We start from the raw sequence: 69428 nt of genomic DNA on the forward strand, positions 1-69428 counted from the left end.
GTCTCTGAGGGAGTTTTTAGTTACAAGATTCTCTTACTTTTTTACATATTATTCTTTGGATATTATGTATACTAATGTGTTTTTTTTACATATACCTAATTTTACCTAATTATTTCTATATGTATGAATTAAGATATTTTATTTTGTAATGTACATATATATGAATAAATAAATGATAAATGATAAATGATAAATAAATGATAAATGATAAATGATAAATAAAGCTTTTACATAAAGTTGTTTTATAGATTTTACATTAAGATTTTTAAATATACCGAGGGAGCTAGTTCTGATTGGGACTCTTAAGATAATTTTTATTAAAGCTTTATGTGCCATTATTATTTGCTTGATCAGTGCGTCATTTGCACATCCCCATCCAAATATCCCATATTCCAAAACTGATTGAGTTATTGCTTTCGGCAAACTTAAATATATTTTTGAAAATAAACAAGTCCCTATTTGCTTGAAAAGACAAGTATATGAATCGTGCATATTGGCGGTGACAACATACGGACTAGAAACCATGTCTGTAACACAAAAAAGTAGCTAGAAATTTAAATGCACGCAACGATCCATGGAAAGACAGATGCTCGGTGTATGTCTAAGATACAAAATAAGAAATGAAGAAATAAGGCGCCAAACCGAAGTCGTGGATATCATGGATCGTGCAGCGAAATTGAAATGGCAGTGGGCAGGACACTTGGCGAGACAAAATGATGGCAGGTGGACACCCAGAATAATAAAGTGGAGACCGTGGGCAAACAAAAGAAGTGTTGGAAGGCCACAGAAAAGATGGGTCGACGACATTGCCCCTATTGCCGGTAAAACGTGGATGATGAAAGCGGGTGATAGAAAGGAATGGAGACGTTTGGAAGAGGCCGCCATCCAGCAGTGGAGAGAATAAGGCTACAGAAGAAGAAGAAGAACTTTTTTGTGCATCTGGTATTTTTTAGTAGATCGATTTCTTACCTTGTCATTAATACATTTTGTGTTTTTATAAAATAATTAAATAAATGAACTTTCACGCAGAAATTCGGATTTATTACAATACTGAAACTAAATAAAAGGTAAAGTGTCGTGGCGTTCTATCCTCTCTACCAATCTTTACAGAAAAACAGCGCGGTGGTTTGTTTCTTAGTTTGTAAATACTAAAAAAGCCAATAAAATTACAACAGCGATGGAGAACATTTTAGAGAAGGGAAAATGGTAGTCCTGGCATTCACCGGGATAATGACGGCTTATCCTTAATGTATCAAAAACAGAAAACCTTTGGGTAGCCACACCAAGAAGGCAATATATGTTAAAAGATCCCTCCTTAGACGCTGGACCTGATATTATACCCGCTGTTAAGCTTTAGGCGTTCACATTGACTCAGAACTTTCGCTTGAAAAGCAAATCAGCAAGACAGTCAGTGCTTGTTTCTACCAGCAAAGGCAAATTAAGTGCATCCGAAAACATTTACCCAATGAGGCGGCCCGTCTTTTAGTGAACGCATTTGTGATATCAAGAGTTGATTATTATGCTGGCTTACCTAAATATAAAATGGAGTCCATTCTGAATGCAGCTGCCAGGTTAATATTTGATGTATCAAAGTACGACTACATTACACTGTTGCTTCAAAGCCTTCACTGGCCACGTTTTCCAGAGAGGGTCGAGTACAAGCTGTGTTGGTTAATGTACAAGGCGATGCCTAACACGGCTCCTCAATACCTTAAGGAACTCTGCGTTCCGGACGAGCTGGCAGATAGGCGCCTCGCTCTCAGCTCAGCCTCCTGTTCTGCTGTAGGGAAGGTGATACAACCTCATTCACGCAGCCAAAGTTCTAAATTTGGCGATAGTGCTTTTGCAATAGCCGGACCTTTGGCGTGGAAGGCTCTGCCTTCAGAATTTCGAAATTGTGCAACTGAATCCCTTTTCAGAAAAAAAGTTTAAACTTGTTTATTTGTGAAATCGTTTTCTGACACTAAAAGTGCTACTTTTTAGATGTAATAGTTAGAAGTACCAAATTATGTGTATTACATGATTTGTAAAATTAGTCAGTTAGTAAATAGTAATTAAAAGTTTGCCTGTAGATAGACCTTATTTTTTTTTATTTAAGTATAATGTACAGCGCCCTTGAAAGGATTACTCACGAAAACGGCGCTATAAAAATTGTCGAAATTTATTATTATTATTATTATGACCTGTCAGTGGCTGGTTTAAGTAGCCACACTGTGTAACATTCACCATTCTGCCTATATCTGAACAGCTACATTTATTAGATTCTTTCATCTGTTGATTTTAGTGAATTTAGAGCTAAACCTTTATTGTTATGAAGAGATTCATTAGATTGAATTATTTCACATACGCTGAGAAAAAAAATTCCAGTTTTTAAACTTCTTCTTGGACCACTCGTTTGGCTACAAACATTTGGAATTAAACCAACTGCCTGGACCATCATATTCCCTTCTCTTAAATGTTCTCCATCTCTGTTGTAATTTGTTAATCTTATTGACTCCCTAGGGGGTGAAATCCAGTCTTTTTTCTACAAACATTTGGACGAACTCAAAATATTGTACTAAAAAAGACATTAGAATTATTGAAATACTAGAATTCATTTGAGTCTGATATTTTTTGATTTTGAAGCAATTTGGCACTAGAATGATATGTCAATCGGCAATAACATAACTCGCCAGTGACATGGTATTATAGTTAATCCACATGCTACAGAAGTTATTGATATTGACAGGATTATTTTGCGATACTCGTCACGGGAATCAACCGAGAACTATTTGATTATTCGGCCTTTGAAATAATCCACTATCGAAGAGAGAAGGTTAAAGTCGTTTGAAGATACATTGCTACAGTAAAATATCAAACAAAGCTGTGAAAATTTTTGGCTTAACAATTCTGTATTATATTATATATTAATTTATTTAAATTCTATACATACAGTTTACATACATATGCATAAGGGCGGGTTTATTACTTTAAGACAATTTCTTCCTAGATACCCAAACCGCTCAATTTGAGGAAATCGGTGGTATATTAACATACTGTAGGTATATTGTAGTATCTTTATGTATAAAATTCTTCCATACGTGTGATGTCACTGAACTTCCTCTAAACGGCTTAACTGATTTACGTGCGGTTTTCAGCGAAATGTAGATCTTTGCACTGTGCGTGTTGTAGAAATGAAAATTTTCAATCAAATCTGTGAAAAAACAGTTAGAAGCACGAATCTTTTTTTTATCGACCTACTAGCGATGCATTCGACGAGAATACACGTACAAAAAAATGAAAGGATGTTGTTTTTTTGTGTTTAGAAAAAGTTTGTTTTTGAATGTTTACAAACAATATTCGCATTTTATGGATCCCAATCAGATTATTTTCTTACATTCCTTATAAGTTCTTCCCATTTATTTCTTTTTACTGGATTATTGGTAATGCTAAAATAATATCAACTGACATTAAATAAATTTTTGTAATTTAAGCAAAACAATTTACTTTGTTATCACATTACGGATTTATTCATATGATTTAGAGAATATGTGATTTTTAAGTTTTTTCCGAAACATAACTACACTCTGCTGGGAGAGCATTCCGTGCCGTAGGGTCTGCACCGCAAATGCGCGCTCGCTGAATTTAATCCGCTGTTTGCGTAGAGGTATAATAACTTTTCCTCTCGACGTAGATGTAGCTGATCTAAGCGTAAGACGTCTGTCAGCTAGTTCATCTGGAATGCAAAGTACCCTGAGATATTCCGGAGCAGAGTTGTGCAGTGACGTATACATAAGCCAACAGAGTTTATATTCCACCCTCTGTGGAAAACGTAGCCAGTGTAATTTCCAAAGTAATGGAGTGATTTGACTGAACTTAGATAAGAAAAAAGTCTCGCTGCGGCATTCAATACAGACTGTTGGCGAGTCATTTTATTCATTGGTAGACCTGCGTAGATACCATTACAATAATCGACTCTAGATACAATTTTTTGCGTATGCATTTAATTTGTCTCAGCTGGTAAAAGCATGAACTTACCGTTCTACTAATTTGAAGGTCAAGAAAAAGATCAGGATTAAGGAAGACTCCCAGTAGTTTAACGATGGGTAAAGCGGTACTCCTTACATCGGGTAGTGCCGTTTACTGAATCAAATTCTGTCGTCTGGCTTAAGCTATCCATAGTTGTTCTGTTTCAGATGGGTTTAATGTTAGTCTTCAGCCATCCAGTTTCCTATTTTCTCAATGCATCCATCAATTAAATTAACAAGCACATTTCTCTCGCCCAGTTTACCGTAAAAATATATTTTTTATCATCCGCATAGCAGTGATATCACAATCCACATTATTTGATTATATTCTCTATATCTTTAGTGTACAGGAGATAGAGGAGTGGTCCGAGTACTGACCCTTGAGGTACTCCAGTAGATACCTGAAAGTTGGATGAGCTATTACCCTTGGTTTATATGAACCAGTGACGTCGTTCCAAGTAGTGCGTTTTTATAAAAATATTTTGTATTATTTTTTTCGTACATTAAAAAAAAACTTTTCCTTACAATTTAATGCTCTAATTTTTACCGCGCGCAAAAAAACATTTTTGTGTCAAATTTCCTGTTGGAGTGATGTTCCTCATTGTGAAATATCAACTTGTATAATACTGAAACTCTTTTATAAAAAATATTTATAAAACATGAATAACCACAGAGCGGTGCTTGTAATTTTTCTAAATTCTAAATGTTTTGTGGCGTAATATTTACCACTGTAGTTAGGCCTCCCGGCCTGTTGAGGTGCAAAAAAACATAACACAAAAAATAATAAAATCACAGACAAAACAAAGTTTAAATAGGGTCAAAGCACCAATGAATGACCGTTTAAAGTTCAGCTTGTAGTGAAATCCACATTAAAGGTATAAATTTCATTATTTAAGTGTACAAAATAAAAGAAAACAATAAAAAACTCATTAATTTTTCTAAGCACTTTTACTTTTTTATTTAAATACGAGTATTACAATTATAATTCATATTACTCTAAAAAAATAGCAGAATCACCAGTGAATGACCACTACTACCCCAGTAAAAATAATACTCAAATATAGTTACATCATAACATTACAAAACACCCTAACACATTAGAATATGGATATATTCAAAGAATTGCATAAGAAATAGCGTCAAATAAAACACTTACCACACCTTTCCTTATAAAAACACTATCAATCTCAGAACAATAACGGGAAGACGCACTATTACCCATTGACAACTCACAGTTCAGAACTGATAGATTTGTTTCTTACCAAAAGATGTGTCCGCCTACTGCTTTTGTCATAGTTTCTAGTGTTAAAAGTTTTTTGGCTGGACACATGTAGCAATTCTTATTGTTTTTTATTTATTTTTATTTATATCCCTACAGAGATGAGGTAGATTTTTTTTTCCAAATTCAGGATTATGGATATTCGAGCGTTTACAGGGCTTATGACCTGTCATTGGCTGGGTTAAGTGGCCACTTTAAGTAGGTACTACAACTTAACTTAATTTAACTCGGAAGAGTCTTAACTACATAAAATAAAGTAATCTGCTAATTAAAATACTTCAATATCTAACTGAACTTCAATAATACATAGATGGCGCTCCAACTCGCTTGTGGATGGTTTCTCGATTCGTAACATAAATACAAAAATCAAAAATGTTACCTGGTGTGGATATTCGCTAATAAGCGGAATGGGGAATGTTGTAGTACCTACTTAAAGTGGCCACTTAACCCAGCCAATGACAGGTCATAAGCCCTGTAAACGCTCGAATATCCATAATCCTGAATTTGGAAAAAAATTCTACCTCATCTCTGTAGGGATATAAATAAAAATATATACCTACTCCCCCCTTGGGAGAAAATCCAGATTTGTGCGTGTACAAGTACACGTACCAAAAAATAATGTTGAATTCTTATTGTATTGGGTTTTATTAACCAATGGTCATTTACTGGGGGGTGGTCATTTACTGGTGCTTTGACCCTATCTGTCATCGGGAATTTCGTCAAAATGGCGTCAGGATAATTCTGATTCCCGCCACAATTAAGCGGCTAATTTGAAACTGTTTGACGTTCTTGACGGCTTTGTTTCTGAGACAAATTAAATGTGGAACACAAAATTGGCATGATCAATAAAAGCTCTGATTAATTGGCGAGCGCGTGTTAAGTTAAAAGTATTGTTTTGGTAGAACGCCCACACCAGAAATGCAACATTAGCGTCACGCTTAGCTGTGGCGAAATAAAAAATACACTACAAAGAAACCGATTTAAAGTTAAGATATATTTAGTTTGCATAATAGATGTCCGTTCAAGGGAAACTGCTTTACAATCGAAGGGTACACAGCTAAAAAGGGTTCATAGCTAAAAAGGGCTCATAGCTAAAAAGGGCTCATTCCTTTTTCGAAATTTCTAGATACTCGTAGAGGCAAAATTATCAGTTCACAAGGGAGTCCTGGTCCCAACCCTGATGTATGGGAGTGAAGTATGAACTTGGAAAAATGAACAGGAATGAATGTGGGCCGAATGCTGTTGAAATGCGATCTCTCGGGCGAATGTGTGGAAGGCGGGAGAAGGGAATATGGTATAAATATAAGTCATTTACAGACCTTATGACCTGTCATTGGCTGGTTTAAGTGGCCACTTTACATACTGTGTAACATTCACTATTCTGCCCATATTTTAACATCTATATTCCTTAAATTCTTCCATCTGTTGATGTTTTTGAAGTTAAAGAGCTGAAACCTTTATTTATGCGGGTAAGATTCATCTGATTGAATTATATCACAGATGGAAAAATTGATGAAATTTAGATGTTCAAATATGGGCAGAATGGTGAATGTTACACAGCGTGTAAAGTGGCCACTTAAACCAGCCAATACCAATACTTCTATATTACCTTGTCTAAAATGTTTTTATCTCTGTCGTAATATGTTAATATTAACGGCTCCCTGGAAGTTGAATCCAGTCCTTGTCTACAAAAAATTGGACAAACTCAAAATATTGTTTATTATTAGCAGCATATTTTTTTTTTTTAAATTCGTAACTTTGAATTCTCGCAAAAACGGTGATTTTATTGGCCACGCCCCTATTACGTCACGATTCATGTTCATTTGTTCCTAAATACGGATTTGTCAGTATTGCCACTTTCTCATTCGTTTTTATAATTGAATTGTCGTAGGGTTTTCAAGAATAGCATTATCACAACCTGTATTCCTGGACAACAACAGTTTATTGGTAACTGCAAAAGTCAAGTATCTAGGGCACATACTGACTGATGATTGTAAAGATGATCAGGACATAGAGAGACAGAGAAGAGCCATCAATGTCAGGGCCTCTATGCTAGCGAGACGCTTCTTTCAGTGCAGTAACAAAGTGAAGAAAATTATCATTACTTCGTATTTGACGTCCATGTATACAGCGAAACTATAGAACCATTAAACGCAAGCAGCATGGAATAAATTAAGGGTCACGTACAGGTAATTATTCGGACTGCCTAGGTATTGCAGTGCCTCCGAAATGTTTACAGCTGGACGGGTAAAAACCTTCGCTGCCCTACTTCGCCAAAGAGCCTGGAGTCTATGGGAACGCCTGAAAAGGTCTAATAACGCACTTCTCTAAACCACTGCAGGGTGGATCCATTCACAGTTGTTCGAGCGATGGCGCGATATGCTAAAACCACTATAAGTGCTGCAAATATAAAATTTTGTTTTGTGTTTTTTATTTATGTTTATGTTTATATGGTAGAATTGGTTCTGCACTATGTAGCCATTTTACTGAAATAAAAAAAAATACGACAAAGCAATCGAGATGCCCAATCGACTATTGTCGAGTAGGTGACAAAATGTCTCATCTTTCCAGCATAAGGCTCCTGATTAGAATCTTTCACCCTAACGATTATTTTCGGTAAGGGGTAGATCATTTAACCAGTCCATGATGAGGCAATTATTTGGTACGGGGCTAAAGTAAATATTAATCATCTTTTTAATGCCAAACACACTTCTCCTCAGTAAGGGACTTAATACAGTTCGTCTAAGTTACTACAAAATACCGAATCTACTATATTTTATTCTAATACAGAAAAAATATATATTAAAAAAAAAAAACATACATTTACTTTAGATAACACCCTAGAATAGAGATGGAGAAACATTTTAAAAGGGAATACGGAAGTCTAGGCATTTACAGGGCTTATAAGATAAGTTAGAATTTAATGGACATATTTCATAGGCCCGAAATTTTTTAACTCTTTCTCACTGATAATATTTCATCGATTCCAAACTTTCAAAATTTTCCTTCTTTTAAAAAACATGCACTATCCTGGATTCAAACTAAAGATATGATCTCTCTCAGCAGAGGTCCGAAACTGTGAGAGTGAAGTGATGTTTCGGAAGAAACTTATAACCCACTTGTTCTCTAAATCATTTGAATAAATTCTTAGCATGTGGTAACAAAGTACAATATTTTTCTTAAATTACAAATTTAAAAGCTTCAATTAAATTTATTCAACAATAGAATCACTATGTAAAGCGCCCTTGAGGTATTATATTACGAAAATGGCGCTATATACGTTAACCATAATAATAATAATTATAACAATAAAAAAGGAATCAATTCATTAGTTACGTAAACCTTGACGAAGAAGCTTGTTTGCTTTGAAACCGGTCAGTGGAAAAAAAACAGTAATAAAAAATTAGTGGTTAAAAACAAAGTTGTTTTATTTATTTTATTATAATGAATTACCATAAAGTTAGTGCTTCAAATATAAACTTAATATTTTTTTCATTTAATTTTTTTTGAATTCGGGATGCAGAAAAAATATTCTATACCTCTCCGGCTATCCCCCTGCAAAAAATGTCAATCGGTCAATTCGTTCAAAATACAAACATACCACATTTATAATACGACGGTTGATTTTTATATTTATTATTATTTTATTTTTATATAATATATACAGGGTGTCTTTAAACTCTGTCACATCCGAAACCACGATGATCAGTATCAGCAAGAAGACATATTGGCACATTAAAATAAATTTTTAGAACTACTGAAATCTTAAAAAATATAATACAGAAAAAATCTAATAGTTGCTTACTTCTGCAGGGGAGAAACGAGGAGTGGGAGTCTGATACACCTTCAACCGCACGTTCGCGCCCACTCGCTTCTCAACTGCAGAAATAAGCAACCATTTGTTTTTTTTCAATATTTTTTTTTTTTTAAATTTTCGTTCTAAATATTTTCTTAATATGCTAATATGTCTTCTTGCCCATACTGATCATTGTGGTTTTGGATGTGACAGGGTTTAAAGAACACCCTGTATATATATATCCCCTCATACCAGTACTTTTGTGGACCTTCGCGTAATATATGGAGGACGTCCTGAGAGATGAGTCCATTGCAAGGGCAGCAAGTATTATCTCTTTTTTTTAATCTGGCGAGTAGTTGTTTAAAAAAAAGTGTTCCCGGACGTTAGTTTATTTGAAAAAAATATGACGGAAAACGCACGAGTCTTTGGCGAAGCGACGCCGACGCCGACGTCCGAATCTGTCAAAATATTTGACATAAATCATTTGTTAACAAACTTGTTATTTTAGTGGCAGAACGATATTTTAAATATGGCCAGTTGACAGCTTAGAAAAATATGTCATGTCACAGAAACAATAAATATTTAGTAAAATAGCAGGTTGAAAGACGTGAAATATCAAAATTCATAGATTTTCACAGCCATTCAGATGCACAATAATAATAAATAAGAAAATATTTAAATTTGTTGCAACAGGGAGGGAAAACACCTTTGAAAAGGGAATATGGAAGTCTAGGCATTTACAGGACTTATGACATGTCATTAGCTGGTTTAAGTGGCCACTTCACACACTGTGTAACATTCACCATTAGTGACATTCACATTTTTAAACATAGGCAGAATGGTGAATGTAACACAGTGTGTGAAGTGGCCACTTAAACCAGCTAATGACATGTCATAAGTCCTGTAAATGCCTAGACTTCTATATTCCCTTCTCAAAGGTGTTTTTCCTCTCCGTTGCAACAAATTTAAATATGAATAACTCCCGAAGGAGGAAATCCAGCCAGTCTGCAAGCATTTGGACATACTCAAAACATTATTAAATAAGAAAGTACAGTGGTACGGAAAATTGGATAAAAAAATGTTTTCTTACACATCGTAAAAATTCATCATTATCGATGGCCATCTCCGAACTCATTTTATATTTGACGTTTGCTCAAAAATGCTAGTGAATTATAATAAATCTTAATCAATACGGGTCTATAATCAATTCATATAAAAATAATCGTTTCTAATTGTCGAATCCCGTAAAAAAAAGCATAATAAACAATCGTAAAATACATTCGATACAAAACACGAGAGGCGCTCTCTGTCAACTTTACCCTAGAGAAGCTAGCTTCAGATTCCCATATAAAACTCAACATATACAGACAAACATTTTGTGAGTTTATTTTTTGCAATCATATGCAAATTGCGACGTGAAAAAAGCCCCATAAGAACCCAACATGAGTGAGCGAGATAAGAAGACATAGATTGTGTCGTTCGCGCACATGGATTTTATACGGTTTGGATCTCGGGGTGCTAACACTACGAACGTCGAACAGACTTCTAATTCTAATGCGGCGTGAAATTTGAACAACGAAATGAATTATATTTAAGCATTTGGTCCAGATTTGGTCATTTTGAAAAAAAATCAATACTGAAATACCGCCTCTGAATGTACGCTATGGGAACTTTAACTTATTGAATAAAGCAATTACAAAAATATAATAATAATTTTAATTCCAGTAAAATGGCTGAAGCTACTGATCATCTTACCTTCACGTTATTTAAATTTCGGTAGGTAGGTAAGTACAGGGATTATTTAGATAAAATATAAAAAATATAAGTAAACAATATTACTCTAAATTTGTTGCAACAGAGAGAGAAAACATTTTTTAGAAAGGAATATGGAAGTTTAGGTATTTACAGGGCTAATGACCGGTCATTAGCTGGTTTAAGTGATCACTTTACACTGTGTAATATTCACATTACACATCCACATTTCCTCAAATCTTCCATCTGTTGACTTTTGTGAAGTAAAAAAGCTGAAACCTTTATCATGTGGATGAGATTCATCCGGCTGAACCAATTCACCTACTAGGCAACGCCTGAAAACAATTTTCAATGTGTAACTGTATTGTTCACGCCAGTTCTTCCTAAGACACCTGTTCATGATATTTAATTTACCAACTATTTGCACATTCTCTCAAAGACGAAAATTTAACAAATATCGGTCACTATATTGCTCTGCGCATCTATCGAAGATAGTTTTACCAATCATTTAAATTTTTTAAGATAATGTTCAAAGTGAAGGGCAAACATTAAGCGACGTGAGCTATCAGCCATCAGCCATCCATGGGATGAGATAGAGTGAAGGAAAAAGTGATGGTGTGTAAGTGGTGGGAAGTGTTGTGGTGAAGGGGAAATTATGAAGTGACGTGAACATCCATGGGAAGGCCCAACGCAGGTGGAAGGGATCAGGCCATAGAGCGTATCAACAAAGCATTTGTCAATCGGTAAGTGAGAAAAATTTTTTTTCAATAATATTTTGTCTAATTTATTTGATTTTTTAGTGTCTTTCAACCTTTTTGAACAGGGAAATGTCACATACTACGAATACCAATAAAAATATATGAAATGGATTAAGAATAATTAGTTGTATTTTCAAAATCAATATGGATATTGTGGAGAAATTTTTCGTTGTATAATACTAACTTCACTTTGTACGAAATATGCTGACGCAGTATATAATAAAAATTTATCAGAGAGACAACTTTTCACATGTGACTTGCTCACAGGACGGTAGAAGAACAAGAATTTGAAATAGGAAGGATTTGGGTAGGAACGGGATATGTACAGTCTTATATGAGTTGCCAGTTTAGAAAATGTAAATTCAGTACTTAACAGACGTAGCAATCTTTGGTGATAACTGTTATCAAGCGGAGTCAATAAGGTTGGCTGGGCCATGTACTGCGGATGCCTCCTGACAGTCTTAACCACGCTTGCCTACTTTACGAGGCATTATTACTAGGCAGACACGAGACAGAACTACGGGACGCGAACCTGACTTGGGAGGACGCACAGGAGTTTGAAGCCAATGGCGATGCATGAACACCATAATATGGTTTATGCATTAACCTAGAAATGACAGTGGACAAATAACGGGGCAATGAGGAATTCCACTTTTCTAATTATTTTTTTCTATTAGCGTACTATTTAACTAAGATAAAATATTTTTTATTTTTTTTGTGCGTTATTTACAAAGATATGATTTTTTAAAGTTAAGCGCCAAATGACTGTAATCAGTGTGTCACTTTTTAGTAGTGACGTCATGAAACGGTTGGCGTTCTTGCTTTCACTAACCGCGGTAAGTTGTATTTCTCCAGCCAATAACAAAACAGACAAGAATCTATGGAGTATTGCTTTGATTACTTCATTTAATTGAACGTAATTTGCTCATTTCTATGTTATGGTTGTTTTTACGAACGTTTCGATTTAGAAAAACCTAGAAAGTTGACATAATCTCTGGTTAAAATGTCAAATTATTCAAATTATACTCTTTTTGTTCTATAGTCAAAACGTTCCTTACAAGGCGTGGGGGCTTTAAAGCGGAAACCGGAAATACTACTCGTAGATATAAGGAGTGACGTCATTATTTACGATTTTAAAATAAATACTATTTTTAACATTTTTTATTTATTTTTGCGTGCGTTTTTGAGATATTTCATCCTACTCCAAAATTTTTAAATATTCACGTGTACACGAAAACATTTTTGAAATTTAATTCCGGGTTAAGCTGGAATTCCTCATTAAAATACACACACACCCAAATAACATGAACACAGACTACAGGTTGAAATTAAATTCAACATAATTTCCGGCACTACACACTACAAAAATGACGCGGAACGTGCCTGCTGCCGACTGCGACACGGTACAAATTACTAGTACATTGAGATAATGTTAATAACTTTTAAACATTTCCAAACGTCAAAAACTTTCTTCTCTAAAAAAACGTGTTTTTATTTTATTTTTTTATTTTTTTTTATTTATTTATTGGGAAGTTAAACAAGAACCCATAAAATACATACATTTTTAAAGTAAGCATTACTAACGTTCTTTATATATGTTCTCAATTATAGAACTCCACTATCTTTCATAAATTATATAAAATAAGCGTGTAAAATCAATTAAAGTAATAATAAAGATTAAGTTTAGTGAAAGATAAGAATAAAGATCGAGTTAAATAAATAAAATTGAGTAAAACACACGAAACTATATATTTATTTTTTTGTGTTGTAATATTACTTCTTATTTAGAAAATTTGAAGTCAATTTAAAAAATGTGTAAAGGGTGACTAGATTTCGTACCGTCCATGCGCTTTGTAGCTGCAAGACGTGCTGTAATCAAGCTCCTATCTGTTATAATTGAAATAAATCTCAATTGGAAACGAGGAATTAGAATCTCAACCGTCCATGCGCTCAGTAGCTGCAAGACGTGCTGGGATATTTATTTATTTATTTCATTTTATTTGATATTTTTACAGCTATTACATAAAAAATAAATAGAAACATAAAATCTACTGTAAATTTGATAATACATAATATACAAGAGAAGAGTTAACGTAATTATTATTATTATTTTATTTATTTTTTATTTATTTCGGCCTCGTGGTGTAATGGTCAGCGCGTTAGCCTGCCATGCAAAAGGTCTCGGGTTCGATTCCCGACATGGTTGATGTGAAATATTGATTTAAATGGGTGTTTTCACACTGGAGTATTTCATAGTCCCTGGACTGGTACCTGAAGCGTAAGACTGATCATCTTACCTTCATGCGACAAAAATGATCAAGATACGCTGCGATTGGAGTACCGATGCAGTGCCCTGTGCACCATTAGTGCAAAAAGGGAGCGATGATGATGATGATTTTTTTCTTTTTTTATAAGTTTTATTCATTTTAACAAATAAGTAACATACATAATTGTATTTTTGTTCCTGGAAAGCCGAAGCTTGTCTGCGGGTTACATTACATTTAAAAAAAATAAATTATAAGTAAGTACATAGTTTAATAATAATTAAAGAATAAAATATATTTATACACTTAAGTTTCACTTGCTGTTTAATAATTTTTTGATTATTTTTTAAAATGAAATTAGGTTTTTTTCTTCACGATTTTCAGCTGGTATTAAATTGTACAGTTTTTTTTTTCATCCAATATATAGTACAAATACATATTTTTCAAAAGAAAATGTTTATACAATAGGTACATTAAATATAATTTCCTTTTTATTTATGGATGTAGTCGCTCCACTGGACCGCAATTGTATGTGTGTGACGTTTGTATTGATGTGTGTGTATGTGAATGTGTGTATGTGAGAATGAATGAGAGAAAAGGGCGTGTGTGTGGGTGCGCAAGTATAAAAAATAATCATTCAAATCTTGTATTTATATTGTATATTTATTTATTTTTTCGACGCTTGACACTTGTGCAATATTTACACACATGTCCACCCTCACTCCAATATAACACCCATTCACCCACCCTCACTTACACTCACACAAACACACTAGTATGTATTGTACGTGTGTTTAATGTATTTCTGTGGATATCTGTCATTGGTTTTATTCTCTGTATATTTTATTTGTAATATTTTGTTACATGTATTACTGTTGATATTCCCAATAAATAAAAAATAATAAAAAAAGGAAAGAGCTTGGTAAGAAGTTTGATTATTTAAAAAAATCAAAATAGTTTATGCCAACTTTCGAAACCTTTTTGAAAATATTTTAGTAAAGTCATGTAAAGCGCCCTTGAGGTGATTTAAACAAAAATGGCGCTACATAGATTATTCAACTATAATAATAATAATAGTAATAACGAAAAAAATACTTACATAGAACGCTCGAGGAAAACTCCATCACAGAATTCTCCAAGTTCCATTGTTTTAACTATGCGTACCAAAGCAAGTAAAGACTCTTTCCTGGAATAAACCAAAATGTATAAAAAGTAAAAAACAGTGCATGAACACAACTCTCGCCGGCTTAAAGGACACAAAACTCAATTTCTGGCTGCGATGCGCTCCCACTTGCTATTTAATGATGCTCACGCTTACACACACCTGAACACCCTCACAACTCCACACTTACTCTCATACAAATATACACAAACACACCCTTTTGTTATACCACAATTTTATATGCATGATTTTTATTTAGAATCTTCGCTGGTCTTTAAACCTTCTCCTTTTTGTTAACTGTTTGTTTCTGTAAAATAAACAAATTAATAAATACAAAATGCGAACATTTTTATTTCGGAACAATTGACAAAAAGGTGTAAGTTTCCGCTGGCGAAAACCAAATAGTTGGAAAAAACCTGAGGATTTAAGTATGTATGGAACAAAAATTGAAACATTTTTACATGTAAGTCCGAAGGCTAAAGATTTTTTCGCCCTTGAGGTGATTTTCACAAAAATGGCGCTTTATAAATTATCCAACTATATATAATGCCCATTTTTTTCTAATTCTAAATAAAAAATATTTGTATGTATGTTTTTTTATGCAAATACTAGGAAAAATAATGAAAAGAAAATTTTTTTTTTAGTTTTTATTTCATATTTTAGTTTATGTGGACAATATGCTACGTAGGGCATCAAAAGTTTAAAAATTTAATAATGTAAGGAAAACAAAAAATAAAGATTCTTATGAACATCTGTTTATTTAATTTTTTACGAAAGCTGCGGAAACAATTGTACGTAGTTATGCAGGAAGCAGCCGACAACTTTGAAAAAATGTGATATTGGTTCAACAATGTTTTGAGTATGTCCAAATGCTTGCAGACTGGCTGGATTTTCTCCGTAAGGAGTAATACTCAAAACATTGTTGAATTAACTACCTGGTAAAAGAAGTATAAAAAATTGGAAAATTGTTTTCTGGCGTTGCCTAGTAGGTGCATTGGTTCAGACGGATGAATCTCACCCACGTGATAAAGGTTTCAGCTCTTTTACTTCACAAAAGTCAACAGATGGAAGAATTGAGGAAATGTGGATGTTCAAACATAGGCAGAATGGTGAATGTTACACTCTCTGATATATTGGTGTTATCGGGTGCAGTAAGGTCAATTCTATGTAATAATGTCTATAAAAACAGCCAGACCACTTTCATACAAAAAACTGTAATAATCGCCTTCTGAAAATATTGTCGATCACAAAAACGGCATTTCTCAATTTGCAGAAAACACCGACACCACTAAAAAAATCTTACGGTACATCAAAATTCATTCAAACTCGTCAAATACAGATTTAGGTTCTTGTTTGCAGTATAGAAAAAACTAATGTATTAATTGTTTATCATTTGCCAAAGTCAAAAACATTCCAACTGTTGTGTAGACTTGATTATTCACTCTTATCACAAAGGTGCTATTATCTTAGTTGCACTTTTCTATGGCTGGATGTATAAGAATGTCTTTCTTGCTTACCGTAACACTTTATGAAATTTTGTTTGAAATTGAGAATTTATTTCATAAGCTTATATCTTTGCATTTTTAATTTATATGCTTACTGTTTTTTCTTGCATACCTTTGTTATGATTGTTTTTTTTTTTTACTTTGTAAAACTCTTTATCATATCCTTTTTAACAAATTTCTCAATTTTTTTCTGTATATTCTGTTTATTATTTAGTATGTTAGCATGTATTTCATTTTTATTTTTTGTAAATGCCTTTTAGGCGTTAATGAACAAAATAAATAAAATAAATAAATAAGAAATTGTATTTACCATCGTTTGAATAAACTGCATGAGTCCGACAAATAAATTAATTAATAATAGTAAATTATTCTCCTACTTATAAACCACTGCACATAATCAAAACCATTCGTCTGCCATATTGTTAGGAATGTCTTAATATCTTACCTTTAATCCTGAGTATTTAAATTTGTTAATCATTGAGTTTGAGATGAATTTCATTATATGTCGTAGAACTTTTGTTATAATGAAGCAATTCACTAGTCCTTTCTAATATTTAAACTATTTTCAATGCTATATATTTACGCGACACAATTCTGAAGATGCATGGATTGTTTTTGTTCGATAATAACATGACATTATTACATCACTTGAAATTAAACCTTAGCAATATACACAGAAATAGTATTGTTGTCAAATACGTCCATGAAACGGTCAGCTGTCGTACTAAACCCATAGATATACACAAACACATTATTATTTCGAAGCATAGATTAATTGTATTCATTATTCACATAATATTTTTTTTGCATATTTTATTATTATTTTACGGTATTGAACTCTGCTAGAGAATCTAAATCAAAATACTATTATTTTTTTAAATCAAATATGTCATTATGTAATTTTATCCTTTGTTTTCACAAAAACACATATTTTTTCCGCATTATTTTATAATGTTTTTATTTAACTTTTTGTACATAATGTTATTTGTTCATTGGCGGGCTTATTGCTAAATGGCAATTTCTTCCAACCAATCAATAAAACAAACGTTTTACAATAAAATAAATAACCACAAAGTTAGTGCTTCAAATATAAACTTTATAAAAGTTTTATTTTTATAATTCAAGTTACAGAACAAATTCAATAGAAAATAAAGATTTAAAAAAAATGAATAATTTAAAAAAAATATATTTATAGATGACAACCATGAAGTTTCGCATAAATAAATTGTCTATGTTTTTATGAATGTATGTATGTGTATGCGCATGAGTGTATGTATGTACGTGTGTGTGTATGTACATGTGTATATATGTGTATATATATATATATATATGTGTGTGTATATATGTGTATGTCTGTATGTATATAAATCAAAATGTGTATCCGAATTAGTTTATATTTTGTTTGTCTGTGCTCTATATAAATTTGTTAACAATTATAATATATTAAAATATAATTGCCTAGCGTGGAAAGGGGTATGTTCCCTTGTTAGCTGGGCAAAGAGAACATGGAATTGTATTTTGATAAAGAGTGTGAATAAATAAATAAATAAATAAAGGCTAAAGATTTATAAAAATAGAAATAAACGTATTTGTTTGTAAATTACCTTAAATAAAAACTATTACTCATTGGGAAAAAGGAAAAAAGAGGAAAGAGGAAAGAGGAAAAAGGAAAGGAGGAACGATTTAGGAAGAGAAAGGAGATGTTTCTTCAGACGTGATTTAAACAGAGATAATGTAGTAACATCTTTGATGGTGGATGGGAGATGATTCCACAGTCGAGCCGCATGGACACCATATGAGTTAGAGAAGAAAGAGGAATTGTGGATGGGTATTAAGAGAGTGCCTTACACACCGTTTATCTTATAAATGGCTCCTGCAATGGTTGCCGAAACATCAGAACGAATTCAACTTACACAGGATCACCCAAAAAAGGTAGATATTTTTAAATAAGCAAATATTATAAAAAAATTAAGCGTTAATGTCAATATACATTATTTATGAGGAATAAGTTTTTTTTAAGGGTTACTTTTTGATTTCCTGCAAAATGGCCAATTTAGATAAACCACAGTGTCCTTCTGTGCTGGTATTCCAAACGCTTTTGCGGCATATTTTCCCTTGGATTAACATACAAAATACACGAGAAAAACTGTTTTCTCGTGCCGCGAGAGCGGTTCAGAATAGCACCCCTGGGCTGGTATTCCAAACGTATTTAGTACGTAAAAACGTGCTGTATCGCGCTATAATTGCGTTTGGAATAACAGCCTTGGAAGTGAGATATATATCGAGGGTATATTGATACAATGCATTAAGTCAACAGTCTATATATTTCAAATATTTTTTAATAAGTATTTATTTATACTTTTACATTGTTTTGTATTCTTTTTTTATGCAGAATAATGTTCCCTCACGGGGATGTCCCGTGTCGAGAGAAACATTTTTCAAAATGTGAAACATGCCTAAGATTAGCTATTTAACAAAGTTAACATAATAATAACAATAAAAAAACGTAATTAATCCAATTGACCTAACTATAATTAACATAATAAACAAGAAAAAACTAAAATAATCATAAAAAAAAACATAACCAATTTATATATACCAATGGAACAAATTTTATAAACATTACACACATTGTACCTATTTGGCTTGATCCACTCGATATATATGTTTGTGAAGTTAACTGATACAATGCATTAAGTCAACAGTCTATATATTTCAAATATTTTTTAATATAGGTGAAAGATGTAGAATTTAAATTTTATGCTATACCTAAAATAAAGATTACTCTTTCAAAGCTTTTAAAACAATCAAAAGAAATAATGTGTTGAAATAATAAAAAAGCTTTGAATGCGATTATCTCGGAGCTTGTTTTAATGACTTAATGCATTCTGTCAGTAAAGCCTCCATTTTGTAGGGTAGGGCGGGGCTAGTTGAGCAAAGAACCAAGTTGAACTATCTAAAAAAAAACTACGCATCTCACGACAGCAATTCGTAGTATGAAAAGAGGAGGACATCGCGCGTCCGTTAGTTTCCGCACAGTTAACAACTGATGTGCGCGCACTTTGTTTGTTTTGAGACTAAAACGTAAAAAAATACGTTGGTCGTTGTTTTTCTCTTGGGCTCTTACGAAAACAGTCACGAGTCTTAAAATTTGACTTATTTATAGTAATTTTAATGACAGATAGCCGTTTAATCAAAAGGCCTCCCTTTTTTTCATAACTTAACTTTCGTTTCCATAAGTCAAGTCGAGCTTGTTGGGCGGGCTTGCTCAGCTTAATAATATCCATATTTTTTAGAAATCGAGTTGATAGTCTAATTAACTGCGCCACGGCGCCTGTCTGTCATATCTTTTCTCAACTTACCCCACCCATGGGGCAGGTTGAGCGACACGGAAGCCTCTCACATTCATGAAAATATTTATGCACTTATTTACGGACTAATTCAGTCCATTTAACAAGGATAAATACATTCACTTATAACATATACAAGTGCAATTGAAATAAAATACATTTTAAGAACAACTTCAAGACAAGATCTGGTCTGTCTTAATGTTTGTTTGAATCAAGAAAAGCTTATACCAAAAAAGTCCAGATCCTTGTCTCGAGTTGACAATATGACACAATCGGGACATTGGTGCATGCAAGCCATAGTTTTTGTGCTGTGCTAATCAAGGAACAGCACATTTTTATTTCGCAACCGACGGGTTGGAACATTGAATGCCATCTGCACCAGTAATTATGCTGCATCATTTAAGCCATTTAGTAAATCAAACATGAACATGGAGGCAATCTCATTTGTACGTTTTTGTAGACTTGTGATTTTTAACATCGACTCCATTTCTTCGCAAAATGTCCTGACGAAGAGACGGGTACGTTTCGAAACCGGTAGAGTAAAGTAGGTAAGTGGTTTTAAGCAAATTTTTACTAACATTAGTAGAAATGTTTGACAGCAAAGTTAATGTTGACAAATTACAACAGGGATGGAGAATACCTTAGAAAAGGTAATATGGAAATCTGGGCATATACAGGGCTTATGACCTGTCATTGGCTGGTTTAAGTGGCCGCTTTACACGCTGTGTAACATTCACCATTTTGCCTATGTTTGAACATCCATTTTTTCTTAATTTCTTCCATTTTTTTATTTTAGTGAAGTTGAAGAGTGGAGAGGCAACAAATGGAAGAAATGAAGAGATATGGATGTTCAAACATAGGCAAAATGGTGAATGTTACACAGTGTGTAAAGTGGCCACTTAAACCAGCCAATGCCAGGTCATAAGCCCTGTAGATGCCTAGACTTCCATATTACCTTTAAGTAAGGTATTCTCCATCCCTGTTGTAATTTGTTAATCTTAATGACTCCCGAGGGGGTGAAATCCAGTCTTTTGTCTACGAACATTTGGACAAACTCAAATATTATAACAAAGTTAATGCTTCAAACATAAATAATGATTCATATTCCTTGTTAGTTTATGGTTTATTATATTTACGAATTTTTTTAAATGTAACTCTATGATTATTTAGTTTTGGGTCTATGGTAAATTATCAACCAATAGTTGTTCGATTTTAGCTGTCAAAATAAAGACAGCAGGTTCATTCTTCTGTGTGACAATAATATTTTAGTTGGTGATACCAGAAATGTAAATTGTTTACTCACTATGAGTCGCCTTCTTGGATTTATTTATTAATTTTTTTACAAATATGGCAACTGAAGTTCACTATGGAGGTATTGATTATTTTGTTTTTTGTTTATTTCAATTTATTTTCAACTTTGTGCACGAACAGATTAGAAACCCCAGGACACCCAAAAGGTAAGTTGAAGTATTGAGAATATGTTCTAAACCAGAACTGAAATCGTTTTATGTTTTAAAGATCTTTAAAGAAAAGTAAATGATTTTTTTTTAAATTATATTTCATAACTATGCAACAAGAGGATCTAAAAATATAAGACTGGAAAAGAAATCAAAAGCAATGTCCCAGAACTGCCTTATGTACAAGGGAATACAACTATTTGAGGAAATGCCAGAAAGCATAAAAAATGAAATTAATATAAATATATTTAAAATTAAATGTAAAAAGTATATGTGTGAAAAATATTAGGTAGTATATAGTGTAAATAGTAAATATAATTAATGAAAATGTACATATGAAACAGTTAATATTATAAATTAGGATATTAAGTGTATAATAGTGATAAATAATGTTAGAATAAGTATAGATGTAAATATTGTGTTGTAAATATATATTAGACTATGTTACATAGAACTAAATAAATAAATAAAAAAAATATAAAAAAATTAATTAATATGTTTCACAAATAGTACATGTTTTTTAAAATTCAATACGAATTTACTTTTACACATCTAGTAAATGTTACGGCTGTAACTCTCCAATAAAATAAAAATCAATATAAAGCCTTGTTACATATTACCCATTTTTTTTTTCTTTTCTTTAAAAGTTTTGTCAACATTCTCTTTTAAGATCTGTTTAGCAATCTTATTGAAAACATTTAAGTTTGTAAGTGAAAATTCTTGATGGAAGTTCATTGTAATTTATTATATAAATAAAGGACGAGTGATACTTTAATCAAAAAATTTGGAATATCCAGTGACCGGTTTCATCGCTTTCGCGACATCTTCGAGACTGGTATCTTTATTAAGGAGTTGATTGTTGGAGTGTATTTATACAAAACAGAGGTAAGGATAGATAATACAAAATTATACGAAAGTAAATTAAATAAAGTTATTTTATTATAATGCTTAACCACAAAGTTAGTGCTTCAAATATAAACTGTAAAGTTATTTTTATCTTAAGGATCATTATCAATTTTTTTTCGGGTTAACTAATGAGTTGATATAATTCTATTTTAATGAATTTAGGTATTTCATTTTATTTTTAGTGTTTATAAAAATTTCATAACGATTCTTCATAATTGAATGCCTCGACACGGGTTATGCCCAGTGAGGTATTCATATTGAAAAGAAAAAACATAATGTTTTATGTGAAATAAATAAATAAATACTTCGATCATTGATATGTGATACTTTATGCTGATTCTCATTGCACCAATTTTCTTGTCTGCAGAGAGTGTACCCGAGCGTCCGGCGCCTGGGGGCGGCGCGCTCGCCGGGGGCGTCGCCCTCCGCCCCCTGCCGCGCCCCGCCGCCCGCCCGCCCGGGGCCCCCCAGCCATGGAACTCCTTACGGCAGTCTACACCCTGCTGTCTGGGACGGTAAGGACAACATCTATATTATTATTGATCTATTCAATGCAGACCTCAGGGCCATGAAAGCTCCTGACGTCACATCGACCTGTGATGAGTCCTCGTGAATTAGTTCTAGCCCGCCAAGCTCAGGTCTTTAAAGAGCCTGGCTACTGTGTAGAAGGCGAGAGTTCTCATTTTTATTTTAAATAGGCTCCTGTAATAAAAAGTGCTCACTTCAAAGCGATTATAATCTCCAATAAATCCCAATTCAAGCGAAAAATGCTAGCTTGGACATGTATTTTGTATGACTTTTGGAAATCACCTAGACGGTACGCTCGTCTGTATCTATCTACCGATCGACTACAAAACCGGCTCCTTTAACGTCTCGGTACATACACTCGGAAAGATAGTAAAACAGATGGAAAAAATATAAGTATCGTGGCAAGTGTCTCGGACTCACGGGCCAAAGGTTTTTTTTTTTTTATTTAATTTTTTTTGCACCACAACAGGCCAGGAGGCCCAATTACAGTGGTGAATTACATTACAGAACAACCAGGCTTGAGAAAAATCACATTTTTTAATTTTTTGTGTTCTCACCGGGAATCGAACCCGGAACCTTCCGTGCGTGAGTCAAGCGTCTTGACCACTACACCACGGAGGCCGCTGGTTCCTGGTTCGAATCCCACTGTACCCCAACTTGGTACCCATTTTCTAGTAGTGAGTTATTTAAAACTCGTTGAAAATGACCCTCAAAATGAAATATTTGGGTAAATTATGAGAACGCAAATATTTCTTTTATAATAAAAAAAATAAAAAAATAACTTAATTATTTTTTTGAGTAGTAACTTTCTAACGCCTAGATACTCTTATTTGTTAATAAGACAGGATCTAGCGACATTATTTTCACATCTAGGAGTTCGTTTTATTAAAGTGACAGTTATGTCGGAATTTAATTCGACTTCAAAATTTGCTTATTTCTCTCTCGTATTTTTAATAGGCTTTTAAGAAAAAAAGTATCAGCCTCAAAACGATTCAAAATTTTAATAAATCATAATTGAAGGAAAAATCGTTCGGCGGAACAAATTTTTTGTCACGTTTAATGCGTAGATAAACGTATCGAGGGGATCTAGACCCGTCGGTATAAACCGATGTACTTACATCAAAACTTGATCGGTATCGGTAGTGTATCTTTATAGTCGCTCGGGAGACTTTTATCTTCAACTATAACGTCATACTGAAGCTATGTCATTTTAGAGCGTAGATATGTGTACCGTGACGTACGCCCCTTGTTTAACATCGATGTACCTACCCAAAACTGGAAAGCGGGGGGTCGGCAGTATATCTTTATAATTGCTTGGGGAATTTATCTTCAACTATACCGTAAAGGTGAAGGTATGACGTCTTTATCTTCCCATCATAATCGAGGCCCAGGTCTTTAAAGAGCCTGGCTACTGTATGAAAGGCGAGAGTTCTTACTTTGATAAATCTCCCTTTCCAAGTCAAGATGGATAAAGTATTGGGCTATTAGGTAGGGGGCGAGCGCTCTAACATCCTCAGGTTTAACCAGTGGGTCTTCGAGGGTGCGGCTTCTTTTATGATTATATAAAGCATCACATTCACATTAAATGCGTATAGGTGTTTCCTCATCTGCACTGCAGAACCTACGTCTAAAAGTTTCGAAAGGGCTCGTTCTAGCAAGGTGTTTATTCAATCTGCAGTTCCCCGTATATGTAAGGGCTCTAATGATAACACTCACTTTATTTCGACTGAGATTTATTATAGGGAAATATCACATACTACGAATACCGATAAAAACATATGAACTGGATTTGAAATAATTAATTGTATTTTTAAAATCAATATGGATATTGTAGAAAGGTGTTTTCCACCTCCACCAAAACCTCCACAATACATCACATACAAATAATACAATCACTAGATCCTCAACACATAGACAACTCAAACAAATACAAACTAAAACCACTTTCGGACAAAGGGATTTTGAGTATTGTTCAATTAAAATCTATAACCTACTTCCACTATCGATTAAAACAATTAGTAACGAGAAAATGATTGAAAAGGCTATAAAAAAATGGATAGTGGAGCTAGGTAGAAGTAAAATGGATTGTCTCATTCGCCCATACCAATATTGAATCAACTGCTCCACAAGTGTACAGCTTATGTTAGGTTTGTGTTATTTTCATTGTGTGTTTTGTGATATAAGTTATATAGATGTACATAAATACCTTGTTTTTAAAACTGTCTAAATATTTGTTAATTATCTTCGTTTTTTAAAGTAAGTCTTCTTTGTTTATTCTCAAATGTAATTTGAAAAAAAGTATATTGTTAAGTGTCCTCGGCACGGGAAACCCTAGTGAGATCACATTATTTTTATTATTAAGTATAGTTTCTAATAAAAAAATATGAATAAATAAATAAATATAAAAAAAAGATATTCAATAAAAATTCGTTCGTAGAAAAACGCGGCGTGTTTGGGCTTGGTTGTTGTGACGTCAAGGTTCGTGATATTGTTCTGCACAATTTCAACGGCCAGGTACAAATAAACATGAATCGTGACGTATTAGGGGCGTGGCCAATAGAATCGCCGTTTCCGCGGGAATTCAAAATTACAAATTTAAAAAATCTTTATGCTATTAATAATTAGCAAATAACCTTTTTTACTGGATAGTATTTTATAAACCGTTATTACTTATAAAATGTAAAAATAGTTATATTTCCTTATTCTATATTCCAGCCCTTCTCAAAAAGGGTTTTCTTTTAGAAGTACTTAAATGCTATTCAAATATTAAAAAGGTTATCTTTATATTTTATTATACAAACAAAAGACGAGTTATAATTTCATCCACAAATTTGGAATGTTAAGTGACCGGTTTCATCGCTTTCGCGACATTTTTGAGACGAAACTTGAATGTTACCTATATATTTTAACCTAAAAACAAAATCCGATGTTTTTCGTCATTTTTTTAAAACTTTAGGCGCTTTTTGCTACGCTACAATATTTGTGCAATACCGGATTTTCAATTTTTATTTTATTTTGAAAAATACCGCTAAAAAGAATGCGAATTCGATAATCGAAAAATCGCTGTTTTCGACCCGCCCTAATCAGCACCCTAAACGAGCGCTTCCACTCGATGGCTAGGCTCAGGTCTAACTCCTGATAAAGGAAATCGAGTGGAGATACGTCTACGTCGTTGTGTAGTGGTTGGTGCATTTGCCTACCATTTTTAAAGGTTCTGGGTTCGATTCCTGGCAGGGTGGAAGCGAAAGGAAGGCGGCCTCCGTGGTGTAGTGGTCAAGATGCTTGACTCACGCACGGAAGGTTCCGGGTTCGATTCCCGGTGAGAACACAAAAATTAAAATGTGATTTTTCTCAAGCCTGGTTGTTCTGTAATGTAATTCACCACTGTAATGTAATTCACCACTGTAATTGGGCCTCCTGGCCTGTTAGGGTGCAAAAAAAAAATATTGATGTCAAAGATGGTTCTACACTATGACATTTCAATGTTTTAGATGCGCTGAAATTGGTGTGTCAATGAAGTGCCCTATGCCCCACTAAGTTTTAAGTAAAGGAAGATAGAGACGCTGTTTTGTAGCCGGTGTTTGTGTGAAAGAGACAACAGCATTCAGACACTAGATAATGTACGATGTATAAGTTTAGAAAAACATCGATCGTGTCTGTTTTTCTCATTCGTTCAAATCAGTTGGTTATTGGCAGTGCGCGAGAGCGCACACTGGTTAAATGACTGGTGTAATTATACTTTTTAATTTATTTTGCTATAACATGCCTACATTGAATTTTTATTTCAATAAGTTATGGAAAAATAATTATTTAACAATATGTCTCTGTGTTTTTTTTTCAAAAGTCTTCATTTCAGAATATTTCGTCTTTTGTTTAGTTACAGCACCGTTCCCAAAGATTTTTTTAAAACTATGTGCTATCGATTCGTAAATTCTTTTTATTTACAATAGAAAATGTTAGTCAATATATTCCACCCCCAGAGGTAAACCGTGGTATGTCTTGATCGAACATTTTTCAGGAGAGAAAAAACAAACTTAAAAAATATTAATGCTCGTCAGTAATTAATGTGAGTTTAAAAAAAACATATTTTATGAAAAAAACACCTTTGCTCCAAATTCTTGGGCTGGATTTGAACATCGTCGGTTGTGTTACAAAATATTTAAATATTAAAACAAATTGCTCACACTGAAGACAAGTTTTCAGTCATGGAATTTCAAAGTAAATTATGAATTTAAAAGTTCTCGAAGTGAATTTAGCACGAACAAACTTTGATAAGTTGAAGTTAACTTTTACAATAATATTAAGAAAAACGAGGACACGGAGTTATCTTCTCTCCTTATTACCTGCACTAAATGGTGCAGTGGGTACTGCGTACTGCATTACCATATAAATTAAAAAATAATAGAGATACTAAAAGAGAACATTGTTTGAACAGCTTTTATCATCTTTATCTTGGTGATGCAGTCCAATTTTTGTATCCTAGATTTACAAATCGCCCACAAATTTTCTATACTTCTATACTTACTTTCTATACTTAGGTATAAAAAACGATACCTGACAAGGAGCTGAGTCCTGTTGAAATACAGCCCCGCCATTAGGACAACATTTACTCAGTTCTGTACTCGAGTGCTGCTCCAATAGAGCTTTATACTTTAGGGTATTCATCATTCCCTGGTCCTATTGGTATCAAAGATCTGGGCCCCAAAACATCTTCTTCACATGATATTTCACCGTTTGGTCAATATGAACTAGTAAGTTTTTCATCCTCACCTTTCCTAACAAGTATTGTGCGATATCCCTGCACGAGAAAGTGGGTCTCATCTGAAAACAGCACCTTCCTCCAGTTTTCTACAGTCCATTTGGTATATTTTCTAGTCCAAATGAGCCTTTGCTTCATCATACGTGCCGTCAGGAGTTGTTCCTTCTGTGGTCGAATTGCTTTTCTTCCAATTTCAATTAATCTTCTTTGTACATTTGAATCATGTATCGTCACCCTAGTGGCTGCCAAATCTCGTTGAAGTTTGTAACTTGTTTTTTTGGGATGTAACTTACTATTTCTGATTTAAGACTTTTCATCCCGAACACTAGTTTTCCGGTTTCTTCCACATTTCCCGATTCTCTTTTCATCAACTGACCCTGTTTCTCTTTTCTGCTTAATAATCTCGCTGACTGCTTCCTGACTCACAAAACATTTATTTGCAAACTCCCTTTAAAACATTAATGTATATTCACTTAAGGGTATAATCTTTTTTCTTTTCCTCGGCGTGATATCTATGATTTAAACCAACTCAAAAACACTGTTTAATATGCAAGCTATTTTCCTTTATTGAGAAAATGTAAAACTGTACTGGATATGTTATATTGTAATTAATTGATAATCTCCCTCTTTGGAAAGTATACATAGACTGGAAAAAAAATATTTTTATATTCTGTATGCATTTCTTGAGGTTTGTTGTTATTTTCACAAATTATATAAATAAAAAATAGTGAATATAATCAACTCTTGAAAGGATAAAATTACCAAGCGACTTTTAAAAAAAATCTCTTACTTTAAATTATTTTGGAATTAACTAACTAACTAACCATCACGCCATTTCCCCAGAGGGGTAGGCAGAGAGGATAGAACGCCACACCACTCTGTCCTGGCACACTTCCTTTGCTTCCTTCACATTCATACATCTTCTCATGCACGCACGTCGATTATTCCGACTTTTCACATGACCACTTTCAAGAATTTGTTGTACTTGATCATGCCATGTCTTTCTCGGCCTTCCTCGACTTCTACAACCAGACACATTCGCATCATAAATCTTTTTAGCCGTTCTTTCATCATTCATTCGCTCCACATGACCGAACCATCGCAAAAGACCTTTCTTAATTTTGTCGATAATGCTTTGGAATTACACCAACATAATACGGATATTTGAGGTTATTTTTATTATTTAAAAAAAAACAATAAAACTTATACGTCGCTTGGTAACTTTTGCCTTTCCTTGTTATATATAAATATATTTTATGTTAACTATTTAGAGGAAGCTTTTATGTAATTCGTTCCCACATTTTTGATATTATATTATAATGTTCATGAAAACAATTTTTGTATCCAATTGAAAGCAGATTTGACATGGCTAGAGCGGAAAATGTTTTTAAATTTACATTCGTTACCTATCCAAGCAACCCTTAGACACGTGAGCTCTGCCCTTTGACCTATAAATATGACAAGACTATGAGCGATGAATGATTTAGCATAACCGAACGAGAATATATTAAAACTTTGACTGTACGATCCCATTATAAAAATTACTACAGCGTAGCATTTCAACTTAAAAAGTCGTGATCCGCAGTCGTGTGTTAGTCAAAAAAGCGAGATTTGTGTTTTTCTGTATCATTTCATATTAATATGAAATACGATTAATAACATACAAATTAGTTAACAAAATTTCTTTGTGAAAGTTTATTATTCAGTGTTTTTTAAATATTTTTTTGGTTATCAAACTAAGCCAATTTTTTTGTTATTATTTATGTGTGTCGTATTATCACTGTCGATAAATCGAATGTGAAGGTTTTTGAAAGAAATGAAATTATGACTAAATGTGAAATCACTGTGAATGGAGTTATACTAAAACAAGTAGAGGAATTTGTATATCTGGGAAAAATGTTTACTAGGGATGGAGTGACTGAGAAAGATATTGAAAGGAGGGTGAGTGCTGGGAACAGAGTGAACGGTGCACCTTGGCAAATAAATGTTTGTCGCAAGAGGCAAAATTAGCAGGTCCCAATAGAGTCCTGGTCCCGACCCTGATGTATGGGATCGAAGTATGGACTTGGACTTGGAAAAACAGGGATGAAAATATGCTGAATGCTGTCGAAATGCGATCTCTCCGAATGTGTGGTAAAACTATGTACGATAGATGCACAAATGTCGAGATCCGTACATTGTGCAAGGTGGAGGTAAGCATTATCGAAAAAATCAAGAAAAGAGCTCTGCGCTGGTTTAGACATGTAGAGCGAATGGACAGCAAAATAACGGCTAAGAATATTTGCAATGCGAATGTTGATGGATGCAGAAATACAGGAAGACCGAGAAAGACATGGCATGACCAAATCTAACAAATATTTGAAGATGGACATGTCAAAAGTCGGCTTCCTGGAAACCGGAAATCCACCACAATACATGACAACGCTGTAGTTGATCGGTTGATCGGGACTTGTGACGTAGTTAACAATTTTTTTTTTCTTCACTTTCGAGAAATTCGCTGCACATTTGAACGCTTTAATTTTTACCGCGGGTAAGAAAACATTCGTTACTATTTAATTTCCCATAGCACTGAACTTTTCTATTGAGTAAATGAACGTAGACATGCAAAAAGCAGCCAGCCATAGCAAAGTAAAACTGGCCCAATGGGATAATGGGCACTTTTGTAAAAATAGTGAGCAATCAAATCTACACAACAATTGGAATGTTTTTGATTTTGACATTTGATAAACAATGAATTCATTAGTTTTTTTTATTAAAAACAAGAATCTAACTGTGTATTTGACCAGTTTTCATGTTTTTCAAGGAACCGTAAGATTTTTCTAATCTTGTGGGTGTTTTCTGATAGTTGAGAAATGCCGTTTTTGTGATAGACACTATTCTCAGAGATTTTACAGTTTTTTGTATGAAAGAGGTCTGGGTGTTTTTAGGAGAACAGAGAATTGACCTTCCTATACACCTTGATAACACCGATATCTATTTTTTTACATTGTGAACTGGCTACTTTCTGCATCTCTCTTCAATCCGTGCCTCATGTCTGAGGATGGTGATTACGCCTGACTCCAGACAGACGGACTCACTAAAGTAATGGCATCACTACATAGCCTCTTCTACAAAATTAAAGATTTTATATCAAGAAAGGAAAAAATTATGATGTACGAAGCTTATGTCAAAAGTAAATTGAGTTACATGATCGCCTTCTGGGGAACTGGCAACAAGACAGACATAACAAGAATACAAAGACAACAAAATAAAATTCTTAAACTAACATACAACCTACCCTACCTGCCCTCTACGACTGAACTGTACAAAAAAACACACCAGTTTGACATAAACTACTTGACTAAAATTGAGACCTTAAAAATTGTGCACAAAATAACACTGGGAAACATACAAGACGAAGACATAATATTAGTCAAAAATGCTGACATACACAAATATAACACCAGACAACAAAAACACTATCATATTGAAAAAGCAAAGACAAACACAGGACAGTCAAAAATACTACATAATGGACTTAAACACTACAACGACCTACCTTACTACTTGAAAACTTTTAATGGAGACAAATTTAAAATCAATCTGAAAAAGCACATGATGACTGAACTAACTAGACTAGACGAGACATAAAGTGACAATATTAAATTTCTAATGTAACCCTAACGGGTTTTTTAAAATTGTAAATAAATAAAAAAAAAATTTTTAAAAAAAATGGCTCGTCTGTGAACAGTCTCCCTCCATTTGAAACGGTCTTGTGCTCTTCTATAGGCATTCGTCAGTGATGATTCTGATAACTCAGTGACTGTGCCGCTCCATCTTGTCGGTTGACGTTCACGCGACTTTGTCCCTTCGACACATCCCAAGATGATTGTTTTCTCCAGACTATCAGAGTCTCCCCTGGAAATATGCCCAAAGAACTCCAGGATTTTTTTCTCGCACATGGATATCAGTATTTCTCCTATGTCCAGTTCCTGGAGAATAGATGCATTCGTACGTCTGGCCGTCCACGGAATCCGCAGCACTAAACTTTCATAATCTAATGACATGTTAATATTTAAATTCATTAATACTATTGCATAGAAAAAAAGTAATCTAAATTTGTGGTTTGGGTTTTAGTTTAACAGCAAACATTTAACGGAAATTTTCGGTCTGCGCTTGCAATTCTCGACCTGAGTACATAAGGCTCTTTGTATTGCTGTTAACTGTAGCTAACTTCGTAATTAAAAATCATAGAATGGTTTTTGTCCGTACGGCAACTTTATTAGCCGTGGCGTGGTAATTCTCTAAGGGCATAATAGGCTTGGTGGTTGACAAATGAACGTAGTTATAATAGCCATTTTGTGAAAAGAGTGAATTATAAAACCTACACAATAGTTTGAATGTTTTCGACTTCAACAAAAGATAAAAATTGAATAAATATTTTTTTTATACATTACAAACAAGAATCTTATTGTGTATTTGACCAGTTTAAAAGATTTTTAAAGTACCATAATTTTTTTCTAGTTTTGTGGGTGTTTTCTGCAAATTGAGAAATGCCATTTTTGTGATCTACAGTTTTTTATATGAAAGCGGTCTGGCTGTTTTTAGCAGAACATAGAATCGACCTTAATGCACCCGATAACATCAATATCGCATTTTTCCAAAATTATGGACTGGCTGCTTTCTGCATAACTGCGTTTAAATAATTCGCCACATAATATACAGTGTGGCTGCTCGTCCGGTGCTAATTTACCGCAACGGAAGATCGGTGACGGAATTTCCGCCGCGTGTGGCGCTACCCTAACACTGCAACATTTCACTTAAATCATTTAATTATATAATAACTCATACTAAGATTTATGCCTCCGTGGTGTAGTGATCAAGACGCTTGACTCACACACGGAAGGTTCCGGGTTCAATTCCCGGTGAGAACACAAAATTTTAAATGTGATTTTTCTCAAGCCTGGGTGTTCTGTGATGTAAATCACCACTGTAATTGGGCCTCCTGGCCTGTCGTGGCGCAAAAATAAATAAAATAAACAATGTTAATATTTTAAAATAAGATTGAGTTCATTTGTTGGTTATTGATTTATATATTATACGGCACAAGTGCCTTTTACAATATAAAATATAACATTATAATGAGTTCAGTTACACAAAAATAAAAAAAAACAATATCAAAACATAGAAAAATAAAAATAAAAATAGCGGGAAAAATACATATATATACATATATATATGTGTACAGACATACATGAAAGAAGAGTGAATGCGGGCAACAAAATGAACGGAGCACTAAGCACAGTAATTTCTAATAAAAATATGTCAATTGAAGCTAAACTGGCAGTGCACAACGGAGTTTTAGTCCCAACACTTATGTATGGAAGTGAAACATGGAACTGGCAGATGAAGGATGAAAGCCGAGTGAACGCGGTTGAAATGCGATCTCTTAGACGAATGTGTGGGAAATCAATGTATGACAGGGTTACGAATGATGAAATCAGGCGAGAGTGTAAATCTGAGACAAGTATAATTGATAAGATTAAGGAAGGGTCTCTGAGATGGTTTGGTCACGTAGAACGAATGGACGACGAGAGAATGGTAAAACAAGTATATATGGCAAAAATGAACGGCAACGTTAGACGAGGACGACCAAGGAAGACGTGGCATGATCAGATAAACCAAAATCTTAAGTCTGGTCATGTCAAAAGCAGACTGAACCGAAGGGCATGTATGACAAGATGTATGAATGTGGAAGAGGCTAGGAGTGTATACCAGGATAGACGTGTGTGGCCTACGGGGAAATGGCGTGATGGTAGTAGTAGTAGTAGTAGTAGCATACATATATATACATATATATGTATGTCTGCATACAAACAATATTAAAAAGTCCGTATATTAAAAATATAAAATAAGTTAACGGCAGATCATTAGCATATATAAGTAGCTTTTGCAAATTAATTGTTAATCGTTACCAAAGAACATTATAAACTATTTATAAATAGATAATTTGAATTCACAGAGACTCGAGTTAAAAATGTCGATATGAGAGGTTTCGTTTCCTATGTGTATACGTGGTATAGGTGAGTGACAAAGATATATGGTTTGAGAAGGGTGTCAATAAAAAAGACTATTTTGTCTAGTTCTAGGTGTTGGAATGTTAATATTTATAAAATCCGGAAGTTCGCAAAAACCGAATTTAGAATTAATGATTTTATATAAAAACACTAAGTCTATTATTGTCCTGCGATTTAACAAATACATGTATGTATTGTGTTATATATGTGTTGTAGTTTGTTTGTTCTATAGGAATATGCAATTTGAAATTAATGAATCTCAAAAATTTTCGCTGACTCTTTCAACATTATTTATGTGATTTTTGTAAAATGGGGACCATATAGCAGAGTTGTACTCTAATTGGCTTCTAACCAAGTATAATGCAAGAGTTTGATTATTTTCACTGATTCAAAATTCTTATTATAATCCTTAATATTATATATTGATAGAGCAGCGCACATAAGTTTAGAAACTAGTCTATAATTTATTTAAAAAATGTGTTTTTATTTTTCTATTTATATCGTAAATAACCACAATATAAGTGCTTCAAAAATAAATTGAAATCTAACTAAATTTGCTAAAAATAAATTTCTAAACCGTAAACCAATAAAGAAAAGAAAATATTATAAATGTTCGGTGTTGAAATGTGACTTTTTAAAGTATAGATACGTACATATTTAAACATTAAAGTTAAAATTTAAACAGAATAAATGTTTAAATTGTGTGAGTATGCAACTAGACAAGTGTGTGATTGATAATATTTCAATGGGAAAAGACAATTTTTCAATTGAAAATGCCAGTCATGGAGGTAGCGATGGCGTTTTATACTCTTGTGGCTGGAAAGGTAAGATATTATAAGAACTATTACCGTAACCATTCTTTGTTTGATTCCATTTCCATGAGATATTTATTTGTTTATTATTAGATAAATATATATTTTGTTTTTTCATCATCATCATTTCCTTTCCGCACCTAATGGTGCATAAGGCACTTATTTGGGTGGGAAATTAACAGTTCTACATACATATTTATAGTAAACAAACAGATATAGTGTATAAACTAATAACAGATTTCCACAAAGTATACAAAGTTAGTAAAGAAAATATATTACATATTAAATAAATACATATAAGTTTAAACATATAAAAATGTTATTTTCATGTTCTCGTAAATATATTTTTTTTTAAGAGCAGTAAGTTATTGTTGATTGGGCGGGATTAGGACAAGGTGGGGAGATGTACATATTTATTATTACAATGTCTACCAAGTTACATAATGCATTTTTAGTGTAAATTTTAAATCTGACAGAGTGATGTTTGTGTAATATATATCTTTAAATTTTGTATTGTACACTGAAAAAGTCCTACGAAAAAAAACATTTTTAACATACGATATTTTACTTATTGGTACATGAAACAGGTGGTACCGTTTACAAATCCAGGCTGGCACATGTATTGTTATTAAACTAAGTAGTTATGTACAGTCAACTATTCCTGTCATAATTTTGTGAAGCAGTAGTTGGTCCGCACACATTGTGCGGTATTGTAGAGAAGTGATTCCATGGCAGGTGGAGGCAGTGAGGGTTGATACATAAGAAATACCAGTTTTGTATTTTAGGTACTTTATAAATTTGTTTGGAATATTTTCTATTCTTGGTATATATATGGCATACTGGGGATTCCAAATCTGAGCTGCTTCTGATACGTAAAGTCATATTGGTGTGGCATTCTATCCTCTCTACCTTTACAGGAAAAGGCGTGATGTATTGTTGTTTTTATTGCCTGCTTTCAAAGTAATTTGAAAATACGAAAAAATAACTTCCTCTTCTACAAATCAAATTTATCTTTGATATGTTTTTAAGAGGTCTGTTTACGGATCGGGGAATCAAAGGTATTTTATTTTGATCCGTCTAATTAATTGACGAAGAAATGATACGACATGATTGATATTTTATCGCCATTCTTTGACTCGAGACGAGTAATCTAAATTTATCTTAGTTTTGCCAAGAACGAGAGCTCTGATGGCCAAAACAATATTTCTAATAGATTATTTCAGGGTAAAAGATCCATAAAAACATAGAAATATTTGACTGATAAACACACCATGCTATCCAAAAGGATTACAAAGGTTTTCAAAATTTCAGTAGTTACACTCATAAACCAATTATATAGACCAGGGTTTCCCAAAGGCAACAAAAGGTTTTTTAGCAACGGAACACTTTGCAGATCCGAAAATTTTGAGCGAAATATTTTTCTTTCGGTAGGGTAATTTATAATAGTAACAATAAACATTAAAATTTGTATTTAAACATTAACTATTGCAATATTTGAGTTTGTCCAAATGTTCATAGACAAAAGACTGGATTTCACCCCCTCGGGGGTCATTAAGATTAACAAATTACAACAGGGATGGAGAATACCTTAAATAAGGGAATATGGAAGTCAAGGCATTTACAGGGCTTATGACCTGTCATTGGCTGGTTTAAGTCAGATGAATCTCTTCACAACAATAAAGGTTTCAGCTCTTTAACTTCACTAAAATCAACAGATGGAAGAATTGAAGAAATATGGATGTTCAAATATAGGCAAAATGGTGAATGTTACTCAGTGTGTAAAGCGGCCACTTAAACCAGCCAATGACAGGTTATAAGCCCTGTAAATGCCTTGACTTCCATATTCCCTTATTTAAGGTGTTCTCCATCCCTGTTGTAATTTGTCAACATTAATTATTGATTTAGTAATTCTAACAATTCACATAAACATATAAGTGAATAAAACTCTCGATGACTCAGATGATTTTTAGTTCTTCGATCGCAAGTCTTGGCACTTGGCTTGTTACCTGTTATGGCATTAGGCCTGAATCTGCTTTTTACCTTTGTTGCTGTATAATTAGAAAATCGCATAAATATGTTGCAGAAAACTAAAGTAAAATAATGATAACTTCTAACTCGTCTTGATGTCATTTTATCTTTGTATTTTTGTTTCAAATCAGAGTCACTGATTAAATGAATAAAATTTTCATAATCACTCGCGCTTACGCCTACTTTATCTGTCATGGAAAATGGATTCCGAACCCAGGAATCGTCCTTACTAGTTTTGGAAAAATATGGCGAAAGAGTTGTTTTCGTATAAAATTTAGGCTGAGCTGATTCAATGCGATTTATTTTAGTAACATATGAAGGATACCATATTACAGAAGAGTATTCAAGAATAGAACAAACCAAAGAGCAGTAAAGTTTTTTTGGGTAAATGTTTGATCAAAATTGGAGGTAGCTCTATTAACAAAGTCGAGAAATTAAAGAGATTTGTTGATGATATAGTCAATGCGCTCATAAAAATAAAATTTGCTGTCTAGAATCACTCCGAAATCTCTCATTGAATTCACAACAGAAAGGATTTGGTAATTAAAGTTATAATCGAAGGCAATATTTATTTATGTTCAACGGTAAAAAATTGTTTTGCATTTATTGCCATTTAATTGTAGCGTTCATAGTCCATAGTCGATGACACACACGTGCTAAAACGTTCCACCTTAAATAGTGTGATGACCAAAGAAATCAATGTCATCATTTTCTATAGAATCCAATACAGCAACTCTAACAGTACTGCAGATTAAATCGAGAACAAAGTTCTTCGGTACATTCACATCATCCCTACCATGAAGAAATGAACTACAAAGGAACGTCGTTTATAAAGAGACGACAGGACGCAACGCCAGTCAGTTAGCCTAACAAGTTCAGTCCAGTTTGCTCAGCTCCAGCATGTAGTTCAAATGAAATCTCTTCAACTCCTAATCGCCATAACACTCGTGCGACATAATTCATTATTTATTCGCCATGTTATAAATAAACATCAAACGGCAACCTCGTGTCTTCTCTATCAATCTCTAACTGAGTTAAGAACTCCAACTAATTCTCAACAACCTATTCCTACAGATTCAAGGTTGTTTATTTTACACCAGCCATGAAAATAATCATTTATTCAGATATTTAGAACATTACAGAAAGAAAACCCAATTCATTCTAAAAACAAAAATATTATAAGTAATAGTAGATATTTATGTTATTAAAAAGATATAACAAAATGTAAAAAGAAAAATTAAAAGTTAGAAAGTGCTTTCCTAAAGGAAGGCTCACTGTCGTGAAATATGTTGACATCCGAGGTGATGTGATTAAGTAGCAAGATCATCCTTTAGTGCAATACAGGCACTAACGTTTGTATTTATTTTAAGAATCTTATAATCATGAAAACAAATGTCGGAATTTTGTGTCAGAGAGCGCATTGACAATATCATTAACAAATAAATTAAAAAGAAGGTGAGGTAGATGAGCACCTTGCAGTACACCTGTTGAACCTAACCATAAAACTGTTTAAGGTGAAATTATCAATCGTGACACTTTGTTTTCTATTGAAGAGGTAGGATTGGAACGGGTCTCTTATGTCAAGAGCATGAAGTTTAGTTTGTAGGCCTGTAGGATTAAGTTTGTGTCGATCCCGTCTCCCAGTTGGAGATCGACAGAAGAGACGATGTTGATGTTTGAATGTTTATTGGTCATGTCGAATAAGATACAGCACTCGGTTGTGTAGCACGAGCGTAGCGGCGATGATAGGTAGAAGTAACTGAACTTGAACTACATGCTGGAGCTGAGTGAGGTCGTTGAGCTGGATTGAAGTGAACTGGCTCACTAACTGAACGGGCTGACTGACGTTGGCTGCGTCCTCTGGTCTTTTTATAAACGACGTTCCTTTGTAGTTCATTTCTTCACGGTAGGGACGATGTGAATGTACTGTAGAACGATACCCTCCGATTTCATGTGCAATACTCATAAAGTTGCATTTTACGAATGTATTGGATTCGATTGAAAATGATGACATTGCATCGTCGGTCATTAGTCTATTTTAGGTGAACTAATTTAACACGTGTGTGTCATCGACTATGGACTATGGACCCTACAGGCCCACAAATATGTAAACTATTCAGGCTCGGTGGGAACACGGGTGTTCCGCGGAACATAGTTTGGGAAACCTCGAAATGGAGGGTGCCTAATACATTTGCCAAGCAAAGGCTGTATATTTTTGATTTATGTATGGCTCGCCGACATATTCTTGTATATCTCTGGTCGTCTAACCGATAATTTAGCTCATAGGCGCAAGTAATCATGACTAGGCAAAAAAGGGCTATATTGGTGAAGAGTCTAATATTATAATGTAGGCTAATAGGTATACAATGAGATAAATGATATGAAAATAGTCAAAAAAGTAGGTCAATAATAACTTAGCTAAATTAGACTACAACTCCATTCCTGTATTTCCAGCAGAAGGAAAATTGAAATATTTTAGAAAATAATAAATAATTAAATATAATTTTGGTGGGCCGATAATTTTTTTTCCGAATTTTGAAATGAAAGGGGTCTAAAAAGTTGCCTTTTAGAAATCTCGGAATTCAAAAAATATCAAAAAAATATTCGATACTACTTTTGGTCCTCAACCAGAGCTTTAAGTTTTCGAAAAAGTCGATTTTTTGCGCTAAACCGGCTGTCATTTCGTATTTAGGTAAGAAAATGAGTACAATTAAATTTTATAATGTGCATTAAACCTTATTAAATAAGCATCTAAGGGCGTGAGTTGCACTTTGTTTTGTGATAAATGGGTAGTATTGTTTTAACGAGCCATTGTTTTCGTCAATATTAGCCAGGCGCTCAACGGAATCAGTTCCACGGAGTGTAAACTTTTTGCATTTCGGTAGTTGTAAAACGTGTTCGAATTTTTAATGCGATTAAGTTATATCTTTACTAACAAAAAAATCATTTTATCAATATAGATAAATTACAAAATGTTCAGACAGTGATAAACTTTAAACCTCGGTTGAGGGCCAAAAAAAGTATGAAATATTTTTTTAAATAATTTTTACGTTCAATGTGATTCAAAATGCAACTTTTTAGACCCCTTTCATTTTGATGTCTAAAAAAATTATAAACTTCATACATCATCGGCCAACTCTAATGTACAGGTATAAAACAGTAATAAACAGTGTGGATTGTGTATAAATATTGTATGTGTATAAATACAAAGAATTAAATTAACTACAACAACAACAAACCATCACGCCGTTTCCCCGTAAGGGTAGGCAAAGAGGATAGAACGCAACGTCGCTCTATCTTAGCATAAAGATCTTGCTTCCTCTACATTCATACATGTTCTTATGCGCGCGTGCCGATTAATCCGACTTTTGACATGTCCATCTTCAAGTATTTGCTGGATTTGATCATGCTTTGTCATTCTTGGTCTCTTTTTCTACATCCATTAACATTCGCATTGTAAATGTTTTTATCCGTTATTTCGCTGTCCATTCGCTCTACATGTGCAAACCAACGAAGAGCTCTTTTCTTGATTTACTCGATGGTGCTTTTCTCAGCCTTCATAAATTATTTATTTATAAATAGAAAATTATTATAAAGAAATGTAGAAAGACACAATGGTATAGTAGACTTGGTGGGAGTGGAAGCGGGAGAAGGGTGTTTATAATTTAATTTGATTCATTGATCGTATGAAAGAAGACAACAGTAATATTTAATTTTTATTTTTGCTATTATTTAATTATGTACGCGCTTCCACTTTATACGAGGATAATTTACTATTGTATTTTTTGTAATATATATGTATTTGTATGAATAAAAAAAACACATATATATGTAAATGCTAAACATAAGATTAAGTAGGCAATTTTGGTTTTCGAATTTAGCCGCGTAAAAAAAGTGATGAATTTTGTTTACGCGTGGGCAACCAGTGAGATACAAAAGAGATCTGTTGTTTTCTGCGGGCGAGTTGATCTTGGTTATTGTTTGCCTTGCTTATTATGTACATGATATCAACTGCAGACTGTCCTGTCTAACTGCACCAACTGTTCTGATGGCTCTCAGGAGAAAACTCATTCAGGAGAAGTCGGACTATTGGCATCATTAGAGATTCCATTCCACTTACAGTGTTCGGCAATTAGTGTCCTTCTTTTGTTTGTTTTAGCAATGGGCTTTAATTTTTTTAGCATGTATAAAATAACCTCACGTGATAAGTCCTTATGACTTATTACGGCCGCGATATCTCCCAGTGCCTTGGTTATGAACGCTATCTTCATCGGTAAATATCGAGACTGTATACTTAACTTCCGTTCTATCTGTATCTACCTCGGTATGTTCCACCTACTTATTATCTCGACATCATATGATCGAAACCAAGCCATGAATGACCGCAACAATTTAGTCCGCATTCCTTACGTCATTAACATTTAAAATAATTCTTATTTATATTTTAAATAGGCTTCTGTGATAAAAAGTGCCCACTTCAAAGCGATTATAAACTCCAATAAATCCCAATTCCAGCAAAAAATGCTCGCGTAAACATGAGTTTTATATGACTTTTGGAAATCACCAAGACGGTACGCTTAACGATCATCTGTATTTATCTACCGATTGGTTAAAAAGCCGGCTCCTTCAACGTCTTGCATCTCCCATCATAATCGAGAACCTAGTTGTCTGGCGGTTGTTCAACCATACGGGTTCCTAGCCAGCAATTCCAAACATTTATTGATATATGCGTTGAACAGCCATGTTGACATCATCATTCTATGTCCGCTTCCTAGCTGGAGCACATGGTATTCTCAAAGAACCTCCATGCATCTTTGTCGACCGCCAGCTCTTTTGCGTCCTCCCAAGTCAGGTTCTCATCCCGAAGTTCTGACATAAACTGCCGGCAAACTGTCAGCAGTGGACGTCCAGGACGTCGAGAACCGCATGCCTTGTAAAGTAGGCAAGCGTAGTTAAGGCTCTAAGGAAGCATCCGCAGTATATGGCCTAACCAATTGAATCGCCTCCGCTTGACGACAGTTGTCACCGGAGTTTGCTGCCCGTTCTCTTATTACCTCATTCCCCACAAAGTCAAACACCGCATAACCAAGATTCATCTGATACACCTATTCTCGAAACTCAATATTTTGCTATTTTGGGCCCTAGTGAGGTTCTACAATTCGCATCCGTAGAGGATAATTAGTGCAATGCAGGCGTTATAGTTAAAATCCAATCTCTAGACAGACTTCATACTGTTGCATGTGGGGCCTGATACTCTTAACCGCACTACCAGTTATTTTTTAAAGCTGCCATTTTCCATAAATATTCCACATATTCGTAACGTCTTCCAGGTATTTGAAACTTTCGACCTTTCCGATGATTTAGTTTGACAGAGTCAGGGAATTTTGAGCATCAAGGCACGAAGTACGACACAGTACATGGGTTTTAGCAATATTGATTTTTGAACCCATGCATGCGGAGTACCTATTTAGCTGAGTTGACATCACGTATCCATAAGATAATTTTTTAATTTTATGATAATGTTTTTTTTCCAGATAAACCCAGTTCGGACGGAGTCCACAGCGTTCAAGCTACATTGTGGTGCCACCGCCGCGATGCTAGTCACGTTTTCAGTAGCCGTCACCACAAGACAATATGTGGGAAATCCAATAGACTGCATCCACACCAGGTACAATCCAAAATCAGAAGTAGATTATACAAGAAAATCGGAATTTGATCAAATAAGTTTTGTGTTAGCGGTTTGACAGCTATGCGTGCGCATGAATACATTGAAAAAATATTAAGGAAGATATTTGGTGCTGTCAATCAAAATGGATTGATCTTAATTTGTTGCAATTTAGATCTAAATAACTTCCCAGGGAGGAAATCCAGCATGCCTGCAAATATTTGGACACACACAAAATATTATTGAATTAACCAACTGGTATAAGAAGAAGTATACATTTGGAAAATTGTTTTCAGTCTTTTTTAATTTTTATTTTTTTTAATGGGAGTTGCATTATTTTTTACCTTGCTTATAATAGACATGGTTTATATTTCCAAAAGAGGATTTTTCTGCTATTATATTACTTTATTTTAGCTAAACTATTAGGATTGGAAAGAATATTCTAATGTGGGCCGATCAAGATCTTCTCAGTATTTGCTCATGTGGAGAGGAAACCACTTAAAATTTTTTTAGGAGAAGCCGGCCAGTTGACAGTTGTCCAGAGTGTTCGGCATTTTGTTCCCTACTTTGGTTTATACAACCATTTGCCTGCAGTATATTAATCATGTAAGATACTACCTCTCGTGTGAGTTCTTTATTACCTGTCACCGATTGTGTGTCGCAAAGATCTTCACCCAGGATTCTGCATCGCGCCTCCAGCCGTTGTCTTTGAAAGCTGAAAAGGGAGCAATGCATCAAGAGGTGATGGACATCTTGAGGAGTTTCATCGTCATATGGGCAGTTGTTGATCTCGGAGGGCTTGAAGCGATGCGATTAGCTCAAAAAGCCACCATGACCCAGGTTTTCAGGCGTTGCCTGGTAGGTGAATTGGTTTAGCCGGATGAATCTCACCCACATGATAAAGGAAATCAGGCGAGAGTGTTAATCTGAGTAAGGTATAATTGATTAGATTAAGAAAGGGTCTCTGAGATGGTTTGGTCATGTAGAACGAATGGATGACGAAAGAATGGTAAAACAATAATATGTGGCAAAAATGAACGTGAGAGGAGGACGACCAAGGAAGACGTGGCATGATCAGATAAACCAAAATCTTTAGTTTGGTCATGTCAAAAGTAGGCAGAACCAAAGGGCATGTATGACAAGATGTATAAATGTGAAAGAAGCAAGAAATGAATGCCAGGATAGACATGTGTGGCGGCCCATTCTCACTGTCTACCCCTTAAGGGGGATAGTAGAAGTAGTAGTAGTAATGATAAAGGTTTCAGCTTTTTTACTTCACAAAAGTCAACAGATGAAAGAGTTTAGGAAATGTGGATGTTAAAACATAAGCAGAATGGTGAATGTTACAGTGTGTAAAGTGGCCACTTAAACCAGCCAATGACAGGTCATAAACCCTTTAAATGCCTTGACTTTCGTATTCCCTTCTCGAAATTGGTTTCGCTCTCTGTTGAAACAAATTTAAATCTAAATAACTCCCTAGAGGAAATCCAGCCTGTCTGCAAACATTTGGATATACACAAAATATTGTTGAAAATGAATTGAATTTGAGATGACATAATGATCACATGCCTTGTGGTCCAATGGCAATGCTTTATAAGAAATGTTTGATTGGCATATCTTCCTGAAAATACGAATCAACACGCTGGTAGAGACAGCTTTTATACCGAGGTAGATAGAGATAGTAGACAAATTAATTATATCGTTTCGATGTGTAATTATAAAGATATCGTTTGTTATCACTTCCCTAGGCATAAACATCGAATAAGTTTGTATGGTCATTAATCTAGATCTACACCGGGTATAACCATAATTCATAGTTACTGATAATTTCATCATTCTGACCTTTCTCTTGATGCATAAATTAGTAGAACGATAAGTTCATGCTTCTACCAGCTTAGACAAATTAAATGCATACGCAAATTTTTTCCGGTTGATGCCGCCCGTCAGTTAATAAATGCGTTTGTAGTGTCTAGAGTCAATTATTGTAATGGTATCTATGCAGGTCTACCGATTAACAAAATGACTCGCCTACAATCTGCATTAAATGCTGCAGCGACATTTTTTTTAATCTCTCAGTTAAGTCATATCACTCCACTACTTCGGGAATTACACTGGCTACGTTTTTCACAGAGGATGGTTTACAAACTCTGTTGGCTTTTATATAAATCACTGCACAACTCTGCTCCCAAATAATTATGCATTTCAGATGAACTAGCTGATAGGCGTCTTACGCTTAAGTCAGCTACGTCTACGGGGAGAGAAAAAGTTATTATACCTCTACGCAAACAGCGCACTAAATTCGGTGAACGCGCATTTGCGGTTGCAGGCCCTACGGCATGGAATGCTTTCTCAGCAGAGGTGGGAGGCTGTAAGAGTGAAGTGATGTTTAAAAAAAAAAAAACCCACTTGTTCTCTAAATCGTTTGAATAAATCCGCAGCATGTTGTAACAAAATAAATTGTTTTAATTGAATTACAAATTTAAAAGCTTTAATTAAATTTGTCTATCTATAAAATCTCTGTGTAAAGCGCCCTTGAGGTATAATATTACGAAAATGGCGCTATATAAGTTACCCATAATAATAACTATAATCTTATGCAAGGTTTAGAATAAAAAATTGTCAAAATACCTCCTTATTCCATCGCTATTTTTTTGCATAACTTTATGAGGTTTATAAGTAAGGCCTTAAATGTTTCCAACAGAGATATCCCAGAAGACGTTCTGAACACATATTGCTGGATCCACTCCACCTTCACCGTGGAAGGTCGGAGTCAGGAAGCCTACCCGGGAGTCAGGAGCGGAGAGAATGGAACACGTCGTCCAGCCAAGTACTACCAGTGGGTTGCCTTCATGCTGTTTTTCCAGGTAAGTCTATATTAAATTACTTTGTCGATCGTAGCACGTATGACTACCACATTTTTGATTATCGCAGGCAACTGAAATGGCTCAAAATTAGACGGTGCAAAGACTATCACTCCTTTTCACTTCTGTTTACTGCACTTCATAGTCCTAACGCTCCTAAATACTTTCACCGCTTATCAGTTCATGGTTTACCTCTTCGTTTTAATCCTCAAAGTACCCTTTTTATACCCATCCACAATTCCTCTTTCTTCTCTAACTCATATAGTGTCCATGCAGCTTGACTGTGGAATCATCTCCCATCCACAAGGAAAGATGTTTCAACAGTATCTCTTTTTAAATCTTGTCTGAAGAAACATCTCCTTTCTCTTCCTTAATCTATCTTCCTTTCCTATTCCTATTTTCTTCCCTTTTCCCATTTTGTGTTTTTAGTATTGGTTTAAAGTAATTTATATACAAATACAGTTATTTTTATTTTTGTTTATCATTAGATAGGTAAAGCCAAAGCTTTTTATTTTATTTTATATTAAATAGGTTTTGTAACCTTAAATTATACAGAAAACTTACATTTTATTGGTAGGTTGGAAGAAATTAACATATGGCTGATGTGTATGCATCTTATAGTTGGATAATTTATATAGCGCCATTTTTGTGAAAATCACCTCAAGGGCGCTGTACAATTAATAAATATCCCAGTACGTCTTGCAGCTACAGAGCGCATGGATGGTTGGGATTCTAGTTCCTCGTTTTCAATTAAGATCAACAAAAAATTATAACAGATAGGAGCTAGATTACAGGACGTCCTTGCAGCTACAGAGCGCATAGACAGTTAGAAATTTAGCCCCCATTTACACATTTCGAAAATTGACAAATAAATTTAGTGTATTAATGATATTAAAAAAAATAAAATATATAAATATTAAAAAGGAGCAAGATTACAACACGTCTTGCAGCTACTAAGCGCATAGACGATTGGAATTCTAGACCCCATTTACAAAATTAAGGTATTTTCAAGTTGATATATGAAAGCTAGATAACCAATCATCGTGCAGCTACAAAGCGCATGGACGAGTGGAATTCCAGCAAAGTTAAAATGATATCAATAAATTTATAAGAATAGAGCATAGTAGGTAATTGGTCAAGGGTTCATACCAAGAAGTAAGCAATAAAAAATTAAATAAATCAAACACTGTTTCAACTCATGGTTAACTAAGGGAGATAGATGTCCGAAGAGAAGCTTTTGTAGACAGTAGGTAGATACCGTCGCCATGTGGCCCACTGGCTGTTTGTAATAACACGCAACCGTATAATATAGACGAGGAATAGGAAAGGTCCTAATATGGAACCTTGTAGTACACCCATTGTAACTATTGAAGTTGGTTTATTTTGGCATCAATGACTCATTTTCCGTTTTTGGTGGAGATTTCTAAGTTTGCTTCTGACGCCCTCATATGACGATTCATTTTTTTTTTTTTTTTATTATTTTTTTTTTTTTATTTTATTTTATTTAGAAAACATACAGTCATACAAAATAAGTACTAAGAACAACAATTTTTTAACATAAAAAGACCAATTAAGTTTTCATAAATTAAAAAGATATAAACATTAAATGTGACAAAAAATAAAAAAATAAATAAGAATTTTATGTGAGAAAAGGATAATTGTTGACATTTGCGTTTTCCATGGAGGTAATAAATTAAAATAAATAAAAATACCGAATGTACACTCCGAGCCATCCACGCACACACATGAACGCACATATAAAACATACACAGACATATACATTACATGTGGCACATATACATAGCATAAACCACTCAAGATGTACATTCAGCAACTATCCCAAATAATCGAACCCATGAAGAAATTTTCTGTACAAATGCAACGTGCAGTTAAAAATGTCTACATCAATACTGAGTCCGTTATAATTTCCACAGGTACGTCTAATGAATGAATTCGAGGTATAATTGTTTTTACAAGTTGGTACATAAAAAAGGGAATTTAATCTAGTATAGCGAAGAGGACAACGGAAACCAATATTTTGTAAAAGATACGGCGAATCAACTATGTTATTGAGAATTTTGAAAAGAAAAATTAAATCATATCTAAGGCGCCTTTTTTGTAGTGATTCTATATTAAAATTGATCAAAGATGCGCCGTAATCATTTTCAATGTTACCAAAACGATATTCCAGGCTCCTTATAAATTTCTTTTGAATGTTTTCAATTTGATTGATATATACATTATATTGAGGGGACCATACTAATGAAGCGAATTCGAGTTGACTTCGCACATAAGTATAGTAAAGAAGTTTTAATGTATTTGGTGATGAGAATGGCTTGGAGATTGGTAAGATAAACCCTAGAAGTCTGTACGCCTTATCTACTATTGTATTTATGTGATCTCTAAATAAAAGCTTATCATTATCCTGTAAGAGGTATATAGGGATTGCATTTTATTGAAGCAGGAACAATCAGGAACATGCAGGAACAATCAAAAATATTGATTAACTTCTACAAATTAATAAAAATATATTCGTAAATATCTGTTTTGAACGCACCTGTTTATGATCGCAATCTATTACATTATAAACTAAAGTAGAGCATTGACCTTCTTGCTTCTTAGTACGTTGTTGATGGAAAATATCGATGTCATCTTACACATATCGTATATAGGTAATTCATGGAACTAATGACACCCTTAAATATACAGGGCTTGAGTTTTTAATATCGAAAACATTTTTTAATTTATGGTGTGACATTTTATACTATCGTTAATTGTATTTTTTTATATATACTCGTATTAATACACATTGTGCAGTTACTATGTACTTTTCACATAAATTATGTATCTACAAAAATATAAGGCGAAGGTTGATTTCAAACCCGTTGTTGATTGGGCGTAAGAATATATATTTTAAGTGGAAATAGAAGAATTTCGATTTTTACGGGCGAATATGAGAACATTGGTTCTAACGTGAGAATATTGATTTTTAACTGAGAATATAGATGTAAGGTCAAAAAATTGACGATCCGTTAGTCGATGGAGACGTAGCATCGTTATTCTGTTTTAATATGCATTCAAGAAGTTTTTTTCCGTAGTTAGTGATAATTTTTTTTAAGATGAAAAGTAGCCTTGTGACCATAGAATTAAAAATAGTCCAGATTGAGCGTAGAATCATATTTAAATACATTGGACTGGGTAAAAAAAAAACCCATATTTTACCCGCCACATTCGCCGCGCGCATTCGTGAAGTCGCCATGTTATGTAGCCAAATCGTAAAAAATATAATCATATTTAAAAACATTAGTTTCTCTCATTAGATGACCAAAGTAGCGTAAAAAATTAGACTACCCTGGAACACTAACAAAATATCCATTTTGTTTTTTTTGAGAATCTGACAGATGGAAAGACATTACATTTTTTGAAAATGCATTTGCTACTTACACATGCATTTGCTACTTACACATGAAATGTGATCCCATCCTGTTTCTTTAAGATCCCAGCAGCATTTCTACACTTTAAAACGACTCAACACACGCATAGTTGAATTCATATCGGGAGTTGCGTACTGAGCGACGTCTACAAAGAAACTAATGGGTCGAAACGTAAAACTACTCCTTTAAGAGTAGTTTAGTCGCCTTCTATTTGATGCGCGTATGCGGTTTCTGGACTATTCTTAATTCTATGCTTGTGACACTTGTCGGCTGCGAAAAATCACGTTGATGTGTTTCTCCGTTGTGACGTGGAGGTATAAAAATATTGTTGAAATATTGAAAAATTTAAAAAAAACGCTTAACTTCCTCATTAAAATATATTGATTAATTTTATACATCCTGTATTAGGTAAAGAAATGCATGGGGTGAAAAATACCCCTGACGTAGCGCAGCGGGGTTTAAGTATAGAACATTTTCTTAAAGAGGGGTTTATTCTAAGCGGAAAATATAAGTTCCCAAGTTCGAAAAAATACATGGCTCACTAAAATTGATAACTGGCTTTTTACCCGCGGCTTCACTCGCGTGGTATTAGGGAGAAATGAGTAATATAAGAATTTTCCCTAGGGAATATTATACTTTTGGAAGTAGCCTGTATCAATTGCCGGTCCCCCAACAATCGATTATGCAAAAAAAATTGACGATCCGTCAGTCGATGGAGACGTAGCAACGTTATTCTGTTTTAATATGCATTCAAGAAGTTTTTATTTCCGTAGTTAGTGATTTTTTTTTTGAGATGAAAAGTAGCCTTGTGACCATAGAATTAAAAATAGTCCAGATTGAGCGTAGAATCATATTTAAATACATTGGACTGTGTCCAAAAAAAACCCCTATTTTACCCGCCACATTCGCCGCGCGCATGCGTGAAGTCGCCATGTTATGTAGCCAAATCGTAAAAAATATAATCATAAGATAATTATATTTAAAAATTTAAAAACATTAGTTTCTCTCATTAGATGACCAAAGTAGCGTAAAAAATTAGACTACCCTGGAACACTAACAAAATATCCATTTTGTTTTTTTTTTAGAATCTGACAGATGGAAAGACAATTACATTTTTCAAAAATGCATTTGCTACTTACACATGCATTTGCTACTTACACATGAAATGTGATCCCATCCTGTTTCTTTAAGATCCCAGCAGCATTTCTACACTTTAAAACGACACAACACACGCATAGTTGAATTCAAATCAGGAGTTGCCTACTGAGCGACGTCTACAATGAAACTAATGGGTCGAAACGTAAAACTACTCCTTTAAGAGTAGTTTAGTCGCCTTCTGTTTGATGCGCGTAGCGGTTTCTGGACTATTGTTAATTCTATGCTTGTGACACTTGTCAGCTGCGAAAAATCACTTTGATGTGTTTCTCCGTTGTGACGTGGAGGTAACCCAAACAAAAATACTATCACACTTTTGCTTTGTTAATATAATATATTATGGATTAGATTATTAGTTTTAGTATAAATTTAGTATATCAGTTCTAAATGGAATTGATTGATAAGGTAGATTATCTGTGTTCGGGCGGATGAAGAATACAGTTCTGTGAGTGAAATAGAACCAGAGCCCAGGTATTTTTTTCCACGAATTAAACATTAATTTTATTAAAACCACATGCATTCGAATTAAAATTATAATCTGTTGAAATATTATATTTTTTACCAAATTTAAATTACATATATTTTTTGTCACTTTCGAACCATACATTAAAAAAACATTAAAACTGTTATAATATACGCTATACTAATTAATATCTGTTCATGTGTCATATCAGTTGTGTGTGAATTTGAACCGAAACCGTGAACGAGTGTTTTCGACTCGATGGCTGCTCTTAGGTAAAAATACTGAATTAAGAAATCGGGTAAAGATAAGTCCGTCTCGTTGAGTAGTGGTTGACGCTTTTACCCTACCATTCTTGAGGTCCTGCGTTCGATTCCTGGCAGGGTGCACGTAAAATATTGTTTTTTTTTTTAACTTCTATTTCGTTGATCCTGGACTGGCACCTGAAGCGTACGACCGATCACCTTACTTTAATTTAACACATTATTGAACTGCGGTGCATTTGGTTTACCAATGCTGTGCTCTATGCACCCTTGTGTGTGTCCCTGGCTTGGCACTGAAGCGTAGAACTGACCACTTTACCATTATGTAACAAAAACGATCATGATACGCTGCGGTTGGTGTCCTATGCCCCATTTGGTGCGGAAAGGGAAAAAATAACCCGTATAACTTGTACAATATAATATTCAATAGAAAAGTTTAAAATTCCCCGGAAGAGCTCATGTATTATGAAATAAAGCTTAAAGCTTAAAGCTTTCGTTTAGTGCCATCTTGCGGCTGTATCCCGAACTTAATGATGATTTTAAAAGTAAAATGGATGAACATTTTGTCGAAAAACTGCTTGGGTATTCTGCTTTATGTAATGTTCCAATTAAACACAAGACAGAAATCCCATGGAACCATAACATAGCCTATTTATAAAAGAGATAATTATTTTCAAAATAAAAAAATTGTAAGCAAGAAAAGAAAATTCTTCTATAACTCACCAACAATGTTGGTTTTCAATTCATGTATTTTTTTAAACTCATAAGAGTTATTAATAAACTGGGATTTTGTGAATATTTTGTTTGAAGATTTTGTGAATATTAACCAATTTTGTGAATATCACCTCAAGGGCGCTGTTTAATAAATAAATATCCCAGCACGTCTTGCAGCTACACAGCGCAAGGACGATTGAGATTCTAGTACCTCGTTTCCAATGATCTATTTCAATTATAACAGATAGGAGCTAGATTACAGCACGTCTTGCTGCTAAAGAGCACATCGGCGGTGATGAATCTAGCCCTCATTTAAATTATGTTTTAATTTGACAATAAAATTTAGCGATGAATGCAAGGGAAGCCATTTGCTGATGAATGTCGATAAATTGAATGTGATGGTTTTTTAAAGAAATAAAAGTATGACTAAATGTGAAATCACTGTGAATGGGGTTATACTAAAACAGTTAGACGAATTTGTGTATCTGGGAAGTATGTTTATTAGGGATGGAATGATCAACCATGGCAAATAAATGTTTGTCGCAATGGCAAAATAACAGTTTACAATGGAGTCCTGGTCTTGACCCTGATGTATGGGAGCGATGTATGGACTTGGAAAAACAGGGATGAAATGAGGCTGAATGTTGTCAAAATGCGATCTCTTAGGCGAATTTGTGGTAAAACCATGTACGATAGATGCATAAATATTAAGATCCGTACATTATGTAAGGCTGAGATAAGCATTATCGACAAAATTAAGAAAGGAGCTCTGCGCTGGTTTGGACACGTAGAACGAATGGACAGCGAAATATCGGCTAAGAATATTGACAATGCGAATGTTGATGGATGCAGAAAAAAAGCAAGACCGAGAAAGACGTTATGATCAAATCCAACAAATACTTAAAGATGGACATGTCAAAAGTCGGAATAACCGGCGCACGTGCATGAGAAGATGTATGAATGTAGGTGAAGCGAGATCTATAGAGATCTTTGCATAGGCAAAGATGGAGTGATTGGCTTTGCCTACCCTTACGGGAAAACAGCTTTATGGTTTGTTTGTTTGAAATTTAACGTTTGATTCATATTTTTTTTTTTAAATTAGGAGATAAATTATAACAAGTCTTGCCGCCACTGAGCGCATGGATGGTTGAAATTCTAGACTCCATCTACGAAAATCAGATATTTTATAAAAATCATTTAAATTTTTAAAAACATTTACATATTGAATCTAGATTACCAATCGTCTTACGGCCATAAAGCGCATGGACGAATGAAATTCTAGCAACTTATTTTTTTTTTTAAATTTGTAAAAAATAAACATGGAGCAGAGTAGATAATTTTTCGTGTTTATGCTAAAAAGTCAACGATAAAAAACTAAATAAATAAATGGTTAGCAAAATGCAGAAAGATATCCGAAGGCTAGCTTTTGTAGATTGTGGGTATCATAGTTACAGCCGGACATGTGGCTAACAGGCTGCTCGCTGATTCCTGAAAGATGGTAGACGCACATGTGTACAGTTACCGAGTGATGGTGCGTATTGTTTTAATGACTTGGTGTCCATTTTGGTCTGAATTGTTATGTTTTAAGATTAACAACAGAATTAATTCAAATCAACAAACACGAATCTAATGCCAAGCTGTCTTGTCCTGCAAACATTCTTCGACTCTACTGGCTCCTTCCAAACAGCCTGTGCTTGACAGAATCTTAAAAAAATATTGTAAAGCCTGAATTTCAAAAGGTACCTTTTTGTAGAATCGTATGTAGTTTGAATCAAAAGAATCTTCTCCTACATATTTTGGTAAAAATTAGGTGTTAAATATAGAATTAAGAATAGTCCAGAAACCGCATACGCGCATTCATCAGAAGGCGACTAAACTACTCTTTAAAGAGTAATGACGTGTGTGATGGTTGACCTTGTTGGACCATCTTGGATTAGTTCAGGCGCTCTCTAGGCTATCGAGGAAATAACTTTCGCGCCTCTCTCTCGCGTCACCACACACAATTAAGGTTTTATGACAAGTTCTTCCGAATCAACCAATGATAGATGTTAAGATAAACTTCCGGTTGGCGACGAGAACTTGTGACGTCACGAGCGGAGTCATTTTAAATTATAAATCTTTGAAAAATCACCATCATCCTTCCCTTTCCGCACCTAACGGTGCATAGGGCACTGCATTGATACAACAATCGCAGTGTATCTTGATCATTTTTTGTTATATGAAGATAGTTATTCTCAACTTTACTGTGTTATATTTATATTTAGAACATAAGATTTTCTCATGATTATTGTTATCTTTCATTTAGAGATGTTATGTTTCTTTTTTACTTTTTTGTTTTTTGTATTAAATGTTCACTAATTTTGTAGTTTTGATTGTTCTGTTATTTCATACTATGTACTACATGACTATTGTGCACTGCTGTGATTATTTCTGTGATATTTTTTTAAAAAAAGCTCTTTGAACCGTTGATGTATAAATAAATAAATAAATAAAATGATCAGTCTTACGCTTCAGGTACCAGTTCAGGGACTATAAAATATTCTGGTGTGAAAACAACCTTTTAAATCAATATTTCATATCCGGCAATCGAACCCGAGACCTCTTGCTTGATAGGCACGCGCTCTGACCATTACATCACGAGGCCGACGAAAATCACAGCGATGATAATACGATACATAAAAATGAATAAATAAAAAAATTGGGAAAGTCTGATAGTCTATTAACAATTTTTTTTTAAAACCGCTGATCTTCCACATTGATAAAAAATATGCAATGTGTTTTTTTTAAAAAAATATTTCTGTTTTTAAATATTATTTTTTCATTTATTGTAAGTCAAATAAATAAATTCGCATAGTAAGTATCAAAGTTTACAGCGGAGATCGCGTTATTTTTACTGCATAAAGGCACACAATAGGAAGGCGTATAATTCCACCCCATAAATGTCATTATTAATATGTAATGTATATTGTACGTAGTAAATAATTTTCAAAGGAATGTAAGCTTTATTGCTTATTCATATACGAGTATTTCAGTTTAATTACTTGAGCTAATTTTTTTTCCTAAATTTGTTGCAATAGAGAAGGAAAACAATTTTTGAGAAGAGAATATGGAAGTCAAGGCATTTACAGGGCTTGTGACCTTTCAATGGCCGGTTTAAGTGGCCACTTTACACACTGTGTAACATTTACCATTTTGCCCATATTTGAACACCTAAATTCCTGTATCTGTTGATGTTTGTGAAGTTAAAGAGCTGAAACCTTTATTTATGCGGGTGAGATTCATCTAATTTAATTATTTCACCTACATACTAGGCAACGCCTGAAAGTGTTATTTTTTCAATTTCTATACTTCTTCATGGACCAGGTAATTTATCAACTATATTTTGAGTTTGTCCAAATTTTTGTAGACAAGGACTGAATTCAACTCCCTGGGGAGCTGTTTATATTAACATATTACAACAGAGGCTCTGTTGTAATATGTTGTCCACAAAAATTGTCTACAAAAATTTGGACAAACTCAAAATATTGTTGATAAATTACCTGGTCCATGAAGAAGTATAAAAATTGAAAAAATAACACTTATTATACAATAACACAATTGTCAGGTGTTTTGTATCACTATAATTGTTTTTTAATATTATTTTATACTTAGTCAAAGGCGTAAGCCAATAACTAACTTTCGTTTAAATAGATTTAAGCATATCAGCTTGAAATTGCTCGCTTAAAATTAATAATATTATACAAGTCTTACAAAATGGCACATAACGACAAGAGCAAAGTCCATGGTCAGTATAGTGCAAGCAATTGGTAAAATAAACCAAAGTAGGGAACAAAATGCCGAACACTCCTCTAGTGGAACGGCAGGCCCGTTGACTGCTGCCAACAGGCCGGCTTCTCCTGAAGAGTTTTGAGTGGTTTCCTCTCCACATGAGCAAATGCTAAAAAGTTCCAGATTGGCCCATTAGTATATTCCTCCTGATCCCAACAGTTTAGATAAATTTAAAGAAATTTAATTGCAGATAAATCCACTTTTGAAATATAAACCTTGCATATGCAAGGTAAATAATAAAGCTACTTTAACATAAAAAAAAATTAAAAAAAGAGCGAAGTCCTGCAGTACATTCAACTTGTGGAGACGTTTATTTATTTGAGATTTTTACAGCTATTACATAAACAAAATAAGTAGAAAAATATTAACAATACTAGAGCCAATTTAAAAAATCCACTGTTAATCTAATGACACATAATATATAAGACAAGAGTTTACGTAATTGTACGTGTGTGACGTTTGTATTCATGTGTATGTGAATGAATGTATGCGTAAATGAATGAGGAAGCGTGGGAATGAATGAGGGAGAAAGTGCGTGTATGTGGGTGCGTAAGTATAAAAAAATTATAATTAAAATATTGTAATTATATCAAAAATAGTACAAGAAAGAGCTTGGTAAAAAGTTTGAAACCTTTTTGTTAAAATTTAAATCAACAAATGTTAAAAATTGTATTTTTAAAAAGTATGTTAAATTTCAAAACCGTATTCTGAAAAATTAGCATTTTATTTAAAAATTGAACTGATACACACTGAATGAATAATGTGCGACGAGTCCCATACAATACGAGTACGGTAGTAACCACAAAATGCAGTAAATACGATGTAATGTCAACAATAAAACAAGGTAGGTATGACAATACGCGTACGGTAGGTAACCACAAAATGCAGTTAATACGATGTAATGTCAACAATAAAACAAGGTAGGTATGACAATACGCGTACGGTAGGTAACCACAAAATGCAGTTAATACGATGTAATGTCAACAATAAAACAAGGTAGGTATGACAATACGCGTACGGTAGGTAACCACAAAATGCAGTTAATACGATGTAATGTCAACAATAAAACAAGGTAGGTATGACAATACGCGTACGGTAGGTAACCACAAAATGCAGTTAATACGATGTAATGTCAACAATAAAACAAGGTAGGTATGACAATACGCGTACGGTAGGTAACCACAAAATGCAGTTAATACGATGTAATGTCAACAATAAAACAAGGTAGGTATGACAATACGCGTACGTTGGTTCAAAACGAACATACAAATACATATAATATGCACCTACATAATATATAAATAAGAATAACATATAAGTTTGATAGAAATGATTCGAATCATAAAAATCAGGTGTCACAAACAGTTAGTTGGCCCGCAGTACGGGGATACATAATTATATTAAAAGATCTTCTCACTATAAAACTTATATTTATTCAGGGATAGAGAGCAACGAGAAATGAAGAACAAAGGAAAGGGACCTTTAAAGAGACCACAGGACGTGGTAACCCCCCCCCCAGTCAGTCAACGTCAGCAATAAGCGTATCAGTCAAATATATATTTTTTTAACTACTACTACCATCGCGCCATTTCCCCGTAGGGGTAGGCAGAGAGAATGGACCGCCACACACGTCTATCCTGGCATACAATCCTAGCCTCTTCCACATTCATACATCTTGTCATACATGCCCTTCGGTTCTGTCTGCTTTTGACATGACCAGACTTAAGATTTTGGTTTATCTGACCATGCCACGTCTTCCTTGGTCGTCCTCGTCTAACGTTGCCGTTCATTTTTGCCATATATACTTGTTTTACCATTCTCTCGTCGTCCATTCGTTCTACGTGACCAAACGATCTCAGAGACCCTTTCTTAATCTTATCAATTATACTTGTCTCAGATTTACACTCTCGCCTGATTTCATCATTCGTAACCCTGTCATACATTGATTTCCCACACATTCGTCTAAGAGATCGCATTTCAACCGCGTTCACTCGGCTTTCATCCTTCCTCTGCCAGTTCCATGTTTCACTTACATACATAAGTGTTGGGACTAAAACTCCGTTGTGCACTGCCAGTTTAGCTTCTATTGACATATTTTTATTAGAAATTACTGTGCTTAGTGCTCCGTTCATTTTGTTGCCCGCATTCACTCTTCTTTCAACATCTTTTTCTACTCTTCCATCTCTTGAAAACATGCTTCCCAGGTACACAAATTCTTCTACTTGCTCGAGACATTCGTTGTTTCCTTTTTTATGCAGTCAGTAACCTCACTATCCCTTTCAAATACCATCACTCTTGACTTACTTTCGTTCATCGCCAATTCGCTCTCCAGGCATACATCATACATTCTAGAGACTATTTGCTGCAAATCATCCTTGCTGCTTGCTAACAGAACTGCATCGTCAGCATACAACAAGCAGCTTACTGAAAAATTATCCATATCCATGTTTTACTTCATTGAAAATTACATTTTTTTTACAATAATATAATTCTGCTGCCTTTAATGTCATTTTCTACGACTTTTGGGAAAAACTTTCCTGATACTGATCCTCTAGCATTATGCAATAATTTAGTGACTGAGTCACGCCTCCGTTTTCTCATGAATTATATTATTTCAGAACGGAAACCGAATAAAATTCTTCACGTGTGACTCCAGAGCACGGAGGCTCATAAACAGAGACGCTTTGTGGAGAATCAATTTCTAAATTTATTTCAACAGAGAGGGAAAATTTTTGAGAAGGGGATATGGAAGTCTAGGCATTTACAGGGCTTATGACCTGTCATTGGCTGGTTTAAGTGGCCACTTTACGCACTGTGTAACATTCATCATTCTGCCCATGTTTGAACATCCACATTTCCTCAAATCTTCCATCTGTTGACTTTTGTGAAGTAAAAGAGCTGAAACCTTTATCAAGCGGGTGAGATTCATCCGGCTGAACCAAATCACCTACTAGGCAACGCCTGAAAACAATTTTCCAATTTTTATACTTCTTCTTTTACCAGGTGTTAATTCAACAATGTTTGATTATGTCCAAATGCTTGCAGACTGGCTGGATTTCCTCCCTAGGGAGTTGTTCATATTTAAATTTATTTCAACAGAGAGGGAAAATTTTTGAGAAGGATTTGGTTCAGCCGGATGAATCTCACCCACGTGACAAAGGTTTCAGCTCTTTTACTTCACAAAAGTCAACAGATGGAAGATTTGAGGAAATGTGGATGTTCAAACATGGGCAGAATGGTGAATGTTACACAGTGTGTAAAGTGGCCACTTAAACCAGCCAATGACAGGTCATAAGCCCTGTAAATACCTAGACTTCAATATCCTCTTCTCAAAAATTTTCCCTCTCTGTTGAAATAAATTTAAATATGAACAACTCCCCAGGGAGGAAATCCAGCCAGTCTGCAAGCATTTGGACATAATCATCTTTTTACTTTTATAGTAAACGCCGATCTTTCGCCAGTGAACTGTATTTATTTACGAGGAGAACAAAAAACAAACCGACACGAGCGTTGACTTAGAGATTACTCACGCGTTGACTTATGACTCCGATAACTTAAGCATGTTCATTATTGTTCATTGTAATCGCTCAAATGCTTAGCATATTTTTAAGTACGTCGATAGTTATTTGTGATTGAGCTACTGGTTGACAAGGGGTTACTATAAAGGTACGTAAGTTTTGTATCACCGTGTACAAGGTTACTATCCCGTGTGAAAGAATGGTTTTTGGCACCCTCCAATACGTCGTGTTTTCATGAATTTCTGAATTGTTTGATCTTAACAAAAAAAGAAGAAAATAATGTGTTTATTTCTTTTTCAGCAAAGAGAACATTTATAAAAAGTTCAATTTCATTGATGCATAACATGTCCCAAAGCGCAGAGCAAAAGGATTTTTTAAATCGAAAAGTTTTGCGATACTTTAATATTGTTGTTGTGACGTCAAGATTTGTGATAATGTTCTTAACAATTTTCAATGGTCGGGAACAAATAAACATGAATCGTGACGTATTAGGGGCGTGGCCAATGAAATAACCGTTTTTGCGGGAATTCAAAAATATTTTTTATGCTACTAATAAAAAGCAAATTTTTATTTTTACTGAACAGTATTTCATAGACCTTTATTACTTTGAAAATATTTTTTAAAAACGTGATATTTCCCTATTATTGAACCACACATTAACTACTGTAGCAGCTTGTTATTTTTTTTAAACTCAGAAAATTTAAACAAATTGACTATATTAATAAACAAAGCTTTAAAAATTATTTTGAAAAAAAAACGATGTTTGATGTTAAATGAATTAAAAATACTAGCATATAAGCTAATAATATTAAATAATAGGATGCCATTTGTGTTTAATATTATTAGTTTTAAAAAAACACAGAATTTCGGAAAAAAATATCAGAACCAACGTAAAGATGATCTCACTACCAAAGAAAAAATTAAAATCCGACTCCTATTTAAAAAAAACGAAGACACAAAATTCAATTTTATAATATAAGACAGTACAAAAATATTATGATACGGAAAAAAAATATCAAAATTCTAACAGAAGGTTAAGAAATACGTGTTTAACAACTTATAAATTAAATATACTATAGGAGGGGTTAAATGAGAAAGATGGATTACAATTGAAGTTATTAATTAAGTCATTACACACGAGTTACATCCTATTATCTTGTACAGAAGGAATTTACAGTAGCGAGAACTGGCGGAGAGCTGGTGACCGGGCGTCACGAAATGTCGAGATGAAATGTAATGAGTTCTTCCGATACACGGCTTTTAATATCTTGTCCGAGCTGACGTTGCAGAGGACTACGCGTTCGGAGCTGTCAACCTCACGGCTGTTGGTGTTGCCCTCTACAATACATATGTACAGTGTTATTATAATAGCACACATAAGAATATGTTAATGGTAAATGTGGCATATTTCAAGATTCAAAAATTTAAAAAAATAAACAAAAAACTGTATTTACATTAGTTTTTTTAAATCAAAGGAATGTTTATGTCCTATTAAATATCTATTATTTTCATTTATTTTTTTATTTATTTGTACCTTTTATCATAAATACAATTTTATGTTTACTTTGCCCAGCTAACAAGGGTACATACCCCGTTCCAAGCTAGGCAATTACATTTTAATACATGATAATAGTTTACAAGTTAAAAGAAAGCACAGACTAATAAAATATAAACTTACTCGTATACACATTTTGATACACACATATACATATATACATACATACACATATACACTCATATATATATATATATATATATATATATAAGTATATATATATATATATATATAAACACATATATACATATACACACATATATACATACATAAATACATACACATGAACATACACCCATGCGCATACACTTACATATGTACATTCATAAAACATAGACAATTTATTTAATATAATGCGAAACTTCATGATTGCCATTTGTATATTTATATTTAATTTAAATTATTCTTTATTTTCATATTTAATTCTTTCTTTTTTCTTTCTTTCCTTTCTGACTCCTTACGACCAATGTCATGAAAGAGTGAGGTCAACACCTTCCGCAACTTGACAACACTCTCGCTTTTCCACGATTCTGGCAAAAAGTTATGGACCCTCTTACCAACGTAATTAGTGTTGTTACGATGCCAGAACAGTGTTGACCCCTTCACTTGGTATCAGATCCCTATTGGAGTTTCTTGTATTATGGTTGCGGTTGACGCTTGGGTATTTGTCTCTATTTATGTGTGTAACCACTACCGTTAAATGAATTTGTTTAATATTCAATTAATTATCTTTATTAATTTTTAATTCTCTTTTATTTTATTAACCTAAACGGCAAATCTGCCTTTTACAATAATTTTTAATACTTACATATTTGGCTTGATATATATTTTTTAAAACATAAATTTCCTTTTACCCAAGATTTATAAAAAAAATTAACCTAAAAATTATACAACATATTAAGTAGAAAGTTCAAAAAATTCAAGAATTAATGTAAAAAACAAATAAAACAATAAAATGTAACAAGAAAATCATAAGTACTGATTTATACAGCTGGGCAAAGTGAACTAAAAGTTGTATATATTATGAAATGCATTAATAAATAAATATAATTACCATTCACCATCTTTGAAAAAGTTCAAAAGGTTTGTTCTATAGGAACAATACCCTACACTAAATATATCAGATACGTGGGAATAACTATTGCCGAGTTCATGAAGTCTGTTTAATACGGCACTGCAAGTATACACTGTCCGTGAATTGTTGCTACAAAACGGTGGCACCTGTCTAGTCATTCTTCCAGGCACCCTGAAGTTAATGAGAGATAAAAGTTCAGGGTAATCCAAAAGTCCAATCCAAAAAAAATTTAAAGGTCTATAATGTTTAAAGTTAATGTTCTATTAATTGTCTTTATTAGCAGACCAGGATTGTACGTGTTGTATTATGCGTCTTTATAAGCTCTGCCTTACTTATTTATGACGGTCCGAGCTTTTACCGTCCCCATGCATCGAATGCACTTAGTCATGCTATGTAACGGTAAGGCATATAAATGGAACATGTAGCATCTTCTGCGAGTAGTTACAGAAATATCACGAACCAAGTAAAAATAAAGCAAAACATTGTGCATGCAGCATGCAGCATGCAGCATGCATGACTTTGGAATAAAATTCTCGTATTATAGAATATCCGATTTCATACGCACATTGACGAAGGAACTTTGGAGAGGCAGTAGACTAGCGACGATGCGTGAGTTCGGTATTTTATACAATGCTCAAAAACTTCTTATTTTATGCTGATACTAACGAGATTTTTTGGTCTAAGGCAAGGTGATGCACTGGCACGCCAGTTGTTCAATATTGCTCCTGAAAAATCCATAAGAGATGCAGGAGTAGAAACAACAAGAACTATTTTTAGAAAGACCACCCAGATATTAGCCTATGCAGATGACCTAGACTTAATCTCCAGAACTGTCCCGGGATTAAAATATGATTTCTTAAAGCTAGAAGTGGCTGCAAGTGACATGGGTCTTAAAATAAATACATCTAAGACTAAATATGTGTTAGCAAGAAAGTCACAAATAAACTATGTACAGCAGGCAATTGACGTTGGGTCACACCACATAGACAATGTCAACTCCTTTAAATATTTAGGTACTGAAATGACTAGTGATAACAATTATATTACCGAGATTAGAGCACGGTTATCGGCAGCAAACAGATGTTACTCTGGCTTGTTTAAACATCTGGGATCCAAATTGTTCACTAAAAAAACTAAGACCATTATTTACAAAACTCTCTTCAGACCGGTCATTGCATATGGTACCGAATGCTGGGTTATGACCAAAAGAAATGAAAATATGGCATTAGTATTTGAATGAAAAAAATTAAGGAAGATATTTGATGCTGTCAACTAAAACGGAGTGTGGAGGAGACGGTTTAATCATGAATTAGAGGCACTGTATGGCGAACCCAACATTGCACAATTCATCAAAATAAGAAGATTTCAATTGCTGGGCCATGTGCACAGAATGAATGATAACCGCACCCCAAAAAAGATTATTTATACCACTCTGGAAGGCAGACGAAGCAGAGGTAGGCCAAAATTAAGATGGCTGGATAATGTGGAAAGTGACATTAGAGCGATTGGCCTGACGAATTGGAAAAGAGCCGCGAGGTGCAGGGACGAATGGAGACAAATTCTGGAGGAGGCCAGAGTCCACAACGCGCTGTAGCGCCACTGATGATGATGAGTAACGAGATTTTTATAAGTTCAAAAATGAGCATCAAAATTCAGACAAAATGGTAAAGCAACATGTTTCTTTTTTGGGTGATACCACGTGTGTTGGATTTGTTCCGACGTTTCAGCTACCGTTGCAGGAGCCATCTTCAGGGTAAACTGAGTGTTTTGTAGAAAAAAGTGTGTGTTTAAGTACTAGTATTGTGTCGCAGTCGGCACAATTCTATTCGTTTTTGTAGTATGTAGAGCTGGGAACCATGATGAGTTTAATTTAAGCCCGTCGTCTTTTTTTATGTTATTTGGATGTCTGTGTATTTCAGTTGCCTCTTTTATTATTCGTGCACTGTAATTACTGGGTGTATGTAAAATTTTCAGTTCACAGGCGAAAAAAATTCCGGTGTCTATAAAGTGTTCCGCTATTGCGGATTTGTCAGGGTGCCCAAGTTTACACGCTCTTTTGTGTTTGTCAATCATTTTCTTTGCTGGGCGCCCTGTTTGTCCTATGTACACTTTAGTACGTAGAACAGCACGTGTTTTAATTCAGAAGCTAGTAAGTTCACATAGACACTATGGTGGATCGTTGTGGACTACCTGCTTTTGATATTTATTGACTCATTTAACAACCCAGTATAATTTGATGCAGATAAAAATAAGATGAAAAGTAATGACATTTTTTTTTTTGTTTATATTTTTATTAAAGAAGGTAAAACATGAACAGAAAATATAAAAGGAAAAATAATGAAACCCATAAACCGCGAAACCGGCTTGTCGGCAGGTTTCTTATTTTTCCTTTACAAAGAGAAACGTTAGAGAAATGATATAAATTTAAAAAGTAATACAAACATTATTAAGAACTAAAAGCATACCTATTTTTCACAAAAAAAATATTTACAAAAATTAAAATAGATGACATAAAATGATAATCAATATAAAGCTTTGTTATATAATTATTTTTTTCTTAAAAGCTTTGTCAACATTTTATTTTAAAATCATCTTATGAATCTTATTAAAAATTTGATTAATTGTATAATGAAGTGTTCTTTGGCCATACTTGTTTACAAACCTCGGTACTGACAAGGTTTCACGTTGTGCTAGCCTTGTATTATGTGAATGTAAACCTTTTCTGGTAGTTACCATCAAATCGGTATCTAGTACATAAAAATGAAATTGTTAATAAGAAAATATCGTTTCGATTTTAATATTCTTACCACGGTTTACCGCAACCAAGTAGTTTCAACGTTGAAACAAAATTATAATTCGTTTGAAATAAAAGGATAAAAAAAGGACGTCATTTTGGAAAATTCCCAAGACAAAAAAACATAACATCTCATTTAAAATATTGTCATATTTTTTAAACTTCGCTACACCAAATCTTTTTTCCGAAATAATTTATTTCTTGTATAACCTTTTTATCCGCACCAAACGCCGCATAGGGCATTACATTTCTACTCAAACAACAAGGTGGTCCAGTTGTTCAAAGTTCAAGAATGAGGAAAAATTTCTGGAACAAATTGGTTCATTAAATTTAATAATTTATTTTATCCCTAATTTAATGCAACAGAGAAGAAAAACATTTTTGAAAATGAAATATTGAAGTTTAGACATTTAAAGAGTTAATTATTTATCATTAAATATTTTTTTTTTTTTAAATAAATATTTGCGTTCTTATGATTTACTCAAATATTTAATTTTTTGAGGGCCATTTTCAACGAGTTGTAAAAAACTCACTATTAGAAAATGAGAATCAAGTTGGGGTAGAGTGGAATTCGAACCACAGACCTTTGAGCCATGAGTCTGAGACACTAGCCACCCGATGCAATTAATAATAATCACATATTAATAATAATTACGGTTTTTAAACAAAAAAATACAATGTCTTTATCTGCTTGAGACTGATCATCTTGCCTTCATGTAACAAAGATGATCAAGATGCGCTGCGATTGGTGTACCAATGCAGTGCCCTATGCACCATTAGGTGCGGAAAGGAAATGATGATGATGATTTTATTAGATGTTGAAATACGTTGTGTCCTTTTTCAACAGTGTTTTGAGTATGTCCAAATGCTTGCAGACTGGCTGGATTTCCTCCCTAGAAAGTTTTTCATATTTAAATTTGTTGCAACGGAGAGGAAAAAACATTTTTGAGAAGAAAATATGGAAGCCTAGGTATTTACAGGGCGTATGACCTATCATTGGCTAGTTTAAATGGCCATTTTACACACGGTGTAACATTCACCATTCTGCCTATGTTTGAACATCCACAATTTCACAACTCTTCCATCTGTTGACTTTTGCGAAGTAAAAGAGCTGAAACCTTTATCACGTGGGTGAGATTTATCCGGCTGAACAAATAACTCCCTAGGAAGGAAATCCAGCCAGTCTGCAAGCATTTGGACATACTCAAAACACTGTTAAATTAACACCTGGTAAAAGAAGAAGTACACAGTATACAGGCGTTGCCTAGTAGGTAATTTGGTTCAGCCGGATGAATCTCACCCACATGATAAAGGTTTCAGCTCTTTTTCTTCACAAAAGTCAACAGATGCATTAGTCAAGGAAATGTGGATGTTTAAACATAGGCAGAATGGTCAATGTTACACAGTGTGTAAAGTGGCCACTTAAAGCAGACAATGATAGGTCATAAGCCCTGTAGATGCCTAGACATTATGCCTTCGGTAAAATGTTATTCATGTATGTTGTAATATGTGAAATAGAAAGCATTGAAATATTTTAAACAAATTTGTAAAAATATGTTCTTTAGAAATTTTGATAAAAAATTGTAATGTTATTCAAAGTTTATATTAGTTCTTAAAATGTTATGAACTAACTGACTTTAAAAATATTAACAAATTACAACAGGGGTGGAAAATACCTTAAATAATCGAATATGGAAGTCTAGGCATTTACAGGGCTTATGACCTGTCATTGGCTAGTTTAAGTGGCCACTTTACACACTGTGTTACATTCACCATTTTGCCTATTTTTTAACATCCATATTTCTTCAATTCTTCCATTTATTTACTTTAGTGGAGTTAAAGGCTGAAACCTTTATTGTTCTGAAGAAATTAATCTGACCGAATTATTTCACGCCTGAAAACAATTTCCCAATTTTTAACTTCTTCTTAGACCAGTTGGTTTTATAAATAGGCAAAATGGTGAATGTTATACAGTGTGTAAAGTGGCCAGTTAAACCGGCCGATGACAGGTCGTGAGCCCTGCAAATACCTAGACTTCCATATTCGCTTCTTTGAAATATTCTCCATCCCTGTTGTTATTTGTTAATCCTAATGACTCCCGAGGGGGTGAAATCCAGTATTTTGTCTACAAACATTTAGACGAACTCAAATATTGTAACTTATTTATAAGGGTAAATAAATAAAGGCTACAAATGCTTCTAACATCTAGCTATTTCGAATATACCGCGTTATCTTTATTTTTATTATTTTTCTACCTAAGTATGTTAAGCATTAAAATTCCAAAGTCATTATATAGAATATTTATAAAACAACTATGTAATATGTATAGATATATTGATATTATATTATTCCATAATTTTTTAATAGAACACTGTGTGTTAATTGTATTTATGATTATGTTTATAAAAGGCATTTGTGCCGTGTATACACTAATACAAATAAACAGTTTAAGAGACAGCCTGATCACCTTACCTTTCTGTAACAGATAATTAAGATACGCTGCATTTCATTGAACAATGCAGAGCCTTATGTACCATAGCGTGTGGATAATATTTTGATGATGATGCTGATGTATTTTGTATTTTTTAAGTTTATTGTAAAAAGCAAAAAATTATAAATGTAATTTTAAAAAAAATACTTTTTTACACTTATTTGTTTATAAATTTGTATAAACCACTTTAATTTTTTTATTTTTTATTACACTTCGACCGGTTTCGAGGTTACTACCTCATCGTCAGAAATTTAACTAGTTATGAGGTCGAAGTGTAATAAAAAAAAAATTAAAGTGGTTTATACAAATTTATAAACAAATAAGTGTAAAATGTCATACCGCAAAGTGAAAAATGTTTCTGATAACAATAATAAAATACTTTTTAAATTATTTAAATTATTCAACATTATTAATTAATATGCTAATTAAAAATACTTAACTTCAATATCAATACATAGATGGTGCTCCAACACGCTAGTGAATGCTTTCTCATTTAATAAGATATATACAATAATCAAAATGATACCAATGTCGATATTCGCTAATAATAAGCGGAATGGGGAATGTTGTTAAAAACGTAAAGTGGCCACTCAACCCAGCCAATGACAGGTCATAAGCCCTGTAAACGCTCGAATATCGATAATCCTGAATTTGAAAAAATTCTACCTCATCTCTGTAGGAATATTGATAAAAAAAAAATAAAAATAAAAAAAAAAAAAAAATATTTAAATTATTATTTTCTTCGTCTCTGTTGGGATGTTGGCCTCCTCATAAATGTTAGTATCGTTTGTTTGGTGCTATAATAATTGCAATTATATTTAAATTTATTTGGGTTTTTGTAAATAACCGCATAGTTAAAAGTGCTGCAGGAAAATTTAATATGAAACGAAAATTGTATTTATTATGTTTGCGAAAAAGCGTCCAAGGATTAAGGGATTTGTTATAATAAAGGACGATACGTGTTACTTGATCCTCGGGGAATCATATCCTGCAGAGAAATTCCATCATACCCTTACCCGCATCCGATGGTGCATAGGGAACTGCATTGGTACACCAACCGTTGCGTATCTTGATATTTTTTTCATCTATCTAGCTATTATTTTTTTATTTTTTTTACTTAAACGGCATAAATTGCTTTTAACATATATTGAACATAAATATGTAAAATGTACATATAAGAATAACTAACTAACTAACTAAACTAACTAACTAACCATCACGCCATTTCCCCGGAGGGGTAGGCAGAGAGGATAGAACGCCACACCACTCTGTCCTGGCACACTTCCTTTGCTTCCTTCACATTCATACATCTTCTCATGCACGCACGTCGATTATTCCGACTTTTCACATGACCACTTTCAAGAATTTGTTGTACTTGATCATGCCATGTCTTTCTCGGCCTTCCTCGACTTCTACAACCAGACACATTCGCATCATAAATCTTTTTAGCCGTTCTTTCATCATTCATTCGCTCCACATGACCGAACCATCGCAAAAGACCTTTCTTAATTTTGTCGATAATGCTTAACTCAGCCTTGCATTCTGCTCTAATTTCGACATTAGGGCACCTATCATACATTGTTTTTCCGCACATTCGCCTGAGGGATCGCATTTCAACAGCATTCAGTCTACTTTCGTCCCTTTTTTTCCAACTCCATGCTTCGCTTCCATACATTAGGGTTGGTACCAGAACTCCATTATATAACTCCATTATATAACAATAACAACAAAACAAAAAATGTAAAAATGTGAATTTACCCACTTGTTACTATAACAATAGTAACAGGTGGGTAAATACACATAAGCAACCAAAAATATTAACGAAATATAGACATAAATATATATTTTTTTTTAAAGGAAAAACCCGCTAAGCCTCTATTTTGAGGCTTGTCAGCAGGTGGGATAGAAGGGATATTGAAGGAGGTAATCTCCATCTTAAAACAGGCTGTGCCATGTTAGATGGAGACTATCATAAACAGAGAACACTCCGTTTTCATTTTACATTAATTGGTTTTATATAGATTCCCTGTTATTAAGTATGTATATTTTTTTTTTTGCAATAAATTTATAAATAAAAAAATTAAAATTAAAAATAAAAACAAAAGCACCCAGACCAATTGAGAAAAAAATCTTTCTTGGATATTTTTCTTGCAACTGGCGGGAATCGAACCCGCGACGCCAGTTTCACAGGTAGCCGTCTAACCAACTGCGCCACGGCGCCTGTCGTAATGCAAAAACATTTTCAAACATAAAGAAAAGTTAAAGAATTATTTTGCGAGAGACAAAAGAAATCAGACTCGTTTTACAACTATCAAGTCCAGAACCAAATATATCAGCCTTGTCCTCATGCTGATTACAATATCTGTGGAGCCTAGGGATAAGCGGAGCGCGTGATAGTCGGTCCTAGAACTTGCAAAACAAAAAGGAGATCTGTGGCGAGTATGTCCACCAGGTACACGGAAACACACCAACTCCAGCAAATCTGGACAGTCAATGAATGAATTGTTCACTTTATAAAGTAATATTAGGTCAGTTGGGATTCTTCTTTCAGAAAGTTTTAAATATATTTGCTAAAGATAACAATTGATTATAATCAAATAACGCAGCTGGAATTTAGAAATTTCTTCTGGACTGTTATATATATAAGGATATGAGTGTCTTCGATATACCAAATAACTACTTGACCGATTAACGTGCGGTTTTCTTCAAAATGATGAGATTTGCTCAGAAAATTTTTACAACCCTTAAAATCTTCAATCCAATCAACAGAAAAAAAGTTAGGAGCGTAAATGTGTTATTCGTCGACATAAAGGGCTGCATTCGGCGAGAATGCACATACCAAAAAATTAGGAGGATGGTTTATTTTAATATAAAAAACTTAGAATATTACAAACGGCATTCGTTTTTTGTGGATCCCAACCGGATTCTTTACTTTAATTCTTTTTAATTTCTACACATTTATTTCTTTTAAACGGATGTTTGGTAATACAGAAATAATATTGACTTCAATACATTTTTTAAAATCGTATTCTTATATTAGGTGCACCCCTGTTGGCAAAAAAACCAGAGGTTGATATGTATAAAAATAATTTTAAATTCTAATATTTATAATCTTAAGTTGTGAAATCATCTTAAGTCCAATCATATACTGTACCTAAGTAACTACTAAACTGTTTACGTTTATCCGAAGGCTCTT

The 69428-nt window shown here is 33.8% G+C and overlaps 1 protein-coding gene across 1 annotated transcript; it reads left to right on the forward strand.

Annotated features, from left to right (window-relative positions):
• The first annotated feature begins 34352 nt into the window (after window positions 1–34352).
• LOC148283843 (innexin shaking-B-like) lies at window positions 34353–45039 on the forward strand. The gene is made up of 4 exons (XM_088243125.1): window positions 34353–34403; window positions 41954–42087; window positions 44786–44948; window positions 45016–45039. Exons 1-4 carry the CDS (start codon window positions 34353–34355, stop codon window positions 45037–45039), a joined length of 372 nt encoding a protein of 123 aa, XP_088099251.1.
• Window positions 45040–69428: the final 24389 nt, after the last annotated feature.

This window comes from Micrasema longulum, unplaced genomic scaffold (genome assembly GCF_059751315.1).
Source record: "Micrasema longulum isolate JH-2025_06_02 unplaced genomic scaffold, ASM5975131v1 h1tg000190l, whole genome shotgun sequence".
NCBI classification, from domain to species: Eukaryota; Metazoa; Arthropoda; class Insecta; order Trichoptera; family Brachycentridae; genus Micrasema; species Micrasema longulum.

What these genes read in the sequence shown, in the direction of transcription:
- LOC148283843 (XM_088243125.1), top strand. Translation starts at nt 34,353, where the DNA reads ATGCCAGTCATGGAGGTAGCGATGGCGTTTTATACTCTTGTGGCTGGA. An exon ending in ATACTCTTGTGGCTGGAAAG is followed by an intron (nt 34,404 to 41,953) that starts GTAAGATATTAT and finishes TTTTTTTTCCAG; the next exon opens with ATAAACCCAGTTCGGACGGA. An exon ending in CCTTCATGCTGTTTTTCCAG is followed by an intron (nt 44,949 to 45,015) that starts GTAAGTCTATAT and finishes TGATTATCGCAG; the next exon opens with GCAACTGAAATGGCTCAAAA.